The 72,089-nt window shown below is 47.6% G+C and overlaps 2 protein-coding genes across 3 annotated transcripts in view; one reads left to right on the top strand and one right to left on the bottom strand.

The window, feature by feature from the left end:
* The window catches only part of LOC125945784 (uncharacterized), a 1,348-nt gene extending 156 nt beyond the window's left edge, over window positions 1-1,192 (bottom strand). The window contains exons 1-5 of the mRNA XM_049668075.1: window positions 903-1,192; window positions 744-843; window positions 310-379; window positions 172-228; window positions 1-29 (exon numbers count right to left, since the gene is read on the bottom strand). The exon at window positions 1-29 is cut by the window's left edge and continues 156 nt beyond it. Of these exons, the coding sequence (XP_049524032.1) occupies window positions 1-29; window positions 172-228; window positions 310-379; window positions 744-843; window positions 903-1,192 (546 nt within the window). The remainder of the gene's footprint in view (window positions 30-171; window positions 229-309; window positions 380-743; window positions 844-902) is intronic.
* Window positions 1,193-17,177: 15,985 nt separating this feature from the next.
* LOC125946042 (uncharacterized) lies at window positions 17,178-27,884 on the top strand. Of its 2 annotated transcripts, none has more exons than XM_049668517.1 (3): window positions 17,178-18,653; window positions 19,602-19,687; window positions 20,806-21,030. In XM_049668517.1, exons 1-3 carry the CDS (start codon window positions 18,368-18,370, stop codon window positions 20,950-20,952), a joined length of 519 nt encoding a protein of 172 aa, XP_049524474.1. In that variant the 5' UTR covers window positions 17,178-18,367; the 3' UTR covers window positions 20,953-21,030. The 2 variants fall into 2 exon arrangements, with proteins under 2 accessions (XP_049524474.1, XP_049524473.1); XM_049668516.1 differs by lacking the exon at window positions 20,806-21,030 and adding an exon at window positions 25,313-27,884 and having other exon boundaries at window positions 17,181-18,653.
* Window positions 27,885-72,089: the final 44,205 nt, after the last annotated feature.

Below are 72,089 nucleotides of genomic sequence, written 5' to 3'. Positions count from 1 at the left end.
GCGTGGTGGCCGTACAGGACGCTGCAACACTGAAAGCATGCATCATTTTCTACCAGTTGTACTGCATTTGATGGTATGCATAAAAGTTGCTATGGCCATGTTATTATTGGGCTAGTTCAATAAAATACGAGAGTTTATTTTCTCTTAACAGCTTGAGGATCAATAACTTACCAGGTGCAGCGGCCACCCTTTCTGAGTCCGATGCACCGCGTGGTGGATCCTCTGCCGCTGTAGAGTAAACACATTAAAAGTTTACGAACTGCACACACATTTGGCGATCATTCAAACACTCATTCTTCTGATGCTTACGTGTCGCCGTGCTCCTCACATCCGCAGCCTCGACGACGACCTCCATTGCAGCAGTGGGAACGTCGGCCTGCTGGAAAGTGTCATAACCGTGTCCCTTCACTATGTGGCTATTCGTTACACTGGCTATGTTACAAGTTTCGTACTACACATCTGTGGAAATAATCTGCAATTATTGAGTGCTTAATGGTTCCATGCATTACCATCCTCCTGCACTTGCCTGAATGCATTTCATTTCACTTAATCCCCCTTTTCCCGAAAGCGCCGCCAACTGAGATTCTAGTTGATTAATCTACCTGCTTTTCCATTCTCTCCTACGCTATTTTCCTGTTCACCAACAGTGTCGCGTTTCGCTAAAGGTACCACTTGCAGATAATGGCAAACTCTAAGTTGGCACCGTTCAGGAACCCATGATATTACGGCGGCAGTGTGCTTACCTCTTGGTAGGGGAGGTCGGCGACGCCACGCAGGCGGACCATACCCGTCAAGTTCAGTACTCGGCCGTGGAAGCCGGGTGCGCGGCCCCCTCCAGTGCTTCTGAAAATACACACCAATTCCGAAGGACAAATCGCCCAGACCATTTGACGGTCACTCACCTTTGCACTTGGGCAATTGCGATGGCGTCGCGGCGGGCCTCGTAGACCTGTTTGCGCCACCACTCCTGCCATTGGTCCGCTGCTTTTACCATGGGCCCTTGCTCGTTTAGAACGTCGGCCAGCTGCTGCCACAGCCGTCGCCGGTCGCCAGCGGTGAAACCCGGCCCCAGCTCGCTGGATCTTGAAGCCAGCTGGGGATGCTGCTCCATAAACGAGAGCACAGTCTCCCGGTGGCCCTCGGAAACACGCGGTCCCTTAACAGGTGCGCACGCTGCGACGTTCTCCGCCATGGCTCTCCCATAGAATGAAGAACGGCTCTCCGCACGCAACAGGGCCGGTATTTTGTAGCGATGACTTTAAAGTAATAGTGCCTTTTCGCGCTTATCGCGCTTTGTCAGTGGTCAGAGCGACGGTCCGCTCGCGTTATCAACGGGATCAGCCGGCCGTGAGCGGTGGATGATAAGACTATTCCAAAATAAGTCATAAGACATCGCTACAAAATCGCGGCCCTGCTCGAATTAACCAGCCGCTTCAAAAGCCGCGCCCTTTGCTTGAAACGGAGTAGTGGCTAGCGCAACCGCTAAACGTTTCGCAAAACTGCGACACCATCTAGCGCCATTTCAAGACATTAACCGCAATAATATGTTTAAGTCGTTCCGCATTCCAAACTGAATCTTTGAAAACTAACACCAACATATTTCGCTACTCAGTCATAATAGTCAAATATTTCTCAACATGTTCGAAACGCGTCTAAGTATGTTATACGGTCCCTAAGCAGACGTCAAAAGCGTGACGCAGACGTCCACTTCGCTCATTGGCTCTTTGCTTCCTCTCGTCCTCGCGAACATGGCGGACCGCCTATTTCGTGACGTAAAGAACGAACCGCCTACGTTCCATTTTGGAACGCGTACAAGATCGCGCCCCAGATTTTCGACGATCGCCGACTGTGTTCGCCGCTATCGTTGTGCTTTGAGTGTAGCTTGCTTTTGTGGGCACAGGTTCGCCCAATAAACAACCAGTTTCGTCATACAGTTTTGCGTCTGTTTTCTTTACCGTCACTACTACGTGACATCTGGTGAAGGTGCTAGTGCGTTCATGCAGCGAACGCCCCCGCAAAGCCGCGACCCAAGCCCGAAACCGGAGGACGAGACCAACGTCGCCAAGGACCAGCGAGCTAGCCGTAGGCAGCAAGGACTTGTGCCGGAGTTCGGAGTTCTTCCCGAAAAGACCACTGCAATCAAAGCCAAGTCAACGACCAGAATGGCAGCACCAGCGTCCCCCATCCTGCTGCAGCAACCTCGGGAGCCACCGACTTTTCGTGGATCATCGGCTGAAGACCCTGAAACCTGGCTGGAGACATATGAGAGGACCGCGACGTTCAACAAATGGAGCGACGACGACAAGCTGCGCCATGTTTATTTCTCGCTTGAAGACGGCGCCAGAACCTGGTTCGAGAATAGGGAGCGTGCACTATATAACAACTTGGGACCTCTTCCGAGCCGCATTCCTGGACACCTTCACGAGCGTCGTCCGTAAAGAAAGAGCTGCAACCTTGTTGGAAAACCGTGTACAGCTCCCGAATGAGAGCATCGGTATGTACACTGAAGAAATGACTCGATTATTCCGGCACGCCGACGCCGCTATGCCAGAAGACAAGAAAGTTCGCTTGCTCATGCGGGGAGTTAAGCAGGAGCCATTCGCCGGACTGGTGCGGAATCCACCAACGACAGTCCAAGACTTTCTCTCGGAGGCTACGACGATCGAGAAAGCACTGGACATGCGCAACCGGCAATACAATCGCCGTTCGACGCCACATTACGCCGAAGTCCAAGGACTCTCCCACGAACAGACACCATCAGGGCGATAGTACGCGAAGAGCTGCAGAAGTTGCTACCGTCGTCACAGCCTCAAGTTGCTTCCATCGCCGATATCGTGCGGGAGGAAATCCAGCAATCGCTAGGACTTCCCGAATCGCCCCAACCCGAGCCGGAAGCGCTGACCTACGCCGCCGTCGCCCGTCGTCAAGGCCCCCCTCCGCGCTCGCGCCAGGGCCCCGTAACGCCGCAGTTCCGACGTCCACCACCGCCGCCGCCAGCACGCCCGCCCGTCGCCCAGCGCAGCTACCAGAGGAAGACGGACATTTGGCGCGCCCCCGACCACCGCCCGCTCTGCTATCACTGCGGGGAAGCCGGCCATGTCTACCGCCGATGCCCATACCGCGAGATGGGCCTACGAGGGTTCGCCGTCAACGCGCCGCGTCCAGTGCGGGGTGAACTACCGCGCGACATTGCCGACTACCTTGCCGGAGCCCAGTGGCTACCCCGACGACCCTCACGCTCGCCGTCACCAGGCCGCTACATCTCGCCGCATCGTCGTCAGTACACCGGTCCACCTGGGGCCGATCTCCCAGCCCTTACCGGGGAAACTAAAGGCAGCAACCGATGGAGGTGCGGTTGCTGTAAGACGTAATGCCGAAGATCCTCCGCCGACGACGACGACGATTCGCGAATCATTACGACGAGATATCAGCACGCCGCCTAGCAACAGCCTTGACAGCACTTCACCGCCGCAAGAAGACCGGCCGGCGCGACGTAGCAGCAGCGAGCAAGCCGACGCAGCCGTGATCCGACGCCTCGACTTAACCGTAATGCTAGACGACGATCTACCGACTTAGACGTGCTCATCGATGGTCATAACGTCACCGCTCTCGTCGACACTGGCGCCGATTATTCCGTCTTCAGTGGCGCGTTCGCCGCCAAGTTAAAGAAGGTGAAGACGGCCTGGCAAGGACCTGATATCCGGACAGCTGGAGGCCACCTAATAACGCCGGCTGGAATCTGCACAGCCCGAGTCACGGTAAACAACCGCACTTACCCGGCGTGCTTCATAATCCTGCAGCACTGCTCCAGGGATGTCATCCTAGGCATGGACTTTCTAAACCAATACGGTGCAGTCATCGACTTAAGATCCAAGTCGATAACGCTTTCAACGCACAACGCGCGACCACCGGATACAAGCATAAGTTATCATGCGTTGAATGTGCTTGAAGAACAAGTCACCATTCCGCCTCGCTCCAGCGTAATGATTTCCGTCGGTACCGAAGTGCCTGCAGACATGGAGGGCATCATCGAGGGCGATCATCACCTACTGCTCGACCGTGAAATTTGCATCGATAGAGGCATAGCTGAGCTACGTGCAGGGAAAGCAAGGGTGATGCTCACGAACTTCAGCCCTGAATACAAGCACATTAACAAAGGCACCACGGTGCCTTTTGCCTTCACGGATTCCAGTGCACCTGCGACGACGACTATAATACCTGAGCCAACTTTCGACGTCAATGAGAACCTTCCCAGGCATAAGAAAGAACAACTAAAAGCTCTGGTCCTGCAATACAAGGACTGCTTCTCGTCGTCGTCAAAAGTTCGACAAACCCCTGTCGCCAAGCACCGCATCATCACCGACGAAAATGTCCGCCCACTCCGTCAGAGCCCGTACCGAGTTTCGGCGCGCGAACGTGAAGCCATAAGGCACCAAGTCGACGAAATGCTACGTGACGACATCATCCAGCCGTCCAAGAGTCCGTGGGCGTCCCCCGTGGTGTTAGTGAAGAAGAAGGATGGAACGCTACGTTTCTGCGTCGATTATCGTCGCCTCAACAAGATTACGAAGAAGGACGTATACCCCCTCCCACGGATTGACGACGCCTTGGATCGACTCTACAACGCAAAGTATTTTTCGTCGATGGACCTCAAAACCGGCTACTGGCAAATCGAAGTCGACGAGAGGGACCGGGAGAAGACTGCCTTTATAACACCAGACGGACTGTTCCAGTTCAAGGTCATGCCGTTTGGTCTTTGCTCGGCACCTGCGACTTTCCAACTCGTCATGGATACAGCACTGGCAGGCTTGAAATGGCAGACTTGCCTCGTCTATTTGGACGACGTCGTTGTGTTTGCCTCAAGCTTCGAGGAACACCTCCGGCGCCTTGAAACAGTTCTTCAAGCAATCAAAACCTCCGGACTCACGTTAAAGCCAGAAAAGTGCCGCTTCGCATATGAGGAGCTCTTGTTTTTGGGCCACGTAATCAACAAGTCTGGAGTGCGCCACGACCCTCAGAAAACTGCGGCCATCTCCAACTTTCCCTCGCCCGCTGACAAGAAGGCAGTGCGTAGATTTCTTGGACTGTGCGCCTATTACAGGCGCTTCGTCAAGAATTTTTCACGGATCGCTGAGCCACTGACGTATCTCACGAAGGCCGACGTCGAGTTCAAGTGGGAGACGCCGCAAGTCGAAGCATTTGAAGAAGTGAAGCGACGCCTGCAATCGCCGCCAATACTTGCGCATTTCGACGAAAACGCCGATACCGAAGTCCACACCGACGCAAGCAGCGTAGGACTCGGCGCCGTTCTTGTGCAGAGGACTGACGGACTAGAAAGGGTTGTAAGTTACGCTAGCCGGTCGCTATCGAAGGCGGAATCAAATTATTCCACAACAGAAAAGGAGTGCCTCGACATCATCTGGGCTACATCAAAGTTTCGCCCCTACCTCTATGGCAGGCCCTTTAAAGTTGTGAGCGACCACCACGCCTTGTGTTGGCTAGCTAACTTGAAGGATCCTTCAGGTCGCCTCGCACGATGGAGTCTGAGACTTCAAGCAATCGACATCACCGTCGTTTACAAGTCCGGGCGAAAGCACTGACACCGACTGCTTGTCTCGCGCCCCCGTCGAACCGCCGCCACAGGACGACCCGGATGACGACACTTTCTTGGGACCCATCAGTGCCGATGAATTCGCCGAACAACAGCGAGCCGACCCGGAACTAAGGAGCCTTGTAGACTACCTAGAAGGCAAGACCGTCATTGTGCCGAAGGAGTTCAGGCGAGGATTGGCGTCGTTTTTCTTGCAAAACGACATTCTTCTAAAGAAGAACTTCTCGCCTCTCCGAGCCAACTACCTCCTCGTGGTACCCTCAGCATTGCGTCCAGAGATTCTGCAAGCTCTCCATGACGACCCAACGGCTGGACACCTCGGTTTTTCCCGCACGCTCACGAGGATACAAGAAAAATACTACTGGCCTCGCCTCTCTGCCGACGTCGCCCATTACGTAAGGACATGCCGAGACTGTCAGCGACGCAAAACACCGCCGACAAGGCCAGCCGGACTTCTACAGCCGATCGAGCCACCTCGCCGACCGTTCCAGCAGATCGGGATGGACTTACTGAGGCCTTTTCCGACGTCGACGTCCGGGAATAAATGGATCGTCGTAGCTACGAACTACCTCACCCGCTACGCCGAAACAAAAGCCTTGCCCAAAGGCAGTGCCGCCGAGGTAGCCCAATTCTTCGTTGAGAACATCCTCCTGCGTCACGGTGCCCCAGAAGTCCTCATCACCGACAGAGGTACGGCCTTCATGGCTGAACTAACTCAAGCCATTCTGCGCTACAGCCAGACAAGCCATCCCCGGACCACCGCCTACCACCCGCAGACGAATGGCGTCACCGAGCGCCTAAATAAGACCATCGCCGACATGCTGGCAATGTACGTCGACGTCGAACACAAGACGTGGGATGCCATCCTTCCGTACGTGACCTTCGCATAAACACGGCCATGCAAGAAACGACGCACATGGCGCGGTTCACCTGGTCTACGGAAGGAACCCGGCAACGACGCTTGACGCCATGCTACCGGACGTCACCGACGAAGAAAATCTCGACGTTGCCACCTATTTTCAGCGTGCCGAAGAAGGTCGACAGCTCGCCCGCTTGCGCATCAAGAACCAGCAGAGGACGGACAGCCGACACTACAATGTTCGACGACGCAACGTCGAGTACCAGCCCGGTGACCGTGTTTGGGTCTGGACTCCGATACGCCGACGAGGACTTAGCGAGAAACTGTTGCGTCGCTATTTCGGACCATATAAGATAATCCGACGTATTGGCGCACTGGACTATGAGGTCGTGCCAGACGGCATTTCGCAATCACAGCGGCGCCGGGCACGACCTGAAGTCATCCATGTGGTGCGTCTTAAACCTTTCTACGCCCGCTGAAGACGTTAGGTACTTTGTTACTTTGTTACTGTTTTTTGTTGTTGTTTATAACGCATTGTTTTCTTTTCGCTTTCGTGCTTGTAGCATCGGGACGATGCTTTTTAAGGGGAGGGTATTGACACGTATACATGTTTATCTTTCACCGGTGGCCGCTTTCCACCGGCTAACAAATGTTAAACGTTATCGCTCGGCGCAGGACGCGCCTGTATCGGAAGTTTCTAGAACGTTATCGATGCTTCTTTCCGTTGCCTGTTTTCACCGACGCTTATGTTAACTGATTGTATGACCAACGCGAATTGTCTAGAACTTTCTGGAAGACACGCGGGCATCAGGGATTAATCTGGACTCAGGTATAAAAGCCGACGCGCTTCGCCGCTGATCAGATTTTCGACGATCGCCGACTGTGTTCGCCGCTATCGTTGTGCTTTGAGTGTAGCTTGCTTTTGTGGGCACAGGTTCGCCCAATAAACAACCAGTTTCGTCATACAGTTTTGCGACTGTTTTCTTTACCGTCACTACTACGTGACAATATCCTACATTTTGCCGTCACTGTTGGGGGAGTTTATGTGCTGACCTATTTACTAGAACGCAGTGCCACAATTTCTAATCCTGTGCGGCCACTACATGCATGAGTCACAATGGCTGCAAATTGGCTCCCCACCCCACCCTCTTTGATTCAAGGTCACTCTCGCTCCTAAATGTACATTTTGCCACCTGGAGAATATCGAAAAGCATTGCATCCACGTGAAAAGTGCTCCTGTTAATCTTTTTATTTCTCTTCTCCTGTAACGGCTGTTTTAAATCAAACATTCTCGCGAATTTCATGAGCAGCGCAGTAAACGAAATAGGCACATGGTTTGCTGAAAAGAGGGTTTCAACTACCATAAGAAGCCACGGTTTCTTGCAATTTCTTGAATTCCCTTGCAGTCTAGATAACAATCAAGCACATTTTTATTTTGATACTGTTTTTAAAACAATAAGAACAGCTGAAATTTTGAGGTTGTGATAGTTATGTGAGAATTAAAGGTAGAGGAGTTTGATGCAATGAGCAAATAAGAAGCGCATTGCAAAGGGTAAACAAATATTCCTTTCCCGCAAATAAATGGGTAGGAGGAGGGTAACTTGAAATGAGCACTGAATGCACAATACAGAATATGATGCTGAAATGCCCCAATCTCTGAATATCCTTGCACAAAAGAAAACTTCATTATGAAAGGCAATGACGAAATTGCAAGTATATGCTTTGGAGTCATCATATCTGCAATGTACACTGTACCATCGGCAATATCTAAAACTGCACACACACAACTGCACAAAATATCAACCTAAGGCTACCAAAGGAGCCTCACAGTATTAAATGGAAACTTGGTTTAGAATATTAGACTACACGCCTATATCTACTTACAATGTTGTCTTCTCTGAAGGCAAACATAAGTGGCTTCCCCCTGATGGGTTTCTGATGGAGAGCACAAAGGCTGGGAATTGTGAGGCTGTCATCTGGATGACCTGCAAGAAAGGACATTTTAAGTTCCACATAAACAAATGCTACCCGAACGAGAGACAAGGTCACTGGCAATAAAGCTGATTTTGGTTGACAAGAGAAAAATCAAAGCATGGACTCGGTACAGCTTACTGAGAAATAAAACAAGCCTCATACCACAGATGTTGCTGTGAAAGTTCATTGCATTGACATTTCCACACACATATACGCTTGCCTGCTCATACACTGTTGCCAGTGCTGTGCCAGCGGTATTTCCAATGTTTAATATTTCTTTTAGTGCTCTCTAAATTTATTAGCAGCTATGAAAGTGGCTAAGTTGATTGTAATGACTAATTTTAGTGGCACATTGCAAATCTATACTCGATCACACTAGTGACTTGCGCTACTATGCTGGCTATAAATAGTGTGAATGAAGCAAATTTGATTAATTATTGTGTTTCCTCGCCAATTCTGGCCACACAGCACCAGTGAGTCATACAATTCAGTGGCAACTCTGTGATAAATACAAGCGGAATGCGTTAGAATGTCGCAACTCCTTGCAGGTTTCACACCCATTATTTAAACCATGTTCACCACATTGCAAAGTGTTGTTCAAGAAGTCACTTTGCTCAAGTCCTGCCCTTTCGAGGAGCGAAGTCTTACACACAAACGCACACCTGCACCACCATGACTCGCTTTCAACAATTTACACACGCATACCCTTTTTTTAACACTTTGACACTCCTACTGGTAAAGCATAAAAAAATTATGGGAATCGCTGCAACCTTCTGAATCTAAACCTCCAGCTCAATGAAACACATTCTCGAGTGCCAGGGCATGCCTTATGAATTCTATTTTTATGAATTATAATTGGGCTATAGGGGACAATTTTCGAAGGGCATGCGAACCACTCAGAGAGACCTAAAGCTTAGCACTTCATATATTCAAATTATTAAAAACTGCTGAAACCAATTGCTATATACGCGGAACATCGCAAATAACCAGCTATTCACAATTTAAGCAGTTGTCTCCTTGAATTCGGGAGTGTTACGTGTCAAAACAACAATTTGATTAAGGGGCACGCGATAGCGGGTGACTCTGGATTGATTCTGACCCCCAGGGGCTTTTCAACGTGCCCCCAATGCACGGGACACGGGCGTTTTTCCATTTCTAGGCAAAAAAATATTTCGTGCGGGCGAAAAGCGGCGGCAGCATTTCGCCCGCCGTCGCCTCCATAAGCAGTTGCCTACTTCAAGGAAATGTGGACTAACCCAAGGTACACGGTTCACGATCGAAATTAGTGTAATCGTGAAACACACTTTCCGGATTTTTGATTCATGTATTTATGCTGTTGATGAAACGTTTATTTCACAATAACAATCAAGGAAATGGATTCATCAGGGTAGAGGAGGGAAAAAGGAGGAAGCTTACACCTTCCACTGGTCCTCCGGCGCCTCCATATATCCTAGGGTGGCTTCCAGGGTGGCTCGACACCAAACTGTTTTCAGGGCGGGGACAGCCGCTGCACCAATTTTGAAGGGTTTATTGCGTAAAAAAATTGTCGCAGTTTCACCTGAAAGGCGAAGCATCAATTGCGATAGCAAATTTGTAGAGAACTATATGGAGTAATGATATTAGCTTTATCAGCTGTATAAACTTGGACATGCAGCAGCACCGGCAACACGCAGAACTGTTGTCGACGCCGTCGGCGTGTTGCCCGCGTTCGCTCAAAATGCGTGCGGCGTTGGTGACTGTTGCCGGAGCCTCTGATATAAATAGGCACTTGGTGCCGCAGCTAAACGTCCCCTCCCTTCCCTCCCCCCCCTCCCCCACGGCCTCTCGCGCGTCGGAAGAACGCTCGTTTGCTCTACATATATGGTGATTGTGAAGGAGGAAAGAGACGCCTGCTTCTGCAGCCCTTAAGGGAGCACGGCGCAGAACGCGCGTTTGTTCTCCGCCGTTCGTTCACTCCCCGTGAAAGCGCGCGCCCCTCGCGCCCTTTCACTCGCACATGCAGCGTTCGGCGCGTGGCGACGATTTCATCTCCATTGACGTCATACGGAACCTCACGGCGACGGCGACGCCGACGGCAGAAATCTGCTTTTGAGTGTCCATATAATTGCTATCGCAATAAAATTTGCCGCGTATCTGCGTGCTTCGCTGCAAATGTCGTCGAAAGACGATAGTCTTCTGCCGGCCGTACTACATGAGTGCTGGTCTGATCCGCGGCCACCCGTGATGCTGTTCTCGTACCATTTCCGTCCTGGCATGAAGGTTTGTTTGAACAGATTTCATTTTACCGCATTATTTCATCAAGCGGCCATGTATGTTTTGCCCTGCCTCAGACAGCGCTTCCTTTATGTTGAATCGGCCGCATCTGGCTGGCATTGATAAAATTGAGGAGGCGCTGCGTGAGACATGGACGCCATCTGGCAATACATCGGGAAACATGAGCTTGTGCAGAGGGTTTCCTTCCTCCATGGCAGAGGGCGCTCGTCGGCGCGCAGTCGGGGAACGTCGTTCGTCGGCGCGCATAGCATGGCATTTTCAGCGCAGCTTAAGAAGCTAGGGTCTTTAGAGTTACGTATCTATGTATTTTCTATTAAAGGAACACACCTCCTAATACTTACCTAGTGATGTTGCACCTCAGCTATGCGTAATATTTACTTTGTGATCGATAACGTTCACAAGTATGAACAGCCGTACCAGTTTAAGTAGTGTGGGCGGTAAGCAAGTGGTTCAACTTTGGCCGGGTGGCTGAATCAGGTGACAGACAGACAAACAGACAGACAGACCAAATTTTCAGCATTTAAGTTCCCCAAGAAAGACTATCGTCTTTAAAAACTACCGACTTTATGCAATACACACACACACACCCACAAGCACGCGCGCCCACGCAAAAAGCTCACAAAACACGCACGCGCGCGCGCACGCACGCACGCACACAGACAAAACACGCAGTGACGCACGCACGCGCACGCACAGAGACCCGCATACAAGCACACGCGCACTCGCAAAGCGCTCACAAAACACGCACGAGCGCACGCACGCGCAAGCACATAGAGACCCGCATACAAGCACGCGCGCAAACGCAAAACGCTCGCAAAACAGCAACGCGCGCGCGCGCACGCACACATACAAAACACTAAAATAAAACATGCACGCACGCATATATAAAACGCTTAGAAAAAAAAACGCGCGGACGCACGCACGCATGCACACGTAAAGCGCTTTTAAAACACGTAGGCGCGCGCTCACACACACACAAACGGAGAAAGACAGCCGAAAACACGCTGAAGGAAGGCGTGCGGCAAGCAGCAGGAGCAGCAGTACGCGAGCGCGCCAGGGAGAGCCAATATTGCGCCGGTGCTTTCGAAAGGCGAAGCCAGTCGTCACTTCTTTTTCTACGCGATACAGAACGAACGACCGTGTTATAAGCCGCGCTGAACTCGCAAGAACACCACATTTCCGATAGTTCAAGAGCTCAGAAACAAAGCGGGATTATGCAGGCGCACCACACCCGACGTGGCCACAGAAACGTTCGTCACACGGGGGCACAATCGAGGTTGCCATCTTGCAGTAGTCCTGCGTGCAACTGATTTTGCGCTTACATTAGTGAATTATGCTATGGGATCACAATGAGATACTTCTACAGCCAACAATAACACGTAATCAAATAAAGAAACACCAAATGAACGGACACTTGCCTGAAACTTTCCATACTGACAGTAGTATACCGACCGCCGACACCGGGCACGTTGCAACTGCTCGTATCTGCCTCCGTGGATCCAACTTCCAGCGCGTGCCAAGGCATTGAGTTGAGGTGGGGCACGATTAATACACCACGCACGGACCACGTCTCTGATTAGACCGCACATAAAACCAATCACACACTTAAAATTATTTCCCAGAGCGCGAGACGTGGACAAAGACAAAAAAGAGACAATGCATCTTTTGAAGCAAGAGCCAATGAGGTTACGAAGCAGCTTCCGCCTTCCCGCCCTGCCGCGCGCCGGGTTGTCTAGGCAACGGTACAGCGTCATAGCGTCAGTTCCGGTCGCTTTTCATTCGGGAGGGCGCAGCCGCGTAAATCGCGCTGCGCCGAACTCAGTCGAACTATAAAAGTTATCTACCGCTGCCCGTTTATTCTCACAGGTTTTCTTGTTGGCGTGGCCGCCTGCTTGCTGCCACTTCATAGTGGTCTCTAGCTGTACCGGTGAGCTGGGAGTTGCGAATATGTTTTGTGTCAAGCGTTACATTCTTTTGACGATGTCTGGGCTGCATGACTGTGAGTGCATGCGCACAAATCGTGACCATGAGCGAGCCGATCAGCGCGCTTCTACAGGTACGATCAAAATACCGGCTGCGTCCGATGAAGGAGACCATGCCAGATCACAGCATAAAGTTTCAGCGAGATCGTGGCTCGATAAGAGCGCTACATTATTGGTCGTGCCACGTGTGAGGCGCAATCATTCACCTCACTCGTGGGCGTTTGCCAAAGGAGTGACAGTTGTGCTCTTCCGCAGTACATGTTTCGGTTTCCCATATTTCCATAGTCCGGAATTCATTACACTGAAGCAATAAGCGGCACCAGCTCTTGGCATTCAAAGAACCATTTATGATCTATATCGATAATGGGCTTCAATTAAGTAAACAGGATCGTCTGACTTCGTTGGTTGACGAGTGAATTAGCCTAATCTATATGCCTGCGTGTCTAATTACTACCTCGAATCGTTTAAAAAGACATCTCACCGGGGTTCGCCACTTTTTGTTGGGCTGTTACGGGCACCGCTAAATTACCGCTAAATTTTGCAAGTTGCTTGCGCGTTTTCATTCAACTACTGCAGTTTGTAATAAAAGTGTCTAATTGCATTGTAGTATCGCAGTGAGCACTAAATGTAATGATATTTCATTAAATTGCAAGTGAATGTGTGTACTTTTCAAGGTAATACGTTTTGGAGTGCCCGTCATACCAGTACCATCAGTATCTCAGATGATAAGTGGTTCTTGAGGGAAAGGGAAAGGTTGACGCTATCTTCTGCAGCCCTTGAGGGAGCACGGCTCAGCGCCAACGGGGAGGGGTAAGTGGGTGCGAAAGAAGGGATAGAGTGGAGTCGCCATGGCTGGGCGAAGCAAAACCGGCAGGCATAGGCGGCACGTATCAGGCCGAGATGGAAGGCCTTGGTGTGCTGCAGAGTCTGCAGGGGTGTTGTGCCAGGCCGGTCAGGCCCGGGGTGGGGTGGGAGGCCGTGAGGCCTTCCCGCTTGTAGAAATGTCCTTAGAGGCGTGCGGAGAGCCCTGACGAGTCAAGGAACTCCACGACGCCTCGAAGTGCAGAAAGGTGGTGTCGGCCGGGGAAGAGGAGATCTTCCTCCTTGCCAGAGGGGAGGCCCAGGCGGCGGAACTCCTGCAGGAGTGGGCCCCGCTGCTGGAGGTACGCCGGGCAGGCCAGCAGGAGATGTTCGATCGTCTCCGGCTCCCCGCAGGAGCTGCAGGCCGGGGACGTCGCTCGTCCCAGTCGGTAGCTGCGTGCTGCCGTCCAGCTGCAGCCGATGCGGAGCCGGAGAAGGAGCGAGGTCTCCCTGCGAGCCAGGCCTCGCTGGGGGAGTGGTCGTGGGGGGCATCCCAGTGCCACCCGTTTGTCTGGATGGTGGGTCGCCAGGTGTCGCCGCAGCCTCAGTCCAGTGAAGTCGCCCTCCGTCACGGCCCGACTGAGGGGCACAGTGGTGTGGTGGGCGTCCTTCGCCAGGGTGTCGGCTGCCTCGTTGCCCGGGATCCCTATGTGGGCGGGGATCCAGTGCAGGGACACCGGGTGGCCTGCGTCCTGCAGCGCTGTCAGCCGGGTAGACAGCAGTGCGACTCCAAGGCTGGCGCTTTCTGGCCTCTGCAGGCCGAGGAGGGCTGCCTTGGAGTCGCCTCTCAGAAAAAAAAAAAAAACAAAGCAGGGAAAAGATGGATACGACCGGATCTCTTAAAATCTTAGGCAGCAGTACAAGGTAAATTTTTCAAAAAGAAAAATAATGAGAGGTATACAAAAATGCTAGATAAAGAACATGTATATTATAATTGAATAAATCAAGCAGGCTAGGTGACTATTTGTCACCTCCCCGTTTCAAAGGGGATGCCAATAAATCATCATCATCATCATCATCACCATAACTCCTCGCGCGCTAGGACGCGCGTATAGGGCTGTAATATACGAGTGACCGCGCACTTGCGGTGTTATGGGACCGACGCAAGAGGAGACAAAAAGAGAAGAAAAAGGTTGTCGCAGTTTCACCTGAAAGGCGAAGCATCAATTCCGATAGCAAATTTGTAGAGAGCTATACGGAGTACTGATAGTAGCTTTATCAGATGTATAAACTTCGACATGCAGCAGCACCGGCAACACGCAGAACTGTTGTCGACGCCGTCGGCGTTTTGCCCGCGTTCGCACAAAATGCGTGCGGCGTTGCTGATTGTTGCCGGAGCCCCTGATATCAATAGGAACTTGGTGCCGCAGCTAATCGTCGCCTCCCTTCCCTCCCCCTGCCCCCCCCCCCCCAAGGCCATTCGCGCGTCGGAAGAACGCTCGTTTGCTCTACATATATGGTGATTGTGAAGGAGGAAGGAGACGCCTGCTTCTGCAGCCCTTAAGGGAGCACGGCGCAGAACGCGCGTTTGTTCTCCGGCGTTCGTTCACTCCCCGTGAAAGCGCGCGTCCCTCGCGCCCTTTCACTCACACATACAGCGTTCGGCGCGCGGCGACGATTTCATCTCCATTGACGTCATACGGAACCTCACGGCGACGCCGATGGCGACGCCGATGGCGACGCCGACGGCAGAAATCTGCTTTGGAGTGTCCATATAATTGATATCGCAATAAAACTGAGAAGAAAAAAATTGTCGCAGTTTCACCTGAAAGGCGAAGCATCAATTGCGATAGCAAATTTGTAGAGAACTATATGGAGTAATGATATTAGCTTTATCAGCTGTATAAACTTGGACATGCAGCAGCACCGGCAACACGCAGAACTGTTGTCGACGCCGTCGGCGTTTTGCCCGCGTTCGCTCAAAATGCGTGCTGCGTTGGTGACTGTTGCCGGAGCCTCTGATATAAATAGGCACTTGGTGCCGCAGCTAAACGTCTCCTCCCTTCCCTCCCCCCCCCTCCCCCACGGCCTCTCGCGCGTCGGAAGAAGGCACGTTTGCTCTACATATATGGTGATTGTAAAGGAGGAAAGAGACGCCTACTTCTGCAGCCCTTAAGCGAGCACGGCGCAGAACGCGCCTTTGTTCTCCGCCGTGCGTTCACTCCCCCTGAGAGTGCGCGCCCCTCGCGCCCTTTCACTCGCACATACAGCGTTCGGCGACGATTTCGTCTCCATTGACGTCACACGGAACCTCACGGTGACGGCGACGCCGACGGCAGAAATCTGCTTTTGAGTTTCCATATAATTGCTATCGCAATAAAATTTGCCGCGTATCTGCGTGCTTCGCTGCAAATGTCGTCGAAAGACGATAGTCTTCTGCCGGCCGTACTACATGAGTGCTGGTCTGATCCGCGGCCACCCATGATGCTGTTCTCGTACCATTTACGTCCTGGCATGAAGGTTTGTTTAAACAGATTTCATTTTACCGCATTATTTCATCAAGCGGCCATTTATGTTTTGCCCTGCCTCAGACAGCGCTTCCTTTATGTTGAATCGGCCGCATCTGGCTGGCATTGATAAAATTGAGGAGGCGCTGCGTGAGACATGGACGCCATCTGGCAATACATCGGGAAACATGAGCTTGTGCAGAGGGTTTCCTTCCTCCATGGCAGAGGGCGCTCGTCGGCGCGCAGTCGGGGAATGTCGTTCGTCGGCGCACATAGCATGGCATTTTCAGCGCAGCTTAAGAAGCTAGGGTCTTTAGAGTTACGTAAATATGTATTTTCCATTAAAGGCACACACCTCCTAATACTTACCTAGTGATGTTGCACCTCAGATATGCGTAATATTTACTTTGTGATCGATAACGTTCACAGGCATGAACAGCCGTACCAGTTTAAGTAGTGTGGGCGGTAAGCAAGTGGTTCAACTTTGGCCGGGTTGCTGAATCAGGTGACAGACAGACAGACCAAATTTTCAGCGTTTAAGTTCCCCAAGAAAGACTGTCGTCTTTAAAAATGCTATACATAGACACATGCCTCATTGCGCGGACGTATACGCGTTCTTATGTCCAGATTTATGCATGCAAACTTGTGTTCCACACCTTTCAGACGTCAATTTAACACCCTTCTTTGAGCAACTTCACACCTTATGTGTGATATACACCCTCGTGATAGGGTGTTCTTAACAAAATGGGTGCTAAAAGGGTGTGCATGGGGGTGTAAATGCGGAGAACACCCATTTTAACACCCTTAAGGGTGTGAAAATGTTTAGTGTGTAGGCGCACAAACCCAGGAAGCGCCGGACGTCCTTCTTATCGGCAGGAGCTGGAAACGCGGCCACAGCGGCAAGCTGGTCAGGACCGGGTCGTACCCCTTTGGCGCTTCCTACATGCCCGAGGAACTTGAGCTCTTCATAACCAAAGTGGCACTTTTCGGGCTTAAGTGTAAGGTCTGCCGATCGGATGGCTTCTACACAGTAAAAGTTTTTACACCCAAAAGGGTGTAAAAAGGGTGTATTTTAATTTTAACACCCTCGCTTACACCCTTTAACACCCTTTTGTCATTATTTTACAATACTACACCCTATATGTAGGGTGCGTACATCTTTTGCACCCTCCGATAGGCACCAAGGGTGTTTCTTTATTGTCAAGAAGGGTGTAAGTGACGCACAAATATGTATGCGTACACAAATGTGTACGCATGCGTCTTCGACAAAGGCTATATATAACATGCCCAGAGCATTGGTGATAATAAAGGCGCTTTATTTGGTAATACAGTATTCAAGGCAATTCATGTTAAGTGTATCTATCGTAAAGTATTAAGCTCTATATTCACTTATTGCAATCGGCTAGCTTTCATTTTCAATTTAAAGAGCATGCGGTAATTACAAAATTCAAGTCAGCCTGTACGCAAAATGTACCCAGTAAGTGCGAACTTGGTGAGCGAATCAAGTTTTTAAGATATTCCTTCTAAAAGAGCTTGCATGACGTTCTCCTTTCTATTTTTCGAGAAAAGCTTTTAGGTGCATATATGTGGAACACCAGTGCATTATGCAACACTATTCAGGTGTATATTTTGCGAGGCTGGTGCCGCTGACAGCATTGCTGAACTTCACATATTGTCTCGCTTCAATATTGAAATAACAATATGCCCTATCAAAATATTAATGAAAATGTAGTTTTATGGATATCAGTCCTCGTAAAATATACGTTCTAACATTGATAAAAAGTTATGACACAACTCATTATTTACCCGTTCATTACATGCACCAACCACCCCAAATTGCACTACACTAGACAGATTGCAGTGCACTGCATTGCAACACAGGGGCACTGGGGTTTGCCATCCCCAGTAGGAAATCGGACGCTTGTCTGGTTGACCTGCTTGCCTTTCCTCTCTTTGCTTTTTCTATCTCTTTGAACAAACTGCACTACCTTGTCGAAGAGGAAGCGTTATCCTCTTTCAGAGTTAAATTATTTGTCGAGCAATAATTTTACATTCCAGCAACTACAGCATAAACTGGAAAACGAAACCGAATCTGATTTGTTCTCCGTGCTCACAGAGCGCGGCACCAGGTGGCACCGTGCGCTGCGCCTCCGGTCTCGAAGGATCTAACAAGTGGTTGATGCAGCTGCGAATGTGTAGTCAGTCGGCTTTTATCGTTTTATGTTGTGCAGATTGTTAGTTCACCGTAAATATGTCTTGATTTGTACTCAAGAGTGGAGCAAGGCCCCTAGGAACAGAGATTGACGCAACGGGAGCGAAGAACAGAAGCGATGGATGGTTACGCTGGTTGACTCTCGGCATGTTCAAAATGGCGAAGTTCCGAATTTGTCGCTGTGTGACGTGCGCGTGTGTGCTCGTCATGTGCCGTCATAGCGCGGGGATATTTGTGCTGAATGTGTTTCACTTCGTCTACAAAACTCTGCACGCAATGGCATCGAAGAAGTCGTGTGTTCAGGTGCACGTATGTGCATGCTTGGATGCGGAAAGCCTGCCCTCAACGGTAGCGCTGAGCTCAGCCGTGTTGGCTCAGCGCTACCCCCTCAACGGATGTTCAACAGTCTACATGCTCGTAACTTGCTCACGAGGTAAGCCCGTTGTCATCTTGTTTGTTTGTGTGTTGTGGTTTGGCGTCGCGATCAGAAATATTGTTTAGAAAATGCCAGTAAACAGCGTCAAAAAGGACGCGTGAATGGGAAAAAGGATTACGTTCGGGGTAGATTACTCGTTGGCGTCACCTATTCTCGCACGGGCGCGTTACGTCGGATGGACATACTCACGCCTGCGGCGCTCGTGCTGTATCAGTCATGCCGGATTATATAGCTTTCTCGCGCCTCTACCTTCAAAATAACATCACTGATTTTCCCGGGGGAGCAGTAGGGGCCGTAGTGGAGACCGGGGCTACTGTCTTGGAGCAGTATTTTCGCTCATGCCAGCCTTTTCGTATGTGTTAAGCTTCTCTGCAGCCTAAATTGTTTGCAGTTAACGCTGCATGACATTATACTTGCTTGCATAAGTGTCACAGCTGTCACCCGTTCGTCGTCGGCGTGAAGTCAATCGACGGGGTATACAAGCCGGTTGGTCGTTCCGTATGCTCTCCGTGACTTTTCAAAACATATTAACTCAAAGAAAATGCCTAAACTGCGCCTCCGGGAAAACCAGTGATGGTATTTTGAAGGTAGAGCGCCGTAAGGCTTGAGAAAGGTATAATCTGGCATGGCTGACCCGCAGGTGCGGGAATGGCTGTCCGAAATACCGCGCCTGTGCGCGGAGAATAGGTTACGCCAACGAAGAATGTACCACGTTTGATCTACATGGTAGTGCGGTCCCCTCGATCGCGATCAAAATTTTCTGTGTGACGATTATAACCTCTTGCTTTGTGATTGCTATATTCAGCACTTTTATAAAACAAACATATTGTTGAATCAAAGGTAAACAGAGGTTTTACAAGTAAAAAAGAACAAGAATTTTGTGCAATTGTATTGCACATGTCCATGTGATCATTGAAGCTAACACGAATTGTCATCTGTTTACAGACCTCCTTGCTGTTGCAACTCTGAGGATAATTGCTTCAAATGGGAAGGAACAACCAGCAGTGGCAGCGCTATTTGTACATGAGGACGTAAGTTCCTTCACATTTTTGTTAATGAAATCGGATCTAAACAATGCTGTAATTCCTCAAATGGCTTCAATCGTAGAAACAGTTTGGCAACTGTATAAAGATCCAGATGCTTTTTTTTTAATATGAGCTGACATGCTACCGAATTTCACCAGCTATTTATTCATTTTTATTTATTCATGCTACCGGTAAAGGCCCTCACAGGGAGTGTATTACATAGGGGAGGGGGGGGGGTGATACAATCATTAATAAGTGCTGTACATATTAGGAAGAACAACAATACATGTATAAATAATAAAAACAGCAATTAAATCATAAGTCAATATACAAAACGTAAGGATGAACAAACGAACAATTTTGAACTGCTCTTGCACTCGATGTGAGGAGCATATATGCTGCAAAAATGACCTTGCTTGGATTACACAGGGTATTCGAATAATGCTGGGTTGTGTTAAGCTTCTCTACAGCCTACATTGTTTGCAGTTAAGGCTGCATGACATTATACTTGCTTGCATAAGTGTCACAGCTGTCACCCATTCATCGTCGGCACGAAGTCAATCGACGGGGTATACAAGCCGGTTGGTCGTTCCGTATGCTCTCCGTGACTTTTCAAAACATATTAACTCAAAGAAAATGCCTAAACTGTGCCTCCGGGAAAATCAGTGATGGTATTTTGAAGGTAGAGCGCCGTAAGGCGTGAGAAAGGTATAATCTGGCATGGCTGACCCGCAGGCGCGGGAATGGCTGTCCAAAATACCGCGCCTGTGCGCGGAGAATAGGTTACGCCAACGAAGAATGTACCACGTTTGATCTACATGGTAGTGCGGTCCCCTCGATCGCGATCTAAATTTTCTGTGTGACGATTATAACCTCTTGCTTTGTGATTGCTATATTCAGCACTTTTATAAAACAAAGATATTGTTGAATCAAAGGTAAACAGAGGTTTTTAGAAGTATAAAAGAACAATAATTTTGTGCAATAGACCGATCCCACCAGCCAGTTCTAGACGCCTACGCTGCCGCGGTGCATGCTGGTACTTGTCATCCGGCCGCTCCAGCCGCCCGGAGTGCTTGTGCGTTCTGTATCCGAACGATTTTTGGCACTTTTTATTGTTCGTGTAGAGCCATCGTGCGATGGGAGGATTGACCTGCTGCGTTCCTGGCTGGTACAACCACACAAGGGACAAAGGCTTCGGATTTTATGTGTTTCCTAAAGAGCGAAGGCTTCGAGAGACGTGGATCCAACGGATTAATAGGTGGTACTGGTAATACACAGCGTGAGAATACGGGGACGAATAGCGGCCGCATTTCGATCGGGGCAAAATGCGAAAACACCCGTGTACTCAAATTTCCCGGAATTTATAGATTATTTGTCAATTATCGATTAGCTATTGCAGTAGCGCACCCAGGATCTCTGCCAGGGGGGGGGTTGACAGTTTGCCAATACCATCTAAACAGCACTAATTTCGATTTCTTGACGGGAAATTGTCAATAAAATGCGCTTTTTGCGAGTGTGCAGACGATTGCGCGTGTTACATCTTAGTTGCAGTACTCAAATGCGTAAGGAAAGAAAAGTGGTTAAACAAAAGGGGGGGGGGTCAAGTCGGCGTCAGGGGGGGGTTCCATCCCCCGAATCCCCCCCCGTCGGTGCGCCACTGAGCTATTGATTGGCTATCGCAAGGTACTGGCCACGTATTTGGGCTAGGCCAAGAACTACCAAGTCATCCCTAGCATTTCCTGGAATTTATTGATTATTGATCGATGAGCTATCGCAAGTTATTGGCCACGTATTTGGGCTAGGCTAAGCACTACCAAGTCATCTTCTTTCCGGAATTTATTGATTATTGATCAATTATCGATTAGCTATTGATTGTCTATCGTAAGGTATTGGCCACGTATTTGGGCTAGGCTAAGCACTACCAAGTCATACCAAGCATTTTCTGGAATTTATTGATTATTGGTCGATTATCGATTAGCTGTTGATTGGCCATTGTAAGGTATTAGCCACGTATTTGGGCTAGGCTAAGCACTACCAAGTCATGTCCAGCATTTTCCGGAATTTATTGATTATTGATCGATTATCGATTAGCTATTGATTGGCTATTGATTGGCTATCGCAAGGTATTGGCTACGTATTTGGGCTAGGCTAAGCACTACCAAGTCATCCCCAGAATTTTCCGGAATTTATTGATTATTGATCAATTATCGATTAGCTATTGATTGGCTATCGATGACTTGGTGATGATTGGCTATCGGCGTTTTTATGTTAAAAACGCCGCCTAGCTTAAGAACTTCTAAACTTCTAGATGTAGCTGTTCCCAAAGTCTGCAAGTCGTGCGCGAAACCCATGTAGGTAAGTAGGGAACGAAAGTTTTGGCGCCGCATTTCAAACCTGTCTCCAACAGGTATACAAATCCTATTATGTTCGTCGCTAAGCAAACATAACGTTGCAGTCACTGAGATGCACGTGCGCAAAAATAGTAACGCAAAACGACCGCGTACATCAGCATGTACTACATACAAAGCTCGAAAAAATACGATACTCAACGCGTTATAAGCGGGTAACAACCGAAAGGAAAGAGGAACAGGCACTTTTCAACGTTCGCCTCGCATGCTGCAATGAACAGCCGATGTAATTTCTTTAAATACATGACGAATGTTTCTCGGTGGTGGAGTCGCAGATATGTCTGGGAAGCTCGTGCGCAGTACTCAACGAGCGCGGACTGCAGTGGTGTGGTTTAGTTGACTACAACCAAGATGGTGTCAGTGCTACTTCCGGTCCCGGAAAACCGGCGCATGCGCAGATCGGTCGGTGGGATCGGTCTATTGTATTGCACATGTCCGTGTGACCATTGAAGCTAACACGAATTCTCATCTGTTTACAGACCTCCTTGCTGTTGCAACTCTGAGGACAATTGCTTCAAATAGGAAGGAACAACCAGCAGTGCCATCGCTATTTGTACATGAGGACGTAAGTTCCTTCACATTTTTGTTAATGAAATCGGATCTAAACAATGCTGTAATTCCTCAAAGGGCTTCAATCGTAGAAACAGTTTGGCAACTGTATAAAGATCCAGATGCTTTTTTTTTTAATGTGAACTGACATGCTACCTAATTTCACCAGCTATTTATTCATTTTTATTTATTCATGCTACAGGTAAATGCCCTCACAGGGACTGTATTACATGGGGGGGGGGGCGATACAATCATTAATAAGTGCTGTACATATTAGGAAGAACACCAATACATGTATAAATAATAAAAAAACAGCAATTAAATCATAAGTCAATATACAAAACGTAAGGATGAGCAAACGAACAATTTAGAACTGCTCTTGCACTCGTTGTGAGGAGCATCTATGCTGCAAAAATGACCTTGCTTGGATTACACAGGTTATTCGAATAATGCCGGGTTGTGTTAAGCTTCTCTACAGCCTACATTGTTTGCAGTTAAGGCTGCATGACATTATACTTGCTTGCATAAGTGTCATAGCTGTCACCCGTTCATCATCGGCGCGAAGTCAATCGACGGGGTATACAAGCCGGTTGGTCGTTCCGTACTCAAGCGAACAGAGTGAAAAGAGTCAGAGTCGGGAGTAAACAAAAAAAACCAGATATTTATCGCCAGATAAGTATACACGATCAATGAAATAAAATAACAAAAGGACACAATACAAACACACCTGGGGCGCTATAACGTAAAATGATTCCAAACAGTTTTGATTGCAAACTCCTGACGTCAAATTTACATAACCACCGGCGCAAGCATCGGGCGGTGACTCGCGGCGTTGTCTGAACAACTCAATCAAGCACTCTCCTCGTTTATAGGTCACCTTTGTTCGCTTTCAAAACCAATAACATTGCTTATACTCAGCGGTTTTTCTTATCTAATTGGCTGACAAGAGGAGCACGCTCTAGTGGAGAGGGTTTCGATGGGGCCGAGCCAGCACAGTGAAAATAGATAACCGCATGAAGAGGGTGGTGCCGGGTTCTCCGATTGGTCCGCTTCGCCTTACGTAGCTTGCGGTGGCTGGTCGAAAATCGCGGCGGCGTGCAACGGAAGAATAAGAATGCCACTAAAACGGCTCCTCAGCAAGGAAGAGTTGGCAGAGCGATGTTGTATGCATGGCGAAAAGGCTCGATAACGTTTTACTGGTACACAAAAATGTTTATCATGCGCAAATAATTACATGCTCCCCGGCAGGTACGAGTAGCGAGAGCCTGAGTGATCCGCAGGGAGCCATCTTTTATTCCTTTCGGAACGGGGCAGTCTGTGGCTATTAAGAGAAATTTTCAGTTTTATTCGGCATAATAATGCATTTTTTTCGCATACACGTCACTTTGACGTGGTGAGTTTTCGCAGTTTTGTGAGGTTGCGTGACAGATAGGCGAAGTGGGCGTATCCAGAAAACATTGGATAATAGCAGAGGGCTAATGGTGAAAAGGCGTCGAATAAGGAATGATTATTTTTCTTTTGTGCGGTTTAATCATGCATAATCAGTGTGTACACGTTATATCGGATGGGGAGCTGTCGCGGTTTTCGTGACGTCACGTGACAGACAGGCGAAGTTAGGAGTGGCTCGAAAATGTTTTGACCAATCGTGGAGGCTGATTGCAGAAACTGGAATCAAAACAGTTTGGAATCTTTTTACGTTATAGCGCCCCTGAAACACAATGATGACGGAGAAATGTGATGAGCAATTAACAATACATATACATATGAAACAGGGCGCAGATCAAATATACAAGAATAACACCTAACAGCATTTCATTAAAATAATGTTCAAAAGAAAACAACGATGTCATACGCGTGGCCGGGCAGCAGCAGCAAGACCATAAACCGTGAAGTCGGCGCGCGAAGCTTTCCCGAAGAATGCTGGCGGGCCGATCTTGTTGAGGTGGCTGCAATTGCTGGACTGGATTTCCCGGGAGTCTAGATTTGACATCTTCTCTCAAGCAGGTTGAGCTAACTTAAGGCGATCTACCGTGAGCTTCGTTGCAGACGTTGGTTTGTAGTCTCGTTCGTCGACTAGTTCCTCGGAATTCCGACGTGGCCAGGCGGCCCAGGAGATACTGGACGGCACTAGCCCCCTGATGGCTTCTCAGCAGCACATAGGTTCAGCTTCTAGACTAATTAGCTGGGACCAAAACGTGCACTTAAATAGCCTCTCCTTTCTCTAGTTCCCTATGTAGGGGAACTGCCGGTATGCAGAGTTCACCTAATTAATTCATGACTCCCCCCAAAAGTCTTGGCCGTGCCCCTTTCAGCATGGACGAAGGATGGTAGATTGCCCTCTCTCCAAGGTCGAGCCCCGGCACTGCATGCACCACACGGACGCACACCTCTAGGTCCGTTGATCGGCGTGTCGATGTCTCGAAACAAGATGCCACCCCGTGGGGCCACGACATTTTTGACCGCCGTTAATCGGCCTGTCCCCTTCTCGAAATTATACGCCGCACAGTGAGGACACGACGTTTTTTTTGGCGGCCGTTAGTTGGCGTCAAAACCACTCGAAATCTCTCGAAAATATGCCGCTCCGTGACAAGCGTAGCAACCCCTTTATATTGTGCTTGCACAAAAGCATTAATATACTTTCATGATCAGTAAGCTTTCTTTGTTGTCATTGCAGGACGAGAGGGTTCCACTCACCCCCTGTGTGGTGTATTCTGGCCACAACCTGGAACAGGCAGAGTTTCTCCACCTCTGTGTCGACAAGGAGCGGCTGTTCATGGTCAAAAATGCGGAGGAAGGGGTCATCGCAATCATGAGTGCATTTTTTGTATTGAACATAGTATATGGGCCTAAATACTTCAACACCAGTGCAGTACTGGAACGATTGTTTTTTGGTTTGAATGTAACAATGCCAAGTGGTTGTTACAAAGTTTGTGAACAGAGTTGTGCAGGCAATGCGACACCGAGGTTCATGTACATTACCATATGAATGCTAGCCTGACAATTTTGTGCAATAGCTTGAGCAATTGTTTTGTGCAATTTTTAATGTATCATTTTCTTTGTTTTTGATCACGATAATAGCATGATCCAGTAACTTCTTCCGCTGCTTGTGCCAACCACCTATAGACTGCACCTTTTTTTGTTCTGATGACTTGACAGACAATGTAATAGTGCCCAAGTGTAGGTCAGCGAAAAACAAACGTGGTGTGCTGTAGTCTGCAAGCATTTATCGGAAACGTTGCTGGGTGTTGCTATGTGCTGAAAGGAAGGTTACAATATGTCTAGTTCTAATGAGGTCTGCCTTAATATTAATGTGTGTGAAACAATTGTCAGCAGTTTTATACAAAGGTTATAGCTTGCTTGCTCTTCCTTAACATAGTTTGTTTATGAAACCTATTTGCCAGCCAGGGAACAATGTCCCAGCTTATAAGTACTGCATGATACAACTGTTAACGTTTGTATTCCCTTATAGGGCACATCAACACTGGCAGCCAGTGCTCAACTTTTCGTAACATGCTGCTTGGTCAATATTTTATATTTTGCGCATGTGTTGCATAGTGTAACCTACCCAATACAAGTGAAAGTTTTTGTGGTTTGACTGTCCTTTTATGAACTATGTTTTTTGTCTATTATGTATAACTTAGCAGCTGAGGCCTGACATACTAGTCAAAACGCAACAGAGTATCCAATTTTTATAAGGTTTTACAAGGTTTTTACAAGTTTTGGATTGTAAAAAATGTTGCGTGGAACAAATATCAGGCTGAAGTACTGTTACATTGTCATGAATACCGGCAGCCTTTGCTTAACTTTTATGAATCTGCTGGCAGGCTGTAGTATCTTTAGCTCGTTTATTTTTTGTACATGTGTTGCCAATGCCTCATCCGAGTGAAAGCTAGTCGCTTATATACTACATATACTGGTGTTTCTACAAAGAATTTACGTGATATTTAAAAATAGCCGTTCTGAAGTACAAGGACGGCTCGTTAGAAGACATGCTGTCAGTGGTGCCTACCATGGGTGGATGGGTGATATCTGGTAATTAGTTGCTGATTAACAATCTAATATATCTTACTTTTAGTTTCAGCAGACTCATTGTAACCAGGAAATTAAAGCAAGCTCTCTGCACAAGACGTGAACTTTTGGATCTGGAAAAATACAATTACCCGCAGAACTGTGGCGTGATGAATTTAGGCTGTCTGAGCACGCGAAACTTAAACTAAGATGCTGCTGAAACTCAAGGCAACATTTTGCTTACGTCGCCCAGCAGCGGGCTACCAGCACACTGCACTAATCCCTATTGCTGCCCACTGTTGGGTGATGTGAGCAGAAGGCCCCTCGAAGGGCGCGTCTGTGCTCACTGTAGCCTCGGGTACAGTTTCGCGTGCTGTGATAGCCAAAGTTCATCGTGCTGCAGTTCGTGTGGGTAATTGCATTTTTTCCAGATTCTAAAGTTTATATAATTTCCCGATTACGATGAGTCCACTCAAACTAAAAATAAAATGTATTTTATTTTTGTTATTTAGCAACTAATTACCATGTATCACCCATAACCTCGTGGTCGACACTGCTGGTGGCATGTCTCCAAAGGAACCGTTGTTTTATTTCAGAACAGTTGTTTTTACATATCAGCAATGTGTTTGTAGAAACACCCTTACACAGTTGTGTGATATTACTGTTGAACAAAACTTATTGTGTACTCAGATGAAATATGCACAGATGAAGAGCAGATATATACGTGGTGTCACCTCTGTTAATGTACTATAGTTTTTTTGTGTGAAGGCCACCACACAATTTTTTTTGCAAATGGCTGCTCTGCTTTTACTCACTCGTACTCAGTATACACGTATATTATACCACAGATATACTGTGATCCATGTGAATTACTGTGATCAGTTGCAAACTATATATTGTTAACTGCAGTGATACTTTACAAATAATGTTTGTATTTTATTGGTTCTTGTATGAAATACAATAAAGTTCATTCACATTTTCTTTTCAAATTGTTACATATAGGTCTCATATATATGCTTCACCATTTAGTTAAGCTTTGCATTTTTGTACGAATGCAGCAGTGACTTCTTTTGCATGTCCATGGAGTGAAGCAGAATACATATTAGCCAGAGATCTAAGACATGCTAAATGTGATGTTTTTTTTTGTGTGTGTATAGTGCATGTGTACGATACATATAACTTGTGTTTGAATTGTATAGCTTGAGCAGATTTAAAAAAAAAGTGATACATCTCTGATGACTGAGACCATGATGCATATTGAAATCCTGCATGAGACTGCACTTTTCAAAGCACGGCTCATGGAATAATATTTTAAATCTCCACATGCGTTATACATATATATTGTTTAACTATAATTTAACTTAAAAAAAACATTGAAGTTCAGGCAACTGTAAGCAATATACCATAGGTCTCATTCATCTATAAAGTGTTCCACTTTAAAGTTCGGTTCAAGCTATTTGACATCTGGTACAGGGGCTGTACACCCATCTGGCACCCTCCACAGTGGGTGTTAAATAAGGAAAAATAAATGAAGGGTGTAGCTGCCACCCTTCGGTTGGGGTGTTTTCACAACACCCTACAGTTTCTTTACATGGGCACCCTTGTTTTAGGGTGTGCCGAAAAGGCACCTTGTAAAATAGGTGCTAACTTACACCCTTAGGGTGTCGTCTCTGCGACAAGCCTATTTACACCCTTCTGGGTGTAAAAACTTTTACTGTGTAAGACACTCCGTAGGCGGTGAAGATGCTGCTCGAACGTTTCAGAGAAGATGACCACATCATTCAGGTACACAAGGCAGGCCTGCCACTTCAGTCCAGTAAGGACATTGTCCATCATCCGCTTGAAAGTAACCGGGGCTGAACACAAGCCAAAAGGAAGCACTCTAAATTCATAGAGACCATCTGGAGTCACAAAGGCTGATTTCTCGCGGTCGCGTTCGTCTACCTCGATTTGCCAGTACCCGCTTTTTAAATCGAGAGAAGAAAAATAGTGGGCACGCCGTAGTCTAACGAGTCATCGATACGTGGCAGCGGGTACACGTCCTTTGTAGTCACGTTGTTGAGCTTGCGGTAGTCGACACGGAAGCGTAGCGTTCCGTCTTTCTTTTTGACAAGAATGACCGAGACGACCACGGGCTGTTGGAAGGTTCGATGACGCCATTGTCAAGCATCTCCCGGACTTGCGTACGTATGGCTTCGCGTTCTTTTGCCGGCACGCGGTAAGGCTGCTGGTGTATCGGGCGTGCGTCTTCCTACGTGATGATCCTGTGTTTAGTGACGGATGTCTGGCGTAGCTTGGAAGAATGTGCAAAGCAGGTCCTGAATTCAAGCAAGAGCTTGAGCAGTGTTGTCTAACTATCGTTGGACAGTTCAGAATTGATGTCGAGATGGCCCAGAGACGTGTCTGCTGTCTCCAGTACTTCTGACGTGAAACAGCTGTTAACGTTTGCTAATGCGTCTGCGAACGCTAACGATGTGCCGCGGAACAGGTGTCGGTGCTCGTAGCTAAAATTGGTAACAAGCAATTGCGATTGACCAGCACGAATCTGTATAACACTTCGAGCCACACAAACACCTCGCTTCAGTAGGTGTTCCAAGTTACTTTCGTCCACCGCTGCGCCATCGCGTAAGCCACAGCATGTGGAGGAAGCGTTACAGTGCAGAAATACGAAGTACTTCGTCGCGCCGATGGCCGTCTTGCACGTAGATTGCTCGTTCGCGAGAGAAAGTGATACGACGCTCTTGCAGATCGATAATCGCGCCGTACTCCTGCAGGAAGATAACCCCAAGAATAACGTCGCGGGAGCATTCCCGTATGACAAGGCTGCTCGCTAGGAATGTAGATCCTTGAATCTCAACTCTAGTCGTGCAGGCGCCCAGTGGAGTAACGACGTGGCCGCCAGCCGTCCGAATCTGCGAGTTATGCCAGGGCGAGATCACTGTCTTCAGCTGCGTTGCTGTTTTCCCGCTCAGTATCGTGCAGTCTGCGCCGGTGTCCACTAAAGCACTAACGGCGTAACCGTCAATAGTCACTGGTATATCGAGCGAAAGCCTGTCGTCCCGTTCAGCTGCAGGTGATGTCGGTTCGGTATTTCGCCGTAGCTGCGTCCGTCGGAGGTCTACAGCGCTTCGACCGTCAGCGACCTCAACCCCAAATATCGCCTCAGTTAGTTTTCCCGGCGGGGACTGGTCGACCGTTCGGGAGAATACCGCTATGGCGGAGGCGAAAATCGTCTGGGAGACGGCGATCGCGACTGCCGCCTGGCAGGCGGTGGCAAGAGCTGCTGAGAGAGGTATTCCTCAATGTCCCGGGGTCGCTGGCCGTATCGGGGTGGCGGCGAGTATGTGGTAAAGCCGCGAATCCCAATAGGTAGTATATATATATATATATATATATATATATATATATATATATATATATATATATATATATATATATATATATATATATATATATATATATATATATATATATATTGTATTGTATGGAAGCACAGCCCATCGGATTTCCGCCAGAACGCCTGGTTTACTTCTGCTCCTTCTTCCTCCCTCGCGGTCCGAGCGCTCAAGCCCTAGTGCGCATCTTTGTCTTCACACTCGGCCACGCTGCGGACCTGAAAACAAAGGAGCGATAGTTCCTTTTAAAATTTACACTTCTGTTCAAGCGCGGGAACCTTTCCTTCAGGCGTGACACGTGCACGGCGAAGTTATTTCTTTTACGCCTGTCGAGGCTCGCACCTGGAATTGTGGTGCTCGCGCGCCAGGTGTTCTCTCCTATACGTTAAGTAATCTTGAAGGGCCCTTCAAGCCTCGGTAGTAACTTCTGGCCTGGTGCGCTGACTCCCCTTTGCACCCACACCTCGTTACCGACGTTATACACCGGAGCAGGTCGATGTCGGCGGTCATAGTGTCGTTTCTGCGTTTCTTGCGCTTGTGAAGCTCTTCCGATCGCTGCTGTTCTAATCTTTTTAAAGGCGGACGCTCGGTCGGCGGAGCTGGCGATGGTAAATAGAGTACCTAGGCTAAGGACCGCTTTCAGCTGGGGCACCTTCCCGTAGAAGGTTTCATATGGCCTTGTCCCGGTAGACGCCTGCAGCGCCGTGTTAACGGCATACGCCGCTGACTGAAGGTGAATGTCCCAGTCGGCGTCTCCTTTTTCCCTATTTTCGTATACGGAGCGAGTCGTGCCTGGATGCTTTGGTTAGTTCGCTCCGTAAGGCCATTTGCCTGGGGATGAAATCCGGACGTGTAGAGGAATGTGATGAGGAAACAACGACAAACTCGCCGGTTTTCAGTTGCACACGGGAGACGGGAGCTTGCTACACGAAACACAGACTTTAAACAGACAGGCTAACACGATACAGACAATTTACAGACACATGTACGTGGGCTATAGTTCGGAAGTTGTCCTTCCATAGTAAACACGTGCCTAGCACTCGCCCGTATGCATCGTCGCTGCGGTGCCCGTGACGGTGGTTGTGACGGTGGAGCGCTGTTGTGGCTACGTCGCTGCTGTCGCGCCGCACCTTGTCGCACCACGCCGCTCCTTGTCGCGACGTGAAAGCAGGGGAAAACAGCAGGCCGGTAGAGCACCAGGCCACTGCTGTACTGGCCAGTAATGCCTGACCTGCAACGCCTCGGCTGCTAAAACGGCAGGCTCGGTCGGCGGACAGGTAGCTCAGGCGCCCCGGTGGTCAGCAGGAAGCACTGCACCAGGCCGCTATCACAGCAGGCCGCTATCACAGCAGGCCGCTATCACAGCAGGCCGCTGGTACACAGGAGAGCAGAGCCACGAGGGGGATCCACGACCAGGTCCGCACGGTAGCAGGACGCCCGGTCGCCAGTCCTCGGGCTCGATCAGTAGGCTGGTACCTCAGGCGTCCCGGTCCAAGCAGGAAACACTGCACCAGGCCGCTATCACAGCCGGCCGCTGGCGCGCAGGAAAGCCCAACCACGAGCTGGATCTCCGACCAGGTCCGCACGGTAGCTGGACACCCCGTCGCCGGTACCCGAGCCTGGAGCCGCCGTTTTGCGAGCTTGCGTTCGAGGCTGCCGCTCGCTCTGACGCTCTGCGTGCTCTCGTCGCTTCTTCGTTGGTGGCACGTGTCGTCATCTTCCATTATCATCATCACCAATCCTCTTCTTGTAGCCCCAACACAATCATCATTCGAATCAGGTCTTCTCGCCACCGCACGCCACTATCCACATCATCACAAGGTATTAAGTTCATTTTAGGTACTAGGGTAATTTTTTAGTTCGCGACTGCGGAATGTTGTGGCACGGTCTGATATTAATTTTTTAGGGGCGAAGCTCCTTAGGGTGTGGGTCTGTCCCTCCTCTGTAGTAGTAGTAGTAGTAGTCGTAGTAGGTAGCCACGTCTACTTTTATGAGAAAAAAAAATCCGAAAGTTGTGTCCGTAGCGCGGAATCGAACCAGGGACCCCTCGCTTCCGAACGCGCGGCGCTAACTACTACGCCACGAAGCGCACATGAACACACACCCACCACGATGACAATAAATAACCAACATTAACGAAAGACGGCGCGTTTCTTACGCGTTTGTGCTGGCGCGTTACGGCCCGTGTAAAAAGCTGGTGTAAGACGCTGTGGCCTCTCCACCTTACCCCCGTATTCATAAACGCTCCTCGACTTGAACTTGACTTGCCACCGCCTTGGGCACCGCGTTCGAAACGCGTTGAAGGCGGTGGCAAGTCAAGTTCAAGTCGAGGAGCGTTTATGAATACGGGGGTTATACTCTCCCAGCATTCATGTGATGGCGTCGGCAAACGCGGTGCATGTTCCGGCATGTGTAAACGGCTGCGTAAGACGCTGTGGCCTCTCCCCCTTACTAGAGAGTACTGCTCGTTTCTAACGCGTTTGTGCTAGCTTCCCCTTAAGTGGGAGATGGTGCAATTACAATGAAGGGCGCTGTTATAAAATAGGAACGACGTCACATATGGCGCGTGTCATTGGTGGAAGTCAATCGTTCGATTTAGTGCGGCGAGACTGGGCGAATTACACGGAAGATTCACGGTTTACCGATAATTCCCTCCGGAGCTTCGCCCACTCATCATCATTCACCCCGTGGATATGCGGAGTTTTTTTGGCAGGCCATGTCTCCATTCAAATCGTAGATTCAGGAAATCGATTAGGTGGCCGGACACGATAGATGGCACAGCGGCCACTTCGACGTACTTCGACAAATAGTCCCCGGCCACAATGATGTAGCGTTTTCCTGCTGTAGTGATCGGTATAGGTCCGATTTAGTCAATGCCAACAGTGTGAAAAATGGTTTCTGGCAGCGAAATAGGTGTCAGTAATCCCGGCTGGCATCCTGGCAGCCGCTTATATTGCTAACACACTTCACAACTGGCGACGTATGAGCGGACATTGCTTTCCATCTTCGGCCACCAGAAGCGTTCTTGTATTTTCCGGATCGTGACTCGCTGGCGGATGTGCCATCCTTCAGGAGTGTCATGAATGGCTCGCAATATTTCTGTTCTAAAACAACTGGTGATCACTAGGAGGTGACGTTCTTCTGAGTGGTCCTTGTGCCACTGCCGCCGATACAGTGTGTCATCACGTAATACATATGTGGAATTCTTTCCCGTAGCAGCGATTGAGGCAATGATTGAAGCTAAGTCTTTATTCTCCTGTTGACCTTTGGAGAAGCCTTGTTGCGAGAAGAAACGCGGACAAGGGGGTTCCTTAAGAGGGCATCGGCGATGTTGTTGAGCCCCCTAGCACGGTGGCGCACGTCAAAATCGTACTCTTGCAGCGTGATAATCCATCGCGCAAACTTATTTTTCAGCTGCTGCTTTGAAAACATCCATGTTAATGCATCATTATCGGTCACGACAGTGAACTTGCGGCCAAAAAGATAGTGCCGGAATTTATCATCCACACTCCATAACAATGCTAGAAACTCCAGCTCATTGGAGCGGTAGTGGCGCTCTGTATCTGAAAGTTTGCGGCTCGCATATAAGACAACACGTTCGATACCATCAAGGTCACGTGGCACTTGTACTGCTCCAAGGCCCATCTGGCTGGCATCTGTGTGAACCTCCGTAGTCCAGTCGTCATTGAAGTGATTTAGTACGGGGCAATAAGTTAACTGCTGCATCAAAGTTAAAAAAGTGATTTCTTGTGGGGCGCCCCATTCAAAACAAGCTCCCTTTTTAAGTAAATCGGTCAGGGGAGTGGCAGTCGACGCGAAGTGGCGAATAAATCTGCGCAAATACGAAGCCGTACCCACAAACGACTGAACTTGTTTCAGGCAAGTTGGTGTAGGATATTCCGCCACAGCAGCAATGCGCTCCGGGAGCGGCTGGATGCCGTTTGGAGAGATAGTATGGCCTAGGTATGAGATCTTGGAGAGACCAAACTGGCACTTGTCGCGGTTAAACCGAAACCCCGCCTCATAGAGCCTGTGTAGAACTTCGTCCAAATTGTGCAGATGTTGGTCTTCCGTTGCGCCAACGACCAGATGCCGTCCAGATATACGACACAAGCTTGGTTTTTAAGAGGTCCAAGCACACAATTCATGGCGTGCTGAAAGGTACTAGGAGCCGTGCGCAACCCAAACGGCATGCGGTTAAACTCGTACAAGCCTGAAGGAGTCCGAAAGGCAGTCTTGCACTTATCTTCTTCCGCGACGTTGATCTGCCAGTATCCCACGCGTAAATCAAGCGATGAAAAGAACTTGGAATGATGAACTGTATCAATAGCATCATCAATTCCAGGTAGCGGGTACGCGTCGTGCGTTGTACACTTGTTCAGCTGCCTGCAATCTACACAAAATCTTAAAGAACCATTCTTTTTCCGAACAAGCACGACAAGCGCTGACCATGGGCTTGAAGAGGGCCGAATGATGCCCGCGTCGAGCATTTCACGCAGGTGTTCCCCGATCACGGTGCGCTCCCTTTCAGCATACCTCCTCAGTGGCGCACATATCGGTGAGTGGTCGTCCGTAGGTATACGATGCACCAACAAATTAGTGCCTAAAAGGTCGGCCGTGCTTTGGGCGAACAATCAAGCGTGCCGAGCGAGTACCGAGGGCCAGGTAGGCGAATTTGCAGGCTCACCTGTCGGTGTCGGGAATGGCGTAGAAGTGGCCGTGGTGTCCTGGGCCAGGGTTATAGAAGGGCAGAGCTGAACGCGACCATGGTCAATGGTGATGCGAATGTGGTCGGACAGCAGGAAGTCCGTCCCTAGAATCATGTCGGCAGGGAGGTCTTCGAAAACAGGCACTGCTGAGAGAAATTTTGTCCCGGCATGCTCGGCATGAATGTCGAGCATGCCCACTGGCATAGCGCTGCCTCCGATTCCGTAGAGTGGGGGTTGCGTCCATGGGTGGATGGTGTCAGGAGCTTGACGTTGGTGTAGCGCCGTGCATGCAGCACCGGTATCCACAAGCGCCAGCAGGTCGACTATCCCTTAACAAATACCGGTAACAGGGGAGACTGGCAAGCCTGATAATGTATCCGGGTTTTAGTCGACTGAGGGCAATCCTTGGCATTGTCACCAATACGACCTCAAGAGAAGCAGCCACGTCGTGTAGACGCGGGCGGTGTAACTCCAGCCTCTGGCATACCCACAGCAATACGACGGCGAGTTGTCTAGTGCTGTTTAGAGCACTGCACGGGCCGATTTTTGAGGCCCGGGCCCGGCCCGCGCCCGTTTTTACATTGGGCGGCCCACCCGAGCTCGATCAAAACTTTTATGGCGAGACCCGGGCCCGGCCCAGGCCCGGAAATAATCTACGTTACCCGCCCGGCCCGGTCCGCCACCCCTTTACCTTAAGCCCGAGCCCGGCCCGAGCCCGACTCGAAACCGGCCCGAACCCGGCCCGAGACTGAAAAATACATGTTTTTCAGAGTTGAGAAGCCAGAGAATAACTCGCAGACAGCCCGAGCCCGGCCCGGGCCCGCGTCAAAAAACCAGAGCCCGGCCCGGGCGCGGGTCAAAAAGCACAAACCGTGCCCGAGCCCGGCCCGAGCCCGTGAAAAAACTCCTCTACCCGGCCCGGCCCGGCCCGCGGGCCGGGCCGGGCCCCGGCTTTCGGGTAAGCCCGAGCCCGTGCAGTGCTCTAGTGCAGTTCATCTGCCTTTCGAGCGAAAACATAGGGTGACGTCTCTGGAGGCTGAGCAGAGAGGATGGCAGCATGCGTAGAGTCGAGCAACCCGTCGACCACATACTGGCGAGCAGCAGGACAGAGCCAGGTGATGCCGCAGTCCTCGAGAAGCTTCAACTTTTCATACACGTAGAGAGCCACCGCTTCGGTTGGTGCTTGTCAGCGTGAGCGCATGCGCATGAAGCGGTCGTCATAGGATGAAGGAAACTGGCTGAAAGCAGTCACAATGCCGCACTCCATTGGGCCCAGGAAGAGTACGCAGAGCCGTCATATCTGTGCCACGCCTTGGCGGCATCACGAAGCCGGCTTTCTGCGAGCAACATCGTCACGTCTTCCGGCCAGGCATGTCTACGTGCCAATGAATTAATTGCGTGTACCCACAACGTTGGATCGTCCTCGAAGCCACGAAACTTTGGAACTTCCAGGGGCGACGGTGAAGGAAGTGCGCTACGTGCAAGGGCTGTAGTAACGGATACCGTAACCTCCTCCAGGTGCTTGGACAGTGCTGCTATGGCCTGTGTGAATGTAGTGATCGCGCTGGAGGCCGCAGTCGAGGGGTTACGAACAGCGTTCACCGACGATGCAGTAGGCGCTGGAGTCGCGGCAGCGGAATCCACGTCCGAGGGAGCGTGTACAGCGTCCCTTGGCGGCAAAGTGGTTTGCATAGAGACGGCACGTGAATCCATGACCTGAGGAGTAGGGACGAGAGGCACGGTACCGACGAGATGCGGGGCTGAGTAACCGTGGGCGCCGCGTCCGAGCGGGGCGGCCGGCGCTGGAGCAGGCGCCGCAAGATGCCGGAGGACGCGCCCGCTCCGCAACACGGTGGACGAGGACGGGTCGTCGAGCAGAGGTTCGCTGAGCGGCTTCGCCATTGTAATGAATGGAAGCACAGACAATCGGCCTTCCGCCAGAACGCCTGGTTTACTTCTGCTTCTTCTTCCTCGCTCGCGGTCCGAGCGCTCAAGCCCTAGTGCACATCTTTGTCTTCCCCATATATATATATATATAGTAGTAACTGGATTTTTCAATGGGCCAAGCGTATTTAGGACAATCAGAAGCACAACTTCGCGGTTATCTTAGGTTTATTATTTACCCAACAGTTTCGGTCGATGGACCGACCTTTGTCGACCCTTGAAAAAGGTCGGTCCACCGACCGAAACTGTTGGGTACATAATAAACCTAAAATAACCGCGAAGTTGCGCTTCTGATTTTCCTATACATATATATATATATACAGGATGTTGCAGCGAACACTCAAAAATTCGTAAAGGTTGTCTGTGGCAGATAGCCCAATTATAGTTCATGGGCTGGTTAGTCGAAGATGCAGACATTACTTGCACAAGAAATTGAAATGCATTATCGGATAATCAACAGAAATTCACTAATTAAGTTTTTAACTAATTACCTGATGGCCCATATTGCAATTTAGAAATTGTAGCCGTGGAGATCGCAAGGCGGATCCACTTGGAACGAATTCTCGGGATGACGGAAGTTTCGAGATATTAATTCCCGAACTTTGCGGAGAAATGCAATGGCGTTCCAGTTAGGTTCCTAACAAAACGTCGCTTCTTGCATTAAAGCACCAAATTAACTGGAACGCCAATGCATTTCTCCGCAAATTTCGGGAATTAATATCTCGAAAGTGGTGTGTTCCCGAGAATTATTTATGTCTTGGATTCTTGCGAACTCCACGGCTACAATTTGTAAATTGCAATATGGGCCATCAGGTAATTAGTTAGAACCTTAATTACGAAATTTTTGTTAATTAGTCGATTATGCATTTCAATTTTTTGGGCAAGTAATGTCCGCCTCTTCGAGTAGACCAGCTCATTAACTAGAATCGGGCTATCTGCCGCAGGTAACCTTAAATAAATTGTGAAAGTGTTCACTGAAACACCCTGTATATATAAATATATATATATATATATATATATATATATATATATTGTAATGAAACAGAGACACAGAGACAGCTCCCATTCCTGGGCCAGCTGTTGATGATGATGGCCTCGCACTTTGGCTCCTACCAACACTGGGGGATTGGCCAGCTGTCCTCTCATCTGCTAGCTCCTCGTCTTCTCCTCGTTCGCCCCCTAGCGCCTGGTGTCCGAGCGCACGAGCCCAAGTGCATCTCTTCATCTTTATTACACTCGGCCACGCTGCTGAAGATAGCTCTGGCGGTTGTGAGGGCGTGCTGCTGCTGGAAAATCACTGCATTGCATAGAATACTTGGGAGCGGAAGTAGTCGTCGTTAAGAATCACTGCATTGCATAGAAGCCTTGCGAGCGGAAGTAGTCGTCGTTAAGACCATCCAACGCGCAACCAGCTCCTCGTGGGGTCGGTACTGACTGTTGCGCTCTAGTCGCATATCCCGGCGACGATTATCTCGTCGCCCCTGGAAGAACCGAGCAGGCGATCTCGGACACTGAACCGACGTCTGTCTCATAAAGCGAGTTCCGTCGCACCGGTTGCAGTCTGTCGCAGTGCAAAGGTCCTTCGAGGTGCTGGAACCGGCTGGTTTGACAAACCATTGCGTGCAGCCGGATTGTTCTCTTCAAAAGCCGTACCGTCGGCAGGATGTGATTGGCCTGCGATGTGCATCGTGAAAGGCGGTCTTGCGAGCTTTTGAAGGGACGGTTGTGTCTGCGCCGAAACCACATGGTCTCTTGCGCACCTTTTGAGATGCCCTGTTTTGCGCGTTGATAGTTCCTTATGGGTCTTGCTGTCGCTTAGCAACGAATGATTGCTTCTGCATTCGGCCAATGACTGCAGCGAAGTAAGAAGGTGTGGTTAAGACGGGATACGAAGTATTTCATGTCTTGAACCCGTGGACAGACGGGTGGGGTGCTGAGGTGGGAGCGCTCCATCATCGGTGTTCGACGAAATACTTGGTGATGGTTGATCCTTAACCATGACACCGGAAGCTGATGACGGGCCCCCAATACCCAGCGGGAAAGTTGGCCGGTGCTCTTCAACTGGAACCTCGTTTTCGGTGCCCGTCGTTCTGAGCTGAGCCCCGAGTCCGGCGGCCTCCGTGCAGTGAGCCACAGATAGGGTTATGGTCTGCCGAGTGCTTTCTACCGCCTGATGTGGGACTGATGTTCGTTGAGCCAGTGCACCTATGTGTCCAAGCAAAGGCGAGCTTCGAAACTGCGCCGCCGACTGTGGTGAATGGCATGTTATCTCGGGCTCTAGGAGTGATGGTGTGGTGCCTGATGCCTATGCGGGAGCGGTGGTCGCCTTGTGCATGCCACCGTTTGAGTTGAAGCCGACGGCGACACCCGTAGAGCCGGTGCATATGGCGGGGTAGCCTGCGGTTCTGCCTGTAGAGGCGTTGCTGGGCACACCTGCCGCAGGATCGAAGCGGTAGCTCTCGGGAGCGTCGTGTGAAGAACTACGCTGAGTGAACTCACCGCAGGCAGAAGGAAGCGGGCCGAAAGCAGCCATCAAAGCTGCACTATACATTAAGGCCACGACCCCGGTTTGATGCCTGCGTATTTGTCCCGTGCCTTGGCGGCACCACAACATCGTTTCGCTGCAACCAGCCATCTTCTGTGGTCGGGCCAGGCATGACGATCTCCCAAGGCACTGATGTTGCGAGCCCAAAGGATGACGTCCTCTTGAAAGCCGCGAAACGTCGGTATTTCCACAAACGCCGGCTGAAGGGAAGCGTGGACGTCGTTCGCAGGTAGGACGCAACCGTTGACGGACGCGAAAGCGGTCGCCATAACCTGGAGCTGTTTAGTAAGCTCGGCGATGACGTGGGCGAGGTTACCCGAACATCCCTGTCCTAGAGGCACCGAGGAGGCTTGGACGCCATCCCCGGATGGTGCAGCGGGTACTTGCGACAGTGCTAGGGTGGCGGGCTCCATACCTAGGGACGCGTGAACGGCGTTCCTGGGAAGGAGAGACCCGGCACGCCGAAGAACCGTGCGAGGAACACTTAAGGCGGGAACGCCTTAAGGCAGGTTCATTGTCGACTGTGCCATTGGAAAGAAGCAGCGACACAGAGACGGCACTCATTCCTGGGCGAGCTGTTCTATTATCTGCTTCCTCCTCGTCGTCTCCTGGTTCGCCCCCTAGAGCCCGGTGTCCGAGCACCTGAGCCCAAGTGCATCTCTTCATCTTCGCTACAATATATATATATATATATATATATATATATATATATAGCCACCTTGCCAAATTTGACTTTTAAGTTCTACGTTTTACGTTTTTGCTGAGCGAACAGTTTGTGCAACAATGGATGTTTTGGTACCGAAACTGCAAAATGCCACTTTTAGCGCTCGGCGAAACTAATGCCCGACCGATAATGCGTCGCTTCTTGGCATGATCTGCGCAATTAGGTGATGCCCTCGGCTGCCTGTGGTGCAGTGACAAATCTTGGAGGCGACGGGTGAAGAATTTTATCATATTTGTTAACCACCAGATGCACAAGTCATCTACTTTGGTGCTTTAAAGCCTGCCAATAAAAACTGCACATTTACCGATCCTGCAGTTTTACCAAGACTTATTCAATAGGATAGACTACTTATATATAACCAACTTGCCGATAATAATATTTCATAGCAGTTGGCTTTATATGTCAAGTTCCCGCAGCACAAAAGTTCAGACAGGAAAATATCGTAGTGCCTAATGTCAGTCGGCAGAACCTCGGAGCACAGATTATTAATGTAAAAGCCTAAACGTAAATGCCGGCAGGCAACGAATGCAAACAATATCAACATCAAAGGTTGACGAAATCTGCGGTGATCTTTCGGACAAGGCATGAAAATGTCATGTCATTACTTTTCTAAGCAACATAAACAAGAACTATTACGTAAAATGTTTCGCTTAAATGGCATTGTTAAAGGACAATCAACACGAATGTTCCAACTAATCATTTATTTACATAAAATGAATGCTTAATCAATGAGGAAGTGGAATTGGTACAAGAAATTTTGGGAGGATGCGTTTCCACATTTTCAATCCAAAGGTGTGCGTCAAAATACATCGGCGTTGCAGTACTTTTGTACTTCAGTGAACAAAAGCAGGTTTTGTTGAAAACCTAAGTGGAAAACCATGCATATTTACTGGAAGACTCATGGCGCATATCTCAAAATCCGTCCCACCTTCAGCATCTGCTCCTAGTGTATAGGCCTTTCACACTCATCTGCTGCCATTCGTAAATTGCATTGTGTGCCGTGAAGTGAATAGTCTAAATCTTATTTTTTTTTTATTTGTGGATTATCCATCTCAATTGTTCGTACAAGTATAGTATGCCGCTTCGAGTAATCCAGCTAAAAGACTCCAAATACGCAATCTGCAGAAGGCGATCTTTTAAGATTGTCTATATTGCGAAAACGAAGGTCCCCCATGTGGATCATATGCGAGAAACAAATAAATTGTTTCGCATAGATGACATGTACTTCAATGATTGAGTAACAGAAAGAATTAGTTGCCAACTGGTAGGTAGGGCAGTTATGCTTACGGATGTCAGAGAGTGCCAAGAGATGTTGGTGATACTGCTGGTATTAAACAAATAAACAATTAAGAATCGTAAAGTCTTCAGCACCTACAGTGATCTACCGTTCTTGGAAACCACCGTAAAACAAATTGATGGCTAGAAAGGTAAGGAATTGATGAAGCGCATCACACAGCACTATTATATAATGTAAAATAATTATTTGACTTAATATTTGCAAAGATACAAAATACACCAATATATGATGTCTCACCCTATTCGAGTTAACAAACTGAAAGAGTCTTTATATGAGCAAACTCAGCGGGCGCAATTTACCACTTATAGAAACTTGCGTGTTATGAACAGGGCCCCCATGGTATAGGAATGTGAGCAGTGAATGAAGAAGACCTGAGAGCGGATCCATTGGGTATTTCATGCCCAGTCAACTTGGCAATCATATTCATCCATTGAATATGATTGGCGACGTTAATGCAATTGGCAATCTTTCCCAAGATGGGTGCGTGATTGGTGATTATATGAAACCCGCGAAAGAAAACATTATGAGCACATATGCAGACACACAAAGTGGCTAACTCGTTCCCAACCACAAAACCGAAAAAGATACCACACCAACGTGTATCATATAACATCTCTACCACTCCGTTGCAAACCCTACTATTCTTGCTATGCTTGCTGCGACTTTGTTGAAATGGCTATTCGTGAAGCGGCCGCCATGCCCAGGAATTTTAGGCAATGCCCCTTTGGCTATCTGTTTGGCTATCTGTTTACGAAAAAAAAATTTATCACAAAAGGTTGCCCGAATTTCGACCACTCTCACTTGGCAACGTCTTGAGGGCACGTCCGCTTTACCATGCGTATTCATGGCACTTAAACCCAGATTGCACATACGCATGCGTCCGTGTTCCCACGCATGCGCAGACGGTGTAGCACGGCTCGTACGTTTTGAAACACGGTGCGATCCCGGTGAGAAGCTTGTCTCTGTTATCGCGCGCTCGGGCTTCCTCTCGTCGGCGTAGCCACGGCGCGGAACAATCAACTCTCCTTAGGCAGATTTATATATTGCAGGAAAATGTCTTTTCTTAATACTTTGCGCTGATATAAGAGCTTAAAGAATGTAACATGTACACTCTAAAACGAAATATTGCAGGGCACGCGAGCCTGTGGTGAAACGGTGCTCCTTGCCTACTGGCGCCGCACCCCTGGTGTCGAGACCAACGCTTCCGCGCATGCGCGTCCCTCCGTTACTGCAAGCGTGCATGTTTCTGCGCTTCTTCCTTGCGCGCCGGCGATATCCAAGTGCAGCCGCGAGGGGCCTTACTTGTGATTGGCGCTGTGGCGGCTTCCAAAAAAACAAAAAATCCAATATCTTCGGTGTTCGCGAAGACCAAAAGAACTTGGTCTTAGCGAACACCGCTGATAGGTGCGCTGCTTGCTTTGTAGCATAGCGATCACAAAGCCGTGGTCATGAAGTATAAGCGGCGACAACGCCGTCAGGAGCCCACGCAACACCCGGCAACAGAAGCTGAAATAGCGAGGCAAGACCAAGCAACCCAAATGGAACGTCCCGATAACGAATGAGGTACAACGCAAACTTAAAATAATGCTACGGCCAGTGTTCCACTCCGTGAAAACGCTAAGACCAGCTCCACTGTTACAGCAGTCTTCACAGAGTAGAACTGGCCGTAGCTTTTTTTTTTTTTTTTTTTTTAATGCAGACCATTCAGGTAAGTTGGCGCATTCCGGTGAAGTTTGGCAAACGGCTGCAGGGGTAAAGCCGAAAGCGCCTGGATATATGGCTAGATGCGGAGGTGGCTGTTGCGGATGGCGGGCTATCACTGTAATATATTTAAGGGGAGAACAGGGTAAAAAACGCTATTTGTGTTGTGTGTTGTATTCCTCTTTTATGTAGGAAAAAATTTAAGCTGTAAAATAACTAGAAATTAACAAAAATGAAAAAAAAGCACCAGCGGTAGCTCGTGAAAGTGCGATTTTACCCGAATTTCGCGCACGCGGAATTTCGCTCCGCGGCGTTGCCTGCTCTTGAATTTTCGCGGGGATGTAGGCCTAAACATCTCCCAGAGTCCACTTCGGCCTACACTGCATTCGTGCTGAAAATACGAAAAAAATGGAGGACACTTAAGCTTCGACTGTAGGAGTAGAACGCGATAGCGTTATCGGGACCCGTTCGCATACGGCAAGTAGGCTTCATCAATGCAACACTGAACGTTGGAAAGCCAGCTTGCAAAGACCAAGCTTACACCGATCCCCTCAAAGTCGGCTTAACTTTTGAACTGAAATGCATCGCTGGAAAGACGTTTTTCCAGGGACAATATAAGTGGTCTTATATTAAAATGTGAAGGCCCTAGCACCTTTTTTATTATTTTATTAATTGTTTGCTATTGCCCCGACGCGCGCAGGTCAGGTAGAAATGTTGGAAAAAGGGCTTGTGTTTGAGTTTCCTCGTAGTAGAATTAGGTATTCTCGTACATTCAAATTGCAATCCGATACCTATTTGTAAACAAACCGACGGCGAATCTGACGCCAAAGGGTATTTAAAGTTGTACTTTATCATTTTTCTGACGGATTTCACCGGGAGAAATTCAATTTTTTTTCACCAAAACCTTGCACCATGTGGAGGGCCTGCGCGGTCGATGTGGTTGGAGGATTTTCTCCGCCACCCGCGATCACACGCCTGTTGCCGACGCCGGGTTTTCTGCGACACGGGGCCCTTAACGCTATGGCGTTAAAATATCGTTTCGCTGCCGAAGTATAGCGTCGCTACTTTCATAGCGAATCTGTAAAATGCGGACCCTGTGCCGTCTCTGTCGGACTTTGCTAAAAAAAAATCACCGCATATCCAGGACGTGAATGATGATGAGTGGGCGAAGCACCGGAGAGTCATTCGGGTAAACTAGAGCTACGGACGAGAGAGAATAAGAGCGTGCATCGGGAACGAACGCTCTTGTGCACCGCAGCGCCCCTAGCTACGAACGAGAGAGAGAGCGCGTCGGGAACGAGAGAGAAAAAGAGCGCGCGTCGGGACTGAACGCTCTTGTGCGCCGCAGCGCCCCTAGCTACGGATGATACAGAGAGAGCGCGTCGGGAACGAGAGAGAAAGAGTAGGGTGCCTCGATTCCCAGCGCCGCCGTCCAGGGTGGAGACAACCCCGCTGGCGCCGCCATATGGAGTCACACGAGCTGAGACTCAGCTACGCTTGCGTTCATAAATAGTGTTACTCGCGGCGCACTTCCAAGTGCTTTGCCTTGATGAGGATTTTTTATCGGTATCGCATCTGCACATCTTTATACTCAATAGCCGTTAACTCGTCGAAGGTCCAAGACGTAAATGTATGGCGCCGGGAACATGCCGCAAGTTGCCTAATTCAATTTACATTTAACATGCCGTGTGTATGTTTGAAATATGCACTATTTTATTTTTGCGCTTCGATGCTTGGTATATAAGGTTTGCGACCCCCTGTGTGTGGAAGTTTTTCTTTTTCGCTGTTGTATTTTGGTTTACACGTCACGCCTCCTTTACCGTAGCCAGCCACTCGCGCACGGTGGTTAGTTTCCCTTGAATTGCGCGTGCTCTTCGCGTTCGTTGCAATTATTTGACGATATCTACGCGCAATTTTGTCTTTTTTTTGCCCACAAAACTGTGTGCTGACAGGATTAAGCTGGTGTAAAAATAACTGCGATTTGAAAATAAGGTTTAGTTAGTGCTGTAGAGAAACATGTAACGTAACTTGTCTGTGTCAATCTTGCGTAGTACACACAAGAAACCAAACGATGCACAAAATACATTTACTTATAATGTCTAGTACAATCAATCATGAAAGAGATATGTACATGAAAAATTATATGTACTGTGTGGCGCCTGAAAGTTATGTTGAAAGACGAGATAAAAAAAAAAATTCGCAAGATAGGCTCGACACACAATTCGGGATAGTGAGAGTTTTTTTTTTTTTTATTTATTCATTACATGGGGGAGGGGGGTTCAAGTGAGTACATCAACCTTATTACACACAATATAAATCGAAAACAAGAATGCAAACAAGAAAACGCAACCGCGGGTAATATGAATCAAGATATCCAGCCAGAATACATCAGCTACCATCGAATACGTCGCATCATCCAAACACATCGCGGGCGAGTACAGAACATTTTATAAATAACCATTAGAACACTGATAACTACATTGGAAAAATAAATAACACTGCATACATATCGCGTACAAAAACCGTAAATGAAACTAAGACAGTCAAATACAGATTTGCAATGTTTTTCACTTCGAAAATATAGTCCATGATGATGTAGGGCTGTTGACTTTAACAGACGGCGCCCATCCTGTCGATTTCCCTCGTACTGGTCCTCTTCAAAGTGTTTCTAAGTACAAGTAAAACAACAAAAGTGATTATTGATATGAAAAGTTGCCTTGTAAATACAGAGAACCCATTACAGTGCTTCAAAATAAATTTTCGCAGAAGTAATGCTCTATTACCTCGCTTCACACGTTTCGAAGAAATGCACAGGCTACAACAGACACCATGCCAGAAAGCGCCGAAACAGTTTTGGTCCCATGATGTCCCTTAACTCTACTAAACCTGGGCATACCGTGCACAGGCATTTAAAGACCGTCACAGTACCCACTACGATCGGGAATGAGCACGAATGACCATCGGCTTACGAGCACCACGCTACAAATATATTCGTCTAGAAAATCTGCTATATAAAGTAACAACTTGAGATCCGCAAGATATCTGCTGAGAATAGAGAAAATCACAATGCTTCGCTTGCCACGTCCACAACAGCCGCTCTCCCCAGAAGAAGCACTGCGTTCTTTAGTCCCAAATAACCAGTAGCGAAAAAAAGAAACTGAGGAAAAAGAAAGAAACAAGAGACACACGATGTGTGCTTCCCGTGAAAAAGTAAAATAGGTGGTTTACATGACGATTTGTAGCTAATGTAAGGCTATTTCGCGGCGAAGCATTTTCCTCAATTCTTAAAATAAGGGTACTACTCGCATAGACTGCGCTGATCAAAACGGCACAAGCCTATGCGACGTGCGCTCGCAAACCATAGGCTACTCAGCATCGGTGCAGTGCTTAGTTCGTGAGCGAACGTAGGTACGTGAGCGAGGATCAGAGAATACTTTCTTATTTATGAAAAACACGATGCGATAGTCTAAACTTTCGTGACACTTACCTCGCAAATGTAGGAGCTATCCGTTGCCTTCTAGTGATACCGCTTTACTTGGGCTTCCCATCTCTTCCTTCGCTCTGGGTCCCGAGGGAAGCGTAAACAACGAAGCCCTTTACGCGTCGATCCGGTGCACTTGGGAACACAACAGCCCGTCATGTCGACTCGATGCACTTGACAAGCTTGTCATTCATTCGGCTGAACACTGTCCAGCAAGTAGAAGCGTCAGCGAAGCATCCGCGCGCACTGTGTCTCGAACTAAGCACCGGCACCAAGCACCCGCAACCGCTCGCTATGACTCAAGATGGCGTCGCAGCGAGAAAGCGGCGGCGCGGGTGCGGTCAAAGGATGGCACCACCCTGAACGTCGGCGCTGGCATCGAGGCACCCTAAGAAAGAGAGCACAGCTGCACCTCTAGCGGGAGCGACGAGTACTACCGTGGCTACAATGGCGCGGCGGCACGACGGGGGACAAGGCTCGACCCTAAGGAGCTTCGCCCCTAAAATGGCCGCGTTACCAGCGGGAGAGAAGAGGAAATAAACAGCTCAACAGGGGGAAAGTGGTTCGAGTGACACATTTCCCGTTTTGCCCTATGTCTATGCCTGTGTCGCTAATTGAGTCAAATGTTTTAAGAAAAGCTACCCTGCAAAGCCACAGTCCTTGCTGAAGGTAATTTATAAGTATAGTCTGCATATTTTTCCACTAATTTGGGCAATCTTACTTTTGAGGAAATTCTTGTGGACCACTTCAGAATTACCTGGTATTTTTAAGCTAACATCCGCTTTGACACCTTACACACGGAAAAAAAAGCATGGCAAAACACAGAGAAACCTCACGCAAAAAAAAAGTGAGAGAACCGCAAAAAAGCACTCCTAAAATACGGTGGCTATAATAGATGGGTAGCTGTGCCATCCGCCGGGCGTGAAGAGTAGTTCGGCGCTTCTCCGCATCATGACGGCAAAATTGGCGCTGCGGTCTGAGGTCTGTGGCAGTCGGCGCGCGTCGTCTGTTGCTGCGTCCGTTTTTCAGTGGAACTTCGGCGCACTTATCCGTGTATTTATACTGGAAGCTGTCTTTAGGTTACATCAGAGACACGTATGAATTTTATCAATGCATATCACTTATTTGATTGCGCAAGTATCGTATTTAAGTCATCCGTCAGCTGTCTCTTCCCAAGTTTCAGAGGTAAAATTTATAACTGTGTTGACAATTCTAACGATCTTGCACCTAGGTCTATTAATAAGGCCACTAATTGCGAATAAAAGTAATAGGTTTATGGAAGTTCTAAGGCGAGAGAGACGAACATTCGTATTTCTGGACAGCATATATAGAGCGGCGTGTGGCGGCGTCATTCGAGCACGAAGTGTGCTTTCTCGAGAGCGCGTCGGGGGATTGTGTTTGTTCTAATGAACTTAGAACGCCATTGAATAAATATTAAGATTTAAACAACCAGAGTTTCTAGTGCAATTCATTTGCACTGTTGTATGTTATTGCACGAGGTAGGTATACGAGAGCAATAAAATCCTATGCCATGACTAGACTCGCTGTCGGTTATATATTGCAAAAAAAATTATGCCTCTTGATCATCATATACGTATATTTTCATTCCTGCTCTTTACAAGAAAGTGAAGGCGCGTTAGGGCATAAAATTTCATCATTTTATTGGTAAGTTCAAACTTGTGTTGCTCACAACCGACCATTCCTGGATGCTTCAGCAGGATGTAGGATAAAAATCCGCTAGGCTTTCACTCCTCAGCAGATTTGCACTGAAACAGTGCGTGAACGTATTTTCTAGGGACGTCACCATCTTCTTCAGACTATCGGAAGGAAACGTCAGCCCACCCATGTTCACGTAAACAGTCAGTGATGACTTTGGAGGAAGGGGTTTTTCTATTGGCGTGAACAAAGCAGGAGAACATTCTGTACACCTTGCCTTTGCCAAAATTTCTGGCCACGTAGCTGGCCACATAAAAGTTCAACCAGGCGTCACATTTTGCTGTTGCCATGCAGCTGTGGTCAATTTCACAGGCAATGAGCACCTCCTGCGGTGCTTGCAAGTTCCCAATGTCTATGAGCTAGGTCGTCCATGTGCTTCTGTCTTTCTTTATTGGTACTTGCTCCTTGAGGTCACACACTAAGAAGGCTGCTCAGCAAGCCCGAAGACACGTTTCCAGAAGGAGCTATTCGCCAAATTTGTGAATTCCAGTGTATTTATTTATTTATTAATACCCTCAGGGTCAAAGGCATTAAAGATGGGAGTGGGTTACAGCAAATGAACATAAAAACAGTAATAAAAAAGTAGAACGTTCAAGTACAAAGGCTTCTGATTATACACTTTTTTCTAGGCTTAAATCGTCGTAAGAATTTCGTATCAAAGTACGATAGTAAAATGGTAAATACAAAATAGAAAATGCATTTAGGTTACAAACATATAGTAGGAAAAATGCTTCGATTATACACTGTTAGCTAAAGCCGCTCGAAACCTTTGGTTATAGTGAATGGATACGATTTCGACAGTAAAAACTGCACGGTTGTTCGATGGTCGTTTGTGGCAGACATCTGTGGCAATATTCTAAACAACTGTTCCAAAATATTTTGGCTCAGTCTGGACGTCATGATGTACGTGAAGCCGAGCTTGGTGGCTTGGCCTCAAAAGGGAAAGTGGCAAGAGGGAGCGTGTACTGGAGAGCGTAACACGTAGACTCTCTGCTGTACTCGCCGATATGCAGCCAGTTATCTCAGCGGAACGCTCCCACTCATTCAGGTACTCGAGGAACTCGGCAAGTCGGTCAGCCTTTCTAGAGCTGGCACGAAGAGCGGCTGCAGGAAACCTTTTGAGGTCATGATCTCAATCACGTCTTTCATCAGTCTTGCAAAAGCGTCAGTCGTGTTGATGGAGCCGTGCGTCGACTCAATTAGTTCTCTGTACACGAAAAGACGTGGCTGAACTTGGTCAGAAAGATACAAAATGCGTAGCTGACTCGCATTCTTTCAAAGCCGTTGAAAAAAGAACGACAGGATGGACACAGACAAGCGCTTGCCCGTGTTTGTCCTGCGGTCTTTCTTTTATTTGATCAGCATTTTCAGGATCCTTCAGGCACTTTCGGGTATCCATTCTTCGGGTATGTCCGGATCTGACCGTTTTCCTTTCACACCAACCAACTTGGGTCACTGGGTGTGATGATGTGGATAGTGGCGTGCGGCGGCGAGGAGACCTGCTTCGAATGATGATTGTGTTGTGGCTACAAGAAGAGGATTGGTTATGATGGTAATGGAAGATGACGACACGTGCCACGAACGAAGAAGCGACGAGAGCACGCAGAGCGTGAGAGCGAGCGGCAGCCTCGAACGCAAGCTCACAAAACGGCGGCTCCAGGCTCGGGTACCGGCGACCGGGTGTCCAGCTACCGTGCGGACCTGTTCGGAGATCCAGCTCGTGGCTGGGCTTTCCTGCGCGCCAGCGGCCTGCTGTGATAGCGCCCTGGTGCAGTGTTTCCTGCTTGAACCGGGACGCCTGAGCTACGAGCCTGCTGAGCGAGCCCGAGGACTGGCGACCGGGCGTCCTGCTACCGTGCCGACCTGGTCGTGGATCCCGCTCGTGGCTCTGCTCTCCTGTTTACCAGCGGCCTGCTGTGATAGCGGCCTGGTGCAGTGCTTCCTGCTGGCCACCGGGGCGCCTGAGCTACCTGTCCGCTGACCGAGCCCGACGTTATAGCGGCCGAGGCGTTACAGGCCAGGCGTTACTGGCCAGCTACAGCAGTGGCCTGGTGCTCTGCCGGCCTGCTGTTTCCCTCTTGCTTCCGGGGTGCGACAAGGTGCGGCGCGACAGCAGCGACGTAGCCACAACGACGCTCCACCGTCACAACCAACGTCACGGGCACCGCAACGACGATGCAGACGGGCGAGTGTTGTAGCACGAGTGTTAGGCACGTGTTTTATATGGAAGGACAACTTCCGAACTATAGGCCACGTACATGTGTATGTAAATCGTCTGTATGCTGTTAGCGTGTTTGTTTAAAGTCTGTGTTTCGTGTAGCAAGCTCCCGTCTGCCGTGTCATTATTAAACGGATCCTGGGCCCAACTGGAAACCGGCGAGTTTGTCGTTGTTTCCCTCATAACACTGGGTATGTGCCAAGCTTCGATGAATCTCCATGACGCCAACTTGCGGCACTAGGTACCTGCCGCTCTTCAATGAAAATATTGGTCGGCAATGTGGGTTACTATATGCGTGCCTTATGTATGCGCCGCAGGGTATATTCTGCCCTTCAATGAAGGTCTTTGACGCCGACGTGAGTCACTGTGTATGTGCCGATGGAAATATGATCCAGAATAAACAACCTCGGTCATTCGGTATGTGCAAATGGGCATGTGACCCTAGGTATGTGCAATAATGGACACTTTAGGTCACTTTTTACGCGCACCTCTAGCCTAAATGTGGAGTCAAGCACCGTAAACAGAATGTCCCCAGAGCGTGCATTGAGTGAGGAACATTCAGCTACAGAGAAGTGAAGGAAATGTCGGTAACAGAGAATTGACCAAATACGCGACGCACAAATGAATTGTGTGGAAATATACGATGTGTCGCTACATTGACTCAATGCTCATCACAGTAATATCGATATTCATCGTGACGTTGGTCCTGTCAGAAGATATTCCTTCGCGCCTTACATTTACTAGGGACGGAATTGCCTAGAGGTAGATTATGCATAGAATTTAAGTGTTATGGGATATCAGTATGAAAGGAACGCCATTTTAGTGAGATACTCGAAACTAACGAGAACTAGGGCATATTTGTACTTGGGTGCTTGTAAAATTTATTTTATAGAATACATGCATGAGCAGGCGAAACAAGGTAAGAAAGTTAAAACAAAGTATTGTTACAAGGCGAGAAAAACGAGGTTAATTAAACAGGCTTCAGGGCGAGCCTCCGACGGGCAAGAACGTTCTCTTTCTCGTCTCCCCTCTCATTTCTCCGCTTCCACTCATGCGGGTACCTTGAATTTAATATTTCTTCCCTCCTAGACGAAGCTCGCCGGCCAAGTCAGTTAAGTTCTCGGAGTGAAGGGCTTGAGACGAGCGACGTGCACAACCTCAGTCTTGGCGGAGCGCCGTCTCGTTGCGGTTAGACGCGCCAGTCGATAATTTACTTCACTGACCTGGTCAACGATAACGTACGGGCCAGTATGGCCTATGTGAGAAGTTTCTCACATAGGCCACGTTTGCGCACCGGACACCATAGCCAGACTAGATCCCCTGGAGAATTGGTGACCTCCCGATCCCACTGAACACAAGACATTTTGTAGCCGTCTTGCAGCAGCCAAAATAAACTAGAACGTCTAGAACTATTCAAGACGGCTACGAAACATCCTTTTATGTACGCCTTGAGGACGTCCTGCGAAAGACGCCTTGAAGGTATCTTGTTAAGCTGTTTCAAACTATCATCTTTCTAAGAAGGCTAGAAAAGGTTTTGTAAAAAAGTCTTCAAGATATCTGTGCGGATCCTTATCCAGATATATTGTTACAATGCGTCAAAAGCAGTGGAGTGGCAGCATCAGCAGCAACAACAACATTAGGAGAGCAGCGAGGTAGAGAAGGAGGACGTGTAGTACCGGCACCCACTTAACCCTTATAAAAATTTCTATCAACGTTTTTTAGACCGTCTTTATACTATTGTTACTAGAACCTACCTACAGTCAATAGAAATCCTTCCATCGGTCTTTAGGCTTCCTAACAACTCCCTAGTAACACCCTAGAAGCAATTGGCCACCAACATTATTTAGAAACATGTTCATAGGTTGTCTGTAAACTTCCTACTAACTGTCTAGAAACACATTTCTTTAGACCTCCTATTAACATTCATTAAATTGAAGCATGTTCATAGGCTGTCTGTCAACATCCTACTAACTGCGTAGAAACACGTTTATTTCGACCTCCTATTAACATTCATTAAATTGAAGCATGTTCATAGGCTTTCTGTAAACGTCCTATTAACAATTTACTAGCGCTTCCTTTAGACACCCTAGTAACATTGTTCTAACAATTGGCCACCAGCATTGAATTGAAACATGTTTGTAAACTTTGTCAACATCCTACCAGCTTTCTACTGACAGTTTTTTAGGCCTCATTATGACTCAATTATTGCAAACCTCCTACCAACATTTTGCCTTTACACAATCTAGAAACATTGTCCTTTGTTGGTCACAGTATGTGAATAAAAACATGTTCAACGCTGCTTATAAGTTTATGCTAACCTGAAAATTTATAAGTTTAGATATCACCCAGGACACCAGCATACCACCCTGTAATGCTCAGAACCGCAACTATTGATTTCATTTATTGGACGCTATTAACGTCTGTCACCTTATGTATATATTTACGGGATCTTATTGGAGAATTCATAAATAATCTAAGCTCTTGACGCGATGTGCAGCTGAAGCCACAGGTTGCGAAAAGAGCTACTGAAAATAAACGTCTGACAAAACTGGAAGCGTTGTGAAGATTGCATCACACATTTATTGCATTATTCAATCAGTCAACTTGGGAACCACAGAAATGAGACTGTAGTTATGCGAAGCAGCTTCAGCATTCTGGGCGTTAGTTGTAGTGGCACCTTAGCTATTATAGAAATGTTTCTTTTTGTGAGATTGTTGCTGTGAGATCCTTGGTGTTGTATCCTGAATAAAAAAAAGGAAGGGGGAGTAGCAGTTAGGCAAGAGCAAAGAATTAGTTCATGATCATACATTATATTGACCCCAAAATTAAGTCATCGCGACCTCTCTCAGAACCTCGTGTTTGTACGCTTCGCGTTTATAGCCACTTCAAGCGAACCGCGTGACGCGCAATAGTTCAAGTTTGTAAAAAGATCATTTTTAAAACATTTCATGCCATTGCATTTCGCGCTCGTAACAACCTGCCAAAATGCGGTATAAGAAACTGAAATAAAAAAAAATATGTTTATGAAAAATGATGGAAAAGCAGTTACGTTTTTTTATAATAAGGAGACAAAACTTCTGTGCAGTACTGTATTGAAAAGCTGGCAAAGAAGTTGCAGAAACGTTCACATCACGGAATGAAGAAAACGCCGTCGCCTTCGCAAACACGGTGCTAGTTGGCTATTTCCGTCACAAACTACGCATCCACGTGTTCCCGGAAGTCCTCTTGTATTGATGAATCAGCCACAACACAGCATAAGCACAAACTGCAGCAAGAATAGCTACAAACTGATACAGAACGCTACCAAACACCCCTACATCGCACCGACCGTACCACGCCATCGTGGCAAAGGAAGTGGTATCGATGACGATGGGCTCCTCTTTGGCTCACCTCGAACCACGTGCAAGTTTGTGCGCATGTGCGAGAGAGGCTTCTGACACTCTTTCCATCCACCAGCTTGCCTTGACCACCGCCGATCTTCGCCGAACCGTGCGCGGCCCCCTTCCTTGGGAGGGTTGAATGACACCTGGAATTCCCCTCGGTGATTAGGTGTGACGGGCCTTTGTGCGCGCATCCCCTTCATAGGGGAGCGCACTTAGAGGGAGGAACGTTACTTATGGCCGAGGTCGAAAAAGAACCTTACAAACAGCCGGCTTTATTTTGTGATGTTGTTAGGGGCTGTATTATTTTATTCTTCGAGAGAACTATTGTTATGAAGACGGCTTTTTCTCCAAATGCAATAAAAATAAAAATAATATCCCATAGGGCAAGTTTCACGGTTATGACGGTTATTTCAAGGTTATTGTATTTTGCACAAGAACATCAGATAGCACTTGCCGCTTTCAAAGACGAAAATTTGCTTCATAGCGCCCAGCACAAGACAATGATGAAAGGTATTCTTGTCAAGTAGTATTACTTTTATAGTTAGAGATGTTTAAAGCGTGGCGGCAATGACGTTACCATTCTTCAAGCGCCCGAAGCACGGCAAAAGCATGCCTTAGATATTCTGGCTCTTGGTACAGCGGAATGCCGTAATTGCGAATGCCGTAATTATGAATGTTGTATGGCCACGGCAAAATCGTATCGGTGTTCAGAGCTTTGTCGCCGTGTCATGAAGCGAAATCACTGAATATTATGAGTACGTAATTATCACTTTTCGACCTGTTTTCCCACAGCAAGCAACAATCACCGTGAAGCAGATGAGTTGAAAGTTAGTTACTTTGCCTTCGCTTTGATGGAACGTCCTATTAGATCTCATTTCTTTATTATTATTTTTTAATTTGGGTGAGCCTTCGGTAGGATGGTTGTTTCACCAACCTGTTTTGTAACTTCTGGTGTGCCCCAAGGCTCAGTCCTTGGGCCTCTTTTATTTCTTATTTACATTAACGATTTGCCGGAGGTATTAACGTCTAACATTCGTCTTTATGTTGACGATTGTGTTATTTATCGTGAAATAACTAGCCCAGATGATTCATTTTTACTTCAATCTGACCTTAACACCATTTCTTCGTGGTGTAACCAGTGCTTAATGAAATAAAACGTAAAAAAATGTAAAATGATGAAATTTTCTCATGGTAGTGCTGTTTCTACATCCTCATACAAACTTAACAACACTATTCTGTCCTCTGTCACTTCCTATAAATATTTAGGTGTTCACATTACTAACAACCTGTCGTAGCAAACTCACATTGAATGCGTGACAAACTCCGCCAATCGAACACTAGGTTTTTTACGTCGCAATTTTTCTCGCGCGCCCTCTTCCCTCAAACTTACATTATATAAAACGCTAGTAAGATCTAAACTAGAGTATGCTTCATCAATTTGGGATTCATCTACAGCACAGCTAACATACTTACTTGAAGCCATTCAGAACCACTCTGCACGTTTCATTGTATGCAATTATTCCCGCAGTGCCAGTGTATCTGCCATCAAAACTAGCCTTCATCTGCCAGACCTATCATCAAGAAGGAAACTCGCCCGGTTATCACTCTTTCATAAAATGTACTATACTAACCCAGAAATAAAAAATGACCTTTTTATATCACCCCCTTATATTTCATCGCGAATAGACCACAACGTCAAGGTACAAGTACCAACTTGCCGCACAAACCTTTTCTTCAATTCCTTCCTGCCCAAGACAGCATCCGAATGGAACCACCCTCCCCGCCTCGGTCGTGAGCAATCCGGTTCATTCATCCTTTCAAACTGCTGTTTTTAACATTATATAATGATTCACCACTCCTCTCTGTAACGACATCAGGCATTGAGAGTATGTTAAATAAATAAATAAATGAATAAATAAATAAATAAATAAATAAATAAATAAATAAATTTATAAATAAATAAATAAATAAATAAATAAATAAATAAATGAGGAAAGCGTGCGAATAGGGAAGCATTTTTATACAGTAAGGATCATTACATTTTTTTTTTCACAGAATAATTTTGTAGAATTTGGACACTTTTTTTTTTTTTGTCTTCGACCTGTGCATTTTCTCAGGTCAACACAATTACTCTCACTAAGCAGCAGCTGTATTTTACAGCTTTTTTGATGTTTCAGAGGCAGCGTTCCAGCACCGTGTTACTCTTAGTTCTGGATCTTTTTCTTCTTTTTAACAGAGACCATGATGCTACCGTGCTGACATGTTCCAGCTTAGGGCGTACTCTTTGTATCTCGGAGTGTACGGACCTGATTATCTTGTTATAAAGCTAGTTAGTGGCCTTCCAATAGCAGTGCGTGGTAAGGGCCGATTTACGCTCGAGCCGCACGCCACCCCACACGCATGCTGTCGGGCGAAAAGTTCCACAATTCGCCAGGCTGATACAAATATTTCGGTTTACACTGCATGTACGAGCCCTGTGTAAATCGAAATTTGTGCACCAGTGTGCGAAATGTGCAGTTTCCCGCGCACGTACGGCATGCGGGTGGTGCGGCTCGAGTGTTATTCGGCCCTATAATATGCCGGGCTAAAGCTGTGCAACCAGTACACGGCCTGCATAATACTCCACTCATCCGTTCAGTTGGTGTAGCGCAACCTAAGTTTCTCGAACTGTGCTGACATCACTGCAGGGTAACTTAGTCCAGTCGAACCTCTAAAAAAATGTTCTAATAACAGTTTACTAACATATTTCTTTTGTAATGACGAAGTTAGCACAAGCATCGCAGTGGTCGCATGGCTGCTGAAGTGAGGAAGAGAAATTTTACATTTTAGTAGCACTCCGTGAATAACTCGCTACCTACTTGGATTGGAACTGCAATTTAAAACAAAGAACTTGATTGCTAACTATGTTACATATCCACATTATTGTGCGTTAGACAAATTTGTAAAAAGCTCTCAAGTTCCCATTCTAAACTTTTTTTGGCAAACAGCATGAGCTGTTGGCGTACTGAAGCTGCATGTCCTTCAGCAAAATAAATATTTTGATGGTGTATATTAAAACATTCTTTACACAAAAGTAATAAACCTTTCACGGAGTATTAGAGATGTTATTTAGACAAAAGTAAGAAGGAAGTCTGTTAACTGTGTAATTAAAATATTCTTTATACAAAAGTAATAAGGAAGTCTGTTAACGGTGTGTTTAAAATATTCTTTATACGAAAGTAAGAAAGAAGTATTTTGACATCCTATGCACAAATGTTACTAGAATGTAAATAGAATGTCAGTAAAGTAAATAGAAAGTTTTTAGGAGTCTACATAATGTTAATAGGCATTTTTGTAAGGGCAATCGCCCTACGGCTGCCTGCAATAAACGTCTTCTACACACGTAACAATATGTATAAAATATGCATTTCGGTTCTTTCCGCTGCTTTATACGTTTGTTAGATATCTAGCACCCTTAAAGACATGTACATGCACTGCCTTACCTTTGGTCTGTCATTTTACCATCTTGTAAGGTGTACATTTTCATTAGCTGCACATGTGTCGTTGTGCTGTATGTCCAGTAACACGTTCGCCTTTGTCTATGCGTATTCACAAAGAAAAAAAACAAATGAAGCAAAGTTAAAAAATTGTGCTAGATTGAAGTCGGCATACCTTACAAGACCTAAGGCCTTTAACCACGGTAAATGAGAAAACAGAAAAAGTCAAAAATAAATCCAAGGATTGTACGTGCCTAAACTATGAAGCTGACCGTAGGTGGAGACTCCGGATTAATGTTGACTACCTGTGATCTCTAAAACACACATCAATATAAATACACGATAGTTGTTGCGTTTCGCTCCTATCGTACCCACGATCTCGAGCTCAGCAGCGCGATGCTATAGCCATTCAGCTACCGTGGCGGGTAACAGAAAAACGTGTGCCTACGCTGAGCAGCTGCGCAAATTATGTATAGGCGTTAGTTTCAGATAGATGAATAGGTGAGTCCAACGATATATTTTTGTGGCAGAAGATCGCGAGCAGTAACTCGGGTTTCCAGCTGTGCGGTTTTCTGCAGGCTGTCACAATCGGCGTTTTTCGCACGGTGCTAGTTCAACCTCCACGCCAGCGCATTATTTGGCAGTTTTAGGGGCGAAGCTCCTTAAAGCGGCACCCGTTCGTCCCTCGTCGTAGTAGTAGTGTGTAACCAGTCTCAGAAAAATGAGAAAAAAAATTCCGAAGTTGTGTCCGTGGCGCGGAATCGAACCAGGGACACCTCGCTTCCGAGCGCGCGGCGTTAGCCCACTACGCCACGAAGCACACATAGACACAAGCACCACGATGGCAATAAATACCCAACATTAACGAAAGGCCGCGTTTCTAACGCGTTTGTGCTAGCGCGTTGCGGCCAGTGTAAGAAGCTGGTGTAAGACGCTGTGGCCTCTCCGCCTTACCTTCAACGCGTTTCGAACGCGCTGCCCAAGGCGGTGGCAAGTCAAGTTCAAGTCGAGGAGCGTTTATGAATACGGGGGGTATACTCTCTCAGCAGTCATGTGATGGCGTCGGCAAACGCGGTGCACGTTGCGGCATGTGTAAGTGGCTGCGTAAGACGCTGTGGCCGCTCCCCCTTACTAGAGAGTACTGCACGTCTCTAACGCGTTTGTGCTAGCGTCCCCTTAAGCGGGAAATCCGATGATTCCCTCCGGAGCTTCGCCCACTCATCATCATTCACCCCGTGGATATGCTGTGATTTTTTTCACTCCTACCAAAATGTGCACATTGAGCTGCATCACAATTCCTCTGTCAGCTGTTCAATGAAGTATTAAAAAAACTACAGTACATCGCAAGTTCATAAATTCCTTATAACGCTTTTCACCATCGTGTACTCCGAAGTTGTGAGACTGAATCGTTCATTTCATCGCTCTTTCAAATTAAATACCTATATACGCTCGAAAGCTATAGGTAAAACTGGCGCCATAAATAATGATGCGCACTTTGGGGGGAGAGCAGCATATTATGCATTTGTTCGTTTTGCACAATTATTTGCAACCACAACACTGCGATTTTAGAAGTGCAACATATAATATAGTAAGCGTTTCCAGCAGTTCTAATACTGCAACGTTTATTTGCGATGTATTTGAAATGTTTGGAATGACCTTGCTTTGTATATTTACGTGGAATATTTTTCACAATAGAAGCGCGAACGTAACAAAGTCGTAACTCTCCACCAAAACCGATATTGCATTTACCAGGGCTGAGCGGGGTTGAGCAGGGCTGAACAGCGGATGCATGGCGACGGGGGGGCTTATGCCAGCGTCTATCTTGAGTAGAGGGCTTAAAGCGGGCAAATTTGCGTTACAAAAAAGTTTGCAGTCCACGTGCACTTATCACAACGTTTACAAAGGCTCTGAAAAAAAAAATACAATCACATTCGATCATTAGTGGTATCTTTCAGAGCCGCGTATACTCAATATATTTTGTCTGCTTTGGATTTGTTATTCGGTGCAGTTTACAAAATTGCGATATCGTTTAGTGCTACTATGTCGCCGAGTTGTAAACTTGATACTTTGAAAGTTTCGAGACTCTTTCGAAAGACAGCGCCGACATTAAATCAACATCTGCTTCGAGCACATACTTGATTTTACATTTCATTTTAAATGCAAAAAACGTCCTCGAAGTCGGTGTAGCCATTGCCGGGAATGTCGATTTCACCATTCCTATGTATCCGGGGCTAACGCTGCAAGCATTGCGCATTTCAGTGCGGGCGTTCTACTACCGCGCGTTTCTCCGGAAACGCGCTGAAGTAGAGGCTAATGGCGCCGCGACTGACAGACATGGAAGGTAGATGAGATTGGAATTTTCTACCTTCCCCCATGCGCGACGGCCCTGGCTACATAGCGCCGTTTCCTCTTCACAACCACTCTCTCTCGACGCCTCCAACCGCGCTTTGCCGTTTTCTCTCAAGACCTGCCCTTCCAATCTTTCCCCCTTTCACATCTCTCACTGCGGGAAACGGAGCCACGCGGTTGCTCGGCAAAGTCGGTTCGCGCCTTTGTTTTCGATTTACAACACTGGCAGAGCGTGCTGGCGTGCATATTGTGTTTTCAATGCGTTTAACAAGGACCATTTTTGGCCCTCGAAGTAATTGGCGTGGCTTCTTTGACTCGGAAAGTGGATCCTGCCTCATCGATACCGACAAAAAAAGTGAGTACCGCACGAAAGTGGCTTATTTATAAGAATGGTTACAGCAAAATGGGCTTTTTATGGGCATGTCACGTTAGCGCGACGCGCCCGAAAGGTATACTGTGAGCTTGCCGCGGTATTAAATTAAACGTTGATACATGACATTTCACAGATAAAATAATGTTTGCTTTTTTCACATTGTGAATAACTATTTGATGACGCGTTATCGTGTTTTTCTTGATATGTTGCAGTCATTCATGGTCCGTGGATTGCGTTCGGGACAGTTAGCGTCCCTGCGGGGGCGAAATGTTAAAACAATCGTGTACTTAGGTTTAGGTGCACGCTAAGGAATCCCACGTGGTCCAAATTATTCCGGAATCCCCCACTTTGGCGGGACTCATAATCAGATCGTGGTTTTGGCGTGTAAAACCGCATTATTGAATTTTTAAACGTTAAGGAGAGTTAATTACTCATGGCAGGCTTATCACAGCTGCTGCTGTACGCTTGCCTAAACTTTAGGGCTTCAACTAGTGTCGCTCGTTTGGCGATATAGAACTACGCTGCTTGCTCTTCCAGTGGCCCACCATTCCCGCATTGTTGGCGATCACGAACGCGATAAGGCAAACTTGCGTAGCCGACATAATTTGTTTGGCATGTTTATTGTTATTCAATTCCTGGCTGGCGCGGTAGCACAGTTCTTGGTAATCTTGGTCCCCATTGTTCTCGCGTCAAATCGCGCGCTCGCTGTTGCGTGTTACTGCGCTCGCTTGCAACGTGTTACGTTTCAATCCGTATTGTACTGGTTGCGTGTGACCCACCTTTTTTATTCTTTTCATTTGCGTTTAGTGACGGTGATTTAATTGTGTACAGCGCATTCGGTCGAGCTACAGTAACTCATGCTTAAAATCTATTGATTACTGGTTGGCACTACTAAAATATTGCGATCTTTGTGGGTACCTGCTCATGGATGCACACTCGGGAACACGCCGCTTTGAACATAATTTTCTTTCGAGCTATCCATTTGACTCAGAAATTGTGCATGGTTTAAGTTAATTTGCTCCGGCGTTCGTACCGCAAGCCATGAATCTGAATATGCTAAATCTCGCGTGCAAAAAACGAAACTTCAGGTGAACTCGTAATTAAAATTAATGAAAATATGGGGCTTTACGTGCCAGAAGCGCGATATGATTATGAGGTACGCCTTAGTAGGGTGCTTCGAATGATTGTTGACCACCTGTGGCTCTCTAACGTGCACCCAATGCACAGCACACGGGCATTTTTGCATTTCGCCCCCATTCTAATGCCACCGCCGCAGACGGGATTTGCGCACCTACAGCACGCCCCATATCTTGTGTCCGTGTTGGTTTCTCCGGTTAAAGAAATATCGTCAGGCCATCTACGCGTTACCACGCTGTTGTGTTCTTTCTTCTGGGGTTTTACGCGCCAAAACCACTTCTGATTATGAGGCACGCCGTAGTTGAGGGCTCCGGATTAATATGGACCACCTGGGGTTCTTTAACGTGCACTACAACGCAAGAACACATGTGTTTTTGCATTTCGCCTTCATCTAAATGCTTCCGCCGCGACCCGGATTCGATCCCGCGATCTCGTGCTCAGCAGCGCACTGAGACACCGCGGCGGGTCACGCTGTTGTGAATTGCTACTTTGTTTCTTGTTTACCCATTATTTTATCACCGCTTTATGGGATCGCCGGTCAAATGTTACTCTTATGTAGCGATTTCCTCTAACGCACTTCTCTGGAAGGGAAGGAAAATTAAAATTTTAGGGTTGTAACGAACGTTTAGCCTATAGCGCTATACATCGCTTTATACCGTTGCCGCGACAGTTGTACGCGTGGCGTGCTTTAGGCAATGCAAACAAACTAACTGGTAGCTGACGGATACGGTAGCGGCAACGGTAGAGTGGCATATGGTAAATGCTTGTTCACTTAATGTTTCACTGGGAACCTAAGAGGTACCTGGATAATTATATAAATTGAAGTATGTGTGCCTACTCGCACGTGGCGTCAAGCGTGAAGCAAAATCAGAGACTTGCAGCGTTCCATCAGCAAGCTGAAGCGCTGGCAAACAGAACGATGCATGAGAGAGTAGTTTCCTGTGATCCACTTAGCGATAGGCCTTTGTTATTGCAAGACAAATTATTTGCAACGCCGAAAGGGGCATTTCTTATTCGTCTTGTTCCATAGACATGCGGAAATATAGTTTACAAGTCAGGCCACATTATTGTTCCAGAGCGGATTATGTGTTGTCATATACGTGGTCCTTTCTAACTGCACCAATTTTAAAAAAAATTGCCTGTGGCAGATAGCAAAATTATAAACCTTGGATCAAAATTACTCCGTAAGGCGGCCATTACTTTACGAGCATAATTTACTTAACTGCGCTAATAAACTCTTAAACTACTTTGCACCACATATTTTAATCTGCGAATTGTAGCTAGTTGGTATGCAATGCATATCGACTTAGAAGGAGATTTGAGGACTACGCTAATTTCGATATAATAATTTTGAATGTGCCCACCGAAATGCATTGGCGTTCCAGTTATTGTGTGCTTCAACTTATGAAACAGCGTTATCTTGAAAATAAGTTAAAAAACAGTGCATTTTTACTGCAAGTTTGATACCGCATATCTCGAAACCGTTGCCACCCTCAGAATTTGTTCCAAGTCGATATGCCTGGCATAATCACTTGCTACAATTAAAATATGTGCAGTGAGGTAACTAATAAAAAGGTAATTAGTGTAACTGTCAATTGTTCAAATAAACGTTTTGATTTTTCGTAGAAATAATAGGCCACCTAATCGAGTAATTTAGAACAGTTTGGACAGCAAAATTGAGCTGTCTGCCACATGTTCTTAAAATTTAGTTCCACTAAAATAAAAAGGACCATGTAGAATGAGAACATACCGTATGTTCTCATTCTACAAGTTCTTTTTTTAACTGAACCAAACTAAAAAAAAAAAAACAACATTGCATGTGACAGATAGCGCTTAGGCAAGCGCAATGGTCCAGTCATATCACAGGCTTCAAACCATTACGTTATTAAGCTGCTTTCTGTGTCACATAGAGAGAGAGAAACATTCTTTAATGAGATGCTGGACACGTTAGCCTGGCTATTCGCCTGACATGCTATTCCAGGTGCTTAATAACGTAATCGTTTGAAGTAGTGATATGACTAGTCCATGGCGCTTGTCATGTAATTGTCATTTTAATTGAGTATGCTGTTACCGGTAAGCTGAACCAACCGCTGAGTAGGTTGAGCTTACCACTGAGGCGAGTATGACAGAAGAAGGTGAATACGTCATTGCGGCCTCAGCAATCACTGAACAAGATGTTGGCCTTCAGAATAACAGACGGATGTAATGTCCTATCATTTGCGCCTTTAAATAAATAAATTTTAAGTGTGGCCTGGATGTGCGGCATGTGTATTTTTGTGTCCTCATTAACTGCTAGTTTGGACCGAATTTTTTTATGCTGCTTCACTTGGTTCTTGACAAATCTTTCTGTCCTAATTTAAACCACAAGAGTGATTATAAGTATAATTTTGGCCTGTTCAATTTTTTTACTCACATTGACTTGCATACTTTGGAATAGATAATAAATTCAAATGCAATGCTGCATCTGGCTCGTGGTAAATTTCTTGGTTCTGGATTTCATGTTACAAGAAGAAAAAAATAAAGGACGCCGATCAAAAGGTGTGAATAAGAATTGGACGTACGGAAGCCTTCTTCACAACACGAACTGCTCGAAACGACGGCATTCTGCGTATGCAGGCGGGATATTGCCATTGTTGCGATACAGCGTTTTTTATGTAGTTTTCTGTAGTCTAGATAGCAAGGGAATCGAGATACTCCCTTCAAATCCAGAGATACTCCCTTCAAAGCCGCTACCATGCTCGAGCATGGTAGCGGCTGAAGCAGTCGGCAACGTTCGGCTACAAAGTTCCAGGGTGAGGTCGGGGATTGCAGCACCTCCACCAAATGTGATATGGCGATTTATTCGACAATGATGTCTCACGCAATCGAGGCAGTCCACGAACGCTGATGGCGCGCACAGCGACAGACGCAAGAGCACTTCTTCCTCTTCTTCACTACACAATGTTCAGACATGAGTGAGACAATGTATAGTCAAATGAGCGGATATATTATATTGCGATAGCAATTATATGGACAATCCAAGTGCACTTCTGCCGGGGTTGTGGACTTCTTTGTGAGGTTTCGTGTAAAGTCCAAACACGGTAACATCGTGTGCGCGTGCCGGCGGTACGCTGTGTGTGCGAGTGAAAGCTCGCGAGGATCAGCCGACGCTTGCTGCTAAATATTGCGCGGGCGAGGGAAAAGGCGGGACGGCAGCGCACTGCTTCTGTCGCGTGCCAGACAGGGGGGTCGGGTCATCGTAGTCTGGCGGCGGTCGCGTGGGCGTCGTATCTTGAAAGCGATCTGCGACGTAGAAAAAGTACGCGCCTGCGCGGGCCTCCTCTTCAAAACGATTTGCGACGTGAACAAGTTAAACTAGAGCCGGTATCTTCGTATGCGCTGTGTTTGCGACGTTTAGTTCGCTTTGAAGCGAGATGCGGCATGAAGGTGAATGCCCGCCTCCTCACTCCAGCGTTCTGACAGCGAGTTTCCCCGGTCATCGAGCGAGCTGTGTTCATGTTTACCTGTGCGCGCGTGACACCGTGCTTGTCTATTTAGTAAGTAGGCGAATGTTTAGAAGTTTATACAGCCCAATAATATACTATCCTTGCTTCGTATAGCTCTCTACTGATTTGCTATCGCAATCGAGGCTTCGCCTTTCTGGCGAAACTGCGACATTTCCTTCAATACGCCTGGGAGTATGTATGGGCTGGAGCGCTGATGGAAGACATATCCAAATCATGACCGGCAAGGTTTGCCATGACTTCCACTGAGTCAAGACGCTTAAAACCGCGTGATTTGCTACAGCTTCGCTCGTCATCCGCCTTCACAGGGTGGAATGACTTCTCATTTTTTTCCTCCTTCCATCTTAAACGTACACCTACAGGCTCCTTATATAAACAGGCAGAGCGGAAGAGGGACTAGCCGAGTTAGCACAGAGTAACAGACACGCACGCTCACATACGTGGAAAAAAGCAAAGTTGCAATGATAGACACCGCTTTGTTCTCCCTTTTCTGTGTGTTTGTTTCGGCGTTAAGTGCTTGACTAAGTATACGGCAGTCAATCTCTCCCTCTATTTCACGCTCTCCTGGCTGAATCCGACCGAAGGGGATGTTAGCGAGCATGGGCGGCAAGCATGAACACGTCTAATGTCAATGACAGAGAGATATGGACAGAGAGAGGTTGCGGCTGTAACGGTATTTATTAAAAACAGTGAAATGGCCAGTATTGAACCTCGGCAAAGCGAGATTTGTGTCATGGTCTTTCTCACTTGAGTCGCGCAGCTGCAGCAGCGCGACTATTGCTCTCTTTGTCATTACTACGGCCCCACGAGAAACGAAAACAAATAGCCCTCTTGACGACTCCGGCTGACGTGCACGCCGCTGGAACTCGACCAAGTACTTTGCCGGTGATCGTAGGAGAGGGGGTTGGCTGGGGGGAAGGGAGGAGGGGTTCAACTCCCGACTCATTCCAAAAGTTTTGCACCACTTTGTATGCATATATATTCACGCACACATGCAGACACACACACACACTCGTATAGGAGGGTGCTACATGACATGTTCATGCACTCTGACCAAGATATATCGGTGAGCTGGAGCTCCGAGCGCTATCATGACGTTTTCCCAAACGCCGCGCCCCGGAGACGACATCCTCTGTCGTTGAAATGATGAACAGCTCACGCACGGCTCTTTCCGTGTCTTTTTACTAGAAGCGAGAGCTGTTCGCATGTAACCATGCCTCTCATATTCCAATTGCCCGTGGCTATGTTGCCACCCCGAGGACACGCTTCTGGGAAGCTGCGGCCAGGTCACATTATCGCCTAGGGGCCGAGACTGCGTCATCGAAGTGACGGATGCTCTACGTCTGGCAGTCCAGCTGACCAGACATGCTGCTTGGGGGAAATCGGCTGCATTTTAAAGGGGCCTAATGCCGAGTCGCGTGTTAAAATAAAGAACCTTGTATACCCTTCACAGAGACCGCATTCCGACACACCCCCAACATTAACCTTTGGTAGTTTTGGAGTGCACCATTTAGAAAGCAGATTTGATGGGAGATGCAGCGATATTTCGAACTTGTCAGAACACAGCGACCGCAGTTCTAATGCGAGAAGCGAGATCACATGCAAACACCTCTGGCGTCTCGGAAACACTCGCTGGAATCTCGGAACAGCAATGCTTGGTCTGTGCTTGGTTGGACCGCCCGTCTAGCGACTGAAAAGGTGGTCTCCGCCGCGCGGGGTGTAAGAGATCGGCGTCATGGCGCTAAGGACTCAAGGACACCGATATATCTTCGACGGAGACTGCAAAGCTGTTGTGACGAAACATAGCATTCGCTTATGCCCCAAAAACTGTTATTGAATCTTTCCGGATGTTGAAGGCAAGATAATTGCTTTTTGTTCCTGGAATACCTGGCGTTAAGTCTTGAGTTATGTTGCAGTGCAAGCGGACCCATAACGCCTAAATGCAGTTGTGCTTGTGGGGAACAGGGATACTTCAGATGAGCAGTTTCGTCGGCAGTAAACACGTGGAAACAGTCCCATCAGCCTTCTTCCCTGACATTTTTGTCGAACATGCCCAACTGCGCTGTAAAGAGCTCGCAACCGACATAAGGCAGCGTCACTTGATGGCACGGTTATATTTTGAAAATGTCTTTCTCTTTGAATTAGTTTTTGCACTGCTCAATAAATTAGAACGCTCAGGTAATCAAATATTGGAATTCTTTTAAGGAGAAATCTGACATCACGTCCTTATACCTTTATTAACCTGATTGATTGTAAAAAAGGGCCTTTAAATGTATTTTAAAACTTTGCCATTTATGGTGCGTGAATTACACTATTCAGCGAACTTCTGAAGTATAATAATAATTTCCGGGGTTTTACTTGCCAAAAATACAATGTGATTAAGCGGCTCGCCGCACTGACAGACTCAGGATTAACCTTGAGCACCTAGGGTTCTGGCATTCGGCCCCCATCGAAATGGGGGACGAAATGGGGGCCGTGACCGGGGATCGATTCCGTGTCCACAAGCCTAGCAGTGCTACTTTTCATATGTAATGGCGCTTGCAAAACCTCAAGGGTAATCTCAAAAGATAGCACAAGCATAAAGTCAATAGCCAGCGGATTTTATTACACTGAAATAAACGTGTCTACTGGTGCAAATTTTAGGATTACAGGTATTCTGGGCTCTTCACAATAATTGTGATACTTTCCCCAAAACTTCTTTGGTACCAAAGTGAAATAAAATCTGCAAAATGTTCGAATTCACTAGTTTCTTCAGGGCTGAAAAAAACTAAGCACAGAGACATATCTCCTCATCCTAAACTCGTCTCGTCACTTGACACTCGCCCTCCCAGTTTCGACGCTTGCTCGGGAGGCGGAAAGCCGCTTCCATATAGAGTTACACGAGTTGGGACATTAAATAAGCTCTGCGGTTTGCGCATCGGTTTTCACCGCTGCTAAGGTTGCATACGTCCACTCGGTGGTTTCCAAGAACCTTTCAGGTCTCTCATGATTTTGGCGTTGATAATATTTTATATTGTGTAATACTTTTAAAACAATGCACTGTTGACTTCCGTGAAGCAAGTGAGTTCAGTGCATTTCAGCAAAATATCTGCGCGGTTTTATTATTATTTTTTTTTGTCGCAGTGTGCTTGCTGACTGCTGCAACTCGAAAGAGTTTTAATGCCAGGTCGCTTTCTCCAGCCATCCCAAGCTTGCGCGTACTACATTGATATAGTTTATATTCCTGTCGTGTTTTCGGCTTTTATTGAGCGAATGGCTCTTCCGCAGAATCCTTCTCGTTGTTAGGCGGGACAAGGGTGGGGAAATATTTTTTTCCTGCAGCGAAAAGAGCGTGGTTGCAATGCGATCAAGCAGGCGAACAGCAGTCACGTAGCGTTTTATTTTTTTATTGTATGAATACTGCCGATCTCGAGATCATTGCACGGAGGGCATACATATGAATACAAAAGAAGCACAATCAAGTAATTTATACATGGAAAACACTAAAACACTAGGAGAATTAATACATGAAATTATTAATAGAAATAAGCTTGGTATGAGTAAACAAATAGAAATCACGAAAATGGCAGGATGCGCAATGATGCGATCAGATTATTCAACAAAAATGCCGATACAGGTTAAAAAAAGTGTTCACAGAAGCTGTTCAGCATGTCCATTCATTTCCACCATAGCTAATGTTACACTGTTCTTCTGTGGCAACCGTTAGCGCGAGCGCAAAGCGCAGACATCAAAAAAAGGTATCGCAGTTTCACCTTAAAGGCGAAGCATCAATTGCGATAGCAGAGAGAGAGAGAGAGAGAAACGTGGTGGGAAAGGCAGGGAGGTTAACCGGAAAAGATTCTGGTTTGCTACCCTGCACTGGGGGAAGGGGAAGGGGAAATGAAAGACGGAAAGAATAAGGAAGAGAAAAAGCAGTCTCAAAAAAGTTGTCGCAGTTTCACCCGAAAGGCGAAGCATCAATTGCGATAGCAACTTAGTAGAGAGCTATACGGAGTAAGGATAGTAGTTTTATCCGCTGTACAAACTTGGACATGCAGCAGCACCGGCAACACACAGCACTGTTGTCGACGCCGTCGGCGTTTTTCCCGCGTTCGCACAAAATGCGTGCGGCGTTGGTGACTTTTGCCGGAGCCTCTGATATAAATAGGCACTTGGTGCCGCAGCTAAACGTCGCCTCCCTTCCCTGCTCCCCCCCCCCCCCCCCCAACGGCCTTTCGTGCGTCAAAAGAAGGCGCGTTTGCTCTACATATATGGTGATTGTAAAGGAGGAAAGAGACGCCTACTTTTGCAGCCCTTAAGGGAGCACGGCACAGAACGCGCGTTTGTTCTCCGCCGTGCGTTCACTCCCCGTGAAAGCGCGCGTCCCTCGCGCCCTTTCACTCGCACATACAGCGTTCGGCGTCTGGCGCTGAGCCGTGCTCCCTCAAGGGCTGCAGAAGATAGCGCCAACCTTTCCCTTTCCCTCAAGAACCACTTACCGCGCGCGGCGACGATTTCATCTCCATTGACGTCATACGGAACCTCACGGCGACGGCGACGGGAACGGCGACGGCGACGCCGACGGCAGAAATCTGCTTTGGAGTGTCCATATAATTGCTATCGCAATAAAAAAAATTTGCGATAGCAAATTTGTAGAGAGCTATACGGAGTAATGATAGTAGCTTTATCAGCTGTATAAACTTGGACATGCAGCAGCACCGGCAACACGCAGAACTGTTGTCGACGAACTGTTTTGCCCGCGTTCGCACAAAATGCGTACGGCGTTGGTAACTGTTGCCCGAGCCTCTGATATAAATAGGCACTTGGTGCCGCAGCTAAACATCGCCTCCCTTCCCCCCCTCCCCCCCCCCCACGGCCTTTCGCGCGTCGGAAGAAGGCGCGTTTGTTCTACATATATGGTGATTGTAAAGGAGGAAAGAGACGCCTACTTCTGCAGCCCTTAAGGGAGCACTGCGCAGAACGCGCGTTTGTTCTCCGCCGTGCGTTCACTTCCCGTGAAAGCGCGCGTCCCTCGCGCCCTTTCACTCGCATGTACAGCGTTCGGCGCGCGGCGACGATTTCATCTCCATTGACGTCATACGGAACTTCACGGCGACGGCGACGACGACGGCAGAAATCTGCTTTGGAGTGTTCATATAATTGCTATCGCAATAAAATCAGGCATCCGAAGACGTTTGCAGACGGCACCAAATGGCCGGGATGAGTCAGGCTCGTCGGCTTTAAAGAGGTGCCGACGAGTCGGCGAGACATGACCGTTGGAAGCTGTGTGCGCGCGTGCGTGTGTGTACCAACGGCGCCTACTCTTCCTTCGGACGCTCACCCTTCTCCCCATCTGCCGACGCGACAAGTTGGCGCCGGGTCCTTGCAGGAGCGCGTATGACATGGTTGTGCCCATTTATGGTCGGATCTTACTCCTGCGTTCCTGATTGAACCAGACCGCGTCTCGTGTTCCTGAACCCCGTGCGAATCTCCGCATTGCTCCCGTTCCTCGAGATAGTGCAGCCGCTCTTTTCGACGCTAGCGCCAATGCGCCCTTAAGTTACGGCCCTTACAGGCGGACGATACTGTATAAAAATGGTGGCGCACATGGTTGTTTACGTCATCATGGCCACTGAAACAGAAGCCGCGTGGCACGTCCTCTCTATAGCAGTTCCTTTCTTTCTGTATGTTTTTATTATACCGACCACGGTGTAAGAACATTTAGGTCTTGACATTGCGCGCGCACGAGCTTCCAGATTATGTTCGGCAGTGCGCGGGCGCACCGAGTAGCTCTGCTGCAAACCGATAGATGGCGCCGTGGTCAGCGGTCCCAGCTTAGCAGCGCCGGCGGCTTGACATTGCTCTGCTTCCGCTAAATTTTCGCTCATAGTGGAGTGAGTAATCCTCAAATCTCAAAGAAAATTTCTGATTAAAGGATAAGTATACCAGGCTTAATGCTTCGCTAACATGAAGGTTCCTTGTGCAGGGCCTGAATGACGTGGCCATAGGTCGATTGGGCAGCACCCAAAGCCCACTCAAGTTACGTTCGCGTGCACAATTTGTTTCGTCCGGTCTAGCCGTTCGTCTAAGCATACAAGAGCGTTAGCCCACGTGCTACCCCTCGATCAGAAGAACATAGTGACTGCACCGAAAAATGTTGTATTTCATTCTTATCGCTGCTTCCATTCACACTCTGAAAACCTTTCAAGCATCGCACGAATTCAGTGCGGCCGCCATATAAATTAGGAAATTAAAGGGCGCAAGCTTGCGATATGCAACACACTAGAGCGAAGTGGCTGTTCGTGGCTGGAACGTAAGATGAGAATGCACATCAGCTGTGTAAAAACTATTTCAACTAGGAATGTATTAGGCGGGACGAAGCCAGGCGTCTTATCTTGGATTACAGCATCACTAATACAGTTTACTGATGAAACCTGAGCACATGCCTTTTTTATTGCGATTCCACTTTACATAGACCGTGTATATTATTCGTTTGGCTTTCGTCCATTGAGGATGAGTGGCTGTTGCAAGATCTAAAAAAAGAGGTGACTTTCTTCTTTCTTAAATTGCTTATGAGAATATGCCGATGTAAGCGTGCTTTTCGAAGCATGCTACGGCCCGTCCACACAGACACTTACACCCACCACACGATAATCCCATAGACATTTTTTTGCAAAAACACAATACGAAAAAAATTTGCATAAAGCAGCTCGATAATTTTAATAGGGGATAAACATCCCAGAAGCTTACGCCCTCATACACTCCCACAATAGAAAAAGGTTGAATAAAAACAGGCAAGCGTGTGACATACACCGCACGAGCATCGTAAAAAAAATTCAGTAGCTAGGATGGAACAGATTTGAAAATCAGGCACACATCTGCACAGAAAGCAGCAGTATTATACAGGGTGCACAAAGATTTAAAAATATTCAAATCTCACGTAGCTGGACAGAAACATAGTAATCTTGTTTTGGTCCCTTGAAGATATTCAGATAATGTTTTTACATTCAGCCTAATTACATAAGTAGTCTTAATCAATTATACAAATTCTCAAATATTTTAATTAGATTAAAAGTGTCAAGAGAAAATTGTTGAGCAACATGAAAGACTCCCGATACAGCTTTCTATTGCTCAATACGCGCTACGTGGAAGTGTTTTTCCGAGCGTGAAAGAAGCTCACGAATAGACACCAAAGTGCCTCGAGCGGCCAGGCGCGCGGCAATTTTGCGTGCATTCGCGGGTTTCTTTCACGTTCGGAAAACACTTTTATGTATCGCGTTTGAACAACAGAAAACTGTATCGGGAGTTTTCCATGTTGCTGTACAATTTTCTCATTCACACTTTTTATCCAATTTTAGCATTAGAAAAGTTGATTATTCAATTATAAAAATAATTATGTAATTAGGCGGAATGCAAAAAAGTAATCTGAGTATTTCCAAGCGGCAGCAGACAACATAAACTTGGTTCTGTCCAGCTAGGTAACATTTGCATATCTTAAATCTTGGTGCATGAT

The sequence above is a fragment of the Dermacentor silvarum genome, chromosome 5, assembly GCF_013339745.2.
Source record: "Dermacentor silvarum isolate Dsil-2018 chromosome 5, BIME_Dsil_1.4, whole genome shotgun sequence".
In the NCBI taxonomy this organism is placed as follows: domain Eukaryota; kingdom Metazoa; phylum Arthropoda; class Arachnida; order Ixodida; family Ixodidae; genus Dermacentor; species Dermacentor silvarum.
The sequence above is the reverse complement of the archived record's forward strand: the minus strand, read 5'-3'. Positions and strand labels throughout refer to the sequence as shown.

Excerpts from the sequence above, each read along its gene's own strand:
- LOC125946042 (XM_049668516.1), top strand. The coding sequence starts at position 18,368 with ATGTTCAAAATGGCGAAGTTCCGAATTTGTCGCTGTGTGACGTGCGCG. Across the intron at positions 18,654-19,601 it reads GCTCGTAACTTGCTCACGAG|ACCTCCTTGCTGTTGCAACT; the intron begins GTAAGCCCGTTG and ends ATCTGTTTACAG. Across the intron at positions 19,688-25,312 it reads CGCTATTTGTACATGAGGAC|GACGAGAGGGTTCCACTCAC; the intron begins GTAAGTTCCTTC and ends TTGTCATTGCAG.